Genomic DNA, 69399 nt, shown 5'->3' on the forward strand with positions numbered 1-69399 from the left:
AAGCAGGTCTAAAGCAGGACTAAAGAAGGTCTAAAGCAGGTCTAAAGCTGGACTAAAGCAGGTCTAAAGATGGACTAAAGCAGGTCTAAAGCAGGACTAAAGCTGGGCTAAAGCTGGGCTAAAGATGGACTAAAGCAGGACTAAAGCAGGTCTAAAGCAGGTCTAAAGCAGGACTAAAGCATGTCTAAAGCAGGTCTAAAGCAGGTCTAAAGCAGGACTAAAGCAGGACTAAAACAGGTCTTAAGCAGGTCTAAAGCAGGACTAAAGCAGGTCTAAAGCAGGTCTTAAGTAGGCCTAAAGATGGATTAAAGCAGGACTAAAGCAGGACTAAAGCAGGTCTAAAGCAGGACTAAAGCTGGACTAAAGCAGGTCTAAAGCTGGACTAAAGCAGGACTAAAGCAGGACTAAATCTGGACTAAAGCAGGACTAAAGCAGGGCTAAAGCAGGACTAAAGCAGGGCTGAAGCTGGACTAAAGCTGGACTAAAGCAGGACTAAAGCAGGACTAAAGCAGGTCTTAAGCAGGACTAAAGCAGGTCTAAAGCAGGGCTAAAGCAGGCCTAAAGATGGACTAAAGCAGGTCTAAAGCAGGACTAAAGCTGGACTAAAGCAGGACTAAAGCAGGACTAAAGCAGGTCTAAAGCAGGTCTAAAGCAGGTCTAAAGCAGGACTAAAGCAGGTCTTAAGCAGGCCTAAAGATGGACTAAAGCAGGACTAAAGCAGGACTAAAGCAGGTCTAAAGCAGGTCTAAAGCAGGACTAAAGCAGGACTAAAGCATGTCTAAAGCAGGTCTAAAGCAGGTCTAAAGCAGGACTAAAGCATGTCTAAAGCAGGTCTAAAGCAGGTCTAAAGCAGGACTAAAGCAGGTCAAAAGCAGGACTAAAGCAGGTCTGAAGCAGGTCTCAAGCAGGACTAAAGCAAGTCTTAAGCTGGACTAAAGCAGGACTAAAGCAGGACTAAAGCAGGTCTAAAGCAGAACTAAAGCAGGTCTAAAGCAGGTCTAAAGCAGCACTAAAGCAGGTCTTAAGCAGGCCTAAAGATGGACTAAAGCAGGTCTAAAGCAGGTCTAAAGCAGGTCTAAAGCAGGTCTAAAGCAGGTTTTAAGCAGGCCTAAAGATGGACTAAAGCAGGACTAAAGCAGGTCTAAAGCAGGACTAAAGCAGGACTAAAGCAGGCCTAAAGATGGACTAAAGCTGGACTAAAGCAGGACTAAAACAGGACTAAAGATGGACTAAAGCTGGATCGAAGCAGGTCTAAAGCAGGACTAAAGATGGACTAAAGCTGGATCAAAGTAGGAATAAAGCAGGACTAAAGCAGGTCTAAAGCAGCAGGTCTAAAGCAGGTCTAAAGCAGGACTAAAGCAGGTCTTAAGCAGGTCCAAAGCAGGTCTAAAGATGGACTAAAGCTGGACTAAAGCTGAACTAAAGCAGGTCTAAAGCAGGTCTAAAGAAGGACTAAAGCTGGACTAAAGCAGGACTAAAGCAGGACTAAAGCAGGTCTAAAGCAGAACTAAAGCAGGTCTTAAGCAGGCCTAAAGATGGACTAAAGCAGGACTAAAGCAGGACTAAAGCAGGTCTAAAGCAGGACTAAAGCTGGACTAAAGCAGGTCTAAAGCAGGTCTAAAGCAGGACTAAAGCTGGACTAAAGCAGGACTAAAGCAGGACTAAAGCAGGTCTAAAGCAGGACTAAAGCTGGACTAAAGCAGGACTAAAGCAGGACTAAAGCAGGTCTTAAGCAGGCCTAAAGCAGGACTAAAGCTGGACTAAAGCAGGACTAAAGCAGGACTAAAGCAGGACTAAAGCAGGTCTAAAGCCGGTCCAAAGCAGGACTAAAGCAGGTCTAAAGCAGGACTAAAGCAAGTATTAAGCTGGACTAAAGCAGGACTAAAGCAGGTCTAAAGCAGGTCTAAAGCAGCACTAAAGCAGGTCTTAAGCAGGCCTAAAGATGGACTAAAGCAGGACTAAAGCAGGACTAAAGCAGGTCTAAAGCAGGACTAAAGCAGGTCTAAAGCAGGTTTTAAGCAGGCCTAAAGATGGACTAAAGCAGGACTAAAGCAGGTCTAAAGCAGGTCTAAAGCAGGTCTAAAGCAGGTCTAAAGCAGGACTAAAGCTGGACTAAAGCAGGTCTTAAGCAGGACTAAAGCAGGACTAAAGCAGGTCTAAAGCAGGACTAAAGCTGGACTAAAGCAGGACTAAAGCAGGACTAAAGCAGGTCTAAAGCAGGTCTAAAGCAGGACTAAAGCAGGTCTAAAGCAGGTCTAACGTAGGACTAAAGCAGGTCTAAAGCAGGTCTAAAGCAGGACTAAAGCAGGACTAAAGCAGGACTAAAGCAAGTCTAAAGCAGGTCTAAAGCTGGACTAAAGCATGTCTAAATCAGCTCTAAAGCAGGTCTTAAGTAGGCCTAAAGATGGACTAAAGCTGGACTAAAGCAGGACTAAAGCAGGTCTAAAGCAGGTCTAAAGCAGGACTAAAGCTGGACTAAAGCTGGACTAAAGCTGGACTAAAGCAGGTCTAAAGCAGGACTAAAGCAGGACTAAAGCTGGACTAAAGCTGGATTAAAGCAGGACTAAAGCAGGACTAAAGCAGGTCTAAAGCAGGTCTAAACCAGGTCTAAAGCAGGACTAAAGCTGGACTAAAGCAGGTCTAAAGCTGGACTAAAGCAGGACTAAAGCAGGACTAAATCTGGACTAAAGCAGGACTAAAGCAGGACTAAAGCAGGTCTAGAGCAGGTCTAAAGCAGGTCTAAAGCAGGACTAAAGCAGGTCTTAAGCAGGCCTAAAGATGGACTAAAGCAGGACTAAAGCAGGACTAAAGCAGGTCTAAAGCAGGTCTAAAGCAGGACTAAAGCAGGTCTTAAGCAGGCCTAAAGCAGGTCTTAAGCAGGCCTAAAGATGGACTAAAGCAGGACTAAAGCAGGACTAAAGCAGGTCTAAAGCAGGTCTAAAGCAGGACTAAAGCATGTCTAAAGCAGGTCTAAAGCAGGTCTAAAGCAGGTCTAAAGCAGGTCTAAAGCAGGACTAAAGCTGGACTAAAGCAGGTCTAAAGCTGGACTAAAGCAGGACTAAAGCTGGACTAAAGCAGGACTAAAGCAGGTCTAAAGCAGGACTAAAGCTGGACTAAAGCAGGACTAAAGCAGGACTAAAGCAGGACTAAAGCTGGACTAAAGCAGGTCTAAAGCAAGACTAAAGCAGGTCTTAAGCAGGCCTAAAGATGGACTAAAGCAGGACTAAAGCAGGACTAAAGCAGGTCTAAAGCACGTCTAAAGCAGGTCTAAAGCAGGACTAAAGCTGGACTAAAGCAGGTCTAAAGCTGGACTAAAGGAGGACTAAAGCAGGACTAAAGCTGGACTAAAGCAGGTCTAAAGCAGGACTAAAGCAGGTCTTAAGCAGGCCTAAAGATGGACTAAAGCAGGACTAAAGCAGGTCTAAAGCAGGTCTAAAGCAGGACTAAAGCTGGACTAAAGCAGGACTAAAGCAGGACTAAAGCAGGTCTAAAGCAGGACTAAAGCAGGTCTTAAGCAGGCCTAAAGATGGACTAAAGCAGGACTAAAGCAGGACTAAAGCAGGTCTAAAGCAGGTCTTAAGCAGGACTAAAGCAGGTCTAAAGCAGGCCTAAAGATGGACTAAAGCAGGACTAAAGCAGGACTAAAGCAGGTCTTAAGCAGGCCTAAAGATGGACTAAAGCAGGTCTAAAGCAGGACTAAAGCTGGACTAAAGCAGGACTAAAGCAGGACTAAAGCAGGTCTAAAGCAGGTCTAAAGCAGGACTAAAGCAGGTCTTAAGCAGGCCTAAAGATGGACTAAAGCAGGACTAAAGCACGACTAAAGCAGGTCTAAAGCAGGTCTAAAGCAAGTCTTAAGCAGGACTAAAGATGGACTAAAGCAGGACTAAAGCTGGACTAAAGCAGGTCTAAAGCTGGACTAAAGGAGGACTAAAGCACGACTAAAGCAGGTCTAAAGCAGGTCTAAAGCAGGACTAAAGATGGACTAAAGCAGGACTAAAGCTGGACTAAAGCAGGTCTAAAGCTGGACTAAAGGAGGACTAAAGCACGACTAAAGCAGGTCTAAAGCAGGTCTAAAGCAGGACTAAAGATGGACTAAAGCAAGTCTTAAGCAGGACTAAAGATGGACTAAAGCAGGACTAAAGCTGGACAAAAGCAGGTCTAAAGCTGGACTAAAGGAGGACTAAAGGAGGACTAAAGCTGGACTAAAGCAGGTCTAAAGCAGGACTAAAGCAGGTCTTAAGCAGGCCTAAAGATGGACTAAAGCAGGACTAAAGCAGGTCTAAAGCAGGTCTAAAGCAGGACTAAAGCTGGACTAAAGCAGGACTAAAGCAGGACTAAAGCAGGTCTAAAGCAGGACTAAAGCAGGTCTAAAGCAGGACTAAAGCAGGTCTTAAGCAGGCCTAAAGATGGACTAAAGCAGGACTAAAGCAGGTCTAAAGCAGGTCTTAAGCAGGACTAAAGCAGGTCTAAAGCAGGTCTAAAGCAGGTCTAAAGCAGGACTAAAGCAGGACTAAAGCAGGACTAAAGCAGGTCTAAAGCAGGTCTAAAGCAGGACTAAAGCAGGTCTTAAGCAGGCCTAAAGATGGACTAAAGCAGGACTAAAGCACGACTAAAGCAGGTCTAAAGCAGGTCTAAAGCAAGTCTTAAGCAGGACTAAAGCAGGACTAAAGCAGGTCTAAAGCAGGTCTAAAGCAGGTCTAAAGCAGGCCTAAAGATGGATTAAAGCAGGACTAAAGCAGGACTAAAGCAGGTCTAAAGCAGGTCTAAAGCAGGTCTAAAGCAGGACTAAAGCTGGACTAAAGCAGGTCTAAAGCTGGACTGAAGCAGGACTAAAGCAGGACTAAAGCTGGACTAAAGCAGGACTAAAGCAGGTCTAAAGCAGGACTAAAGCAGGACTAAAGCAGGTCTTAAGCAGGTCTAAAGCAGGACTAAAGCAGGTCTTAAGCAGGCCTAAAGATGGATTAAAGCAGGACTAAAGCAGGACTAAAGCAGGTCTAAAGCAGGTCTAAAGCAGGTCTAAAGCTGTACTAAAGCTGGACTAAAGCTGGACTAAAGCAGGTCTAAAGCAAGACTAAAGCAGGTCTTAAGCAGGCCTAAAGATGGATTAAAGCAGGACTAAAGCTGGACTAAAGCAGGTCTAAAGCAGGTCTAAAGCAGGACTAAAGCAGGTCTAAATCAGGTCTAAAGCAGGTCTTAATTAGGCCTAAAGATGGACTAAAGCTGGACTAAAGCAGGACTAAAGCAGGTCTAAAGCAGGTCTAAAGCAGGTCTAAAGCAGGACTAAAGCAGGACTAAAGCAGGACTAAAGCAGGTCTAAAGCTGGACTAAAGCTGGACTAAAGATGGACTAAAGCAGGACTAAAGCAGGACTAAAGCAGGTCTAAAGCAGGTCTAAAGCAGGACTAAAGAAGGTCTAAAGCAGGTCTAAAGCTGGACTAAAGCAGGTCTAAAGATGGACTAAAGCAGGTCTAAAGCAGGACTAAAGCTGGGCTAAAGCTGGGCTAAAGATGGACTAAAGCAGGACTAAAGCAGGTCTAAAGCAGGTCTAAAGCAGGACTAAAGCATGTCTAAAGCAGGTCTAAAGCAGGTCTAAAGCAGGACTAAAGCAGGACTAAAACAGGTCTTAAGCAGGTCTAAAGCAGGACTAAAGCAGGTCTAAAGCAGGTCTTAAGTAGGCCTAAAGATGGATTAAAGCAGGACTAAAGCAGGACTAAAGCAGGTCTAAAGCAGGACTAAAGCTGGACTAAAGCAGGTCTAAAGCTGGACTAAAGCAGGACTAAAGCAGGACTAAATCTGGACTAAAGCAGGACTAAAGCAGGGCTAAAGCAGGACTAAAGCAGGGCTGAAGCTGGACTAAAGCTGGACTAAAGCAGGACTAAAGCAGGACTAAAGCAGGTCTTAAGCAGGACTAAAGCAGGTCTAAAGCAGGGCTAAAGCAGGCCTAAAGATGGACTAAAGCAGGTCTAAAGCAGGACTAAAGCTGGACTAAAGCAGGACTAAAGCAGGACTAAAGCAGGTCTAAAGCAGGTCTAAAGCAGGTCTAAAGCAGGACTAAAGCAGGTCTTAAGCAGGCCTAAAGATGGACTAAAGCAGGACTAAAGCAGGACTAAAGCAGGTCTAAAGCAGGTCTAAAGCAGGACTAAAGCAGGACTAAAGCATGTCTAAAGCAGGTCTAAAGCAGGTCTAAAGCAGGACTAAAGCATGTCTAAAGCAGGTCTAAAGCAGGTCTAAAGCAGGACTAAAGCAGGTCTTAAGCTGGACTAAAGCAGGTCTAAAGCAGGTCTAAAGCAGGTCTAAAGCAGGCCTAAATATGGATTAAAGCAGGACTAAAGCAGGACTAAAGCAGGTCTAAAGCAGGTCTAAAGCAGGACTAAAGAAGGTCTAAAGCAGGTCTAAAGCTGGACTAAAGCAGGTCTAAAGATGGACTAAAGCAGGTCTAAAGCAGGACTAAAGCTGGACTAAAGCTGGGCTAAAGCAGGACTAAAGCAGGACTAAAGCAGGTCTTAAGCAGGCCTAAAGATGGACTAAAGCAGGATTAAAGCAGGACTAAAGCAGGTCTAAAGCAGGACTAAAGCAGGACTAAAGCATGTCTAAAGCAGGTCTAAAGCAGGTCTAAAGCAGGACTAAAGCAGGACTAAAACAGGTCTTAAGCAGGTCTAAAGCAGGACTAAAGCAGGTCTAAAGCAGGTCTTAAGTAGGCCTAAAGATGGATTAAAGCAGGACTAAAGCAGGACTAAAGCAGGACTAAAGCAGGTCTAAAGCAGGACTAAAGCTGGACTAAAGCAGGTCTAAAGCTGGACTAAAGCAGGACTAAAGCAGGACTAAATCTGGACTAAAGCAGGACTAAAGCAGGGCTAAAGCAGGACTAAAGCAGGGCTGAAGCTGGACTAAAGCTGGACTAAAGCAGGACTAAAGCAGGACTAAAGCAGGTCTTAAGCAGGACTAAAGCAGGTCTTAAGCAGGCCTAAAGATGGACTAAAGCAGGTCTAAAGCAGGACTAAAGCTGGACTAAAGCAGGACTAAAGCAGGACTAAAGCAGGTCTAAAGCAGGTCTAAAGCAGGTCTAAAGCAGGTCTAAAGCAGGACTAAAGCTGGACTAAAGCAGGACTAAAGCAGGACTAAAGCAGGACTAAAGATGGACTAAAGCTGGATCTTAGCAGGTCTAAAGCAGGACTAAAGCAGGACTAAAGATGGACTAAAGCAGGACTAAAGCAGGTCTAAATCAGGTCTAAAGCAGGACTTAAGTAGGCCTAAAGATGGACTAAAGCAGGACTAAAGCAGGACTAAAGCAGGTCTAAAGCAGGTCTAACGCAGGCCTAAAGCAGGTCTAAAGCTGGACTAAAGCAGGTCTAAAGCAGGACTAAAGCTGGACTAAAGCAGGACTAAAGCAGGACTAAAGATGGACTAAAGCTGGATCTTAGCAGGTCTAAAGCAGGACTAAAGCAGGACTAAAGATGGACTAAAGCTGGACTAAAGCTGAACTAAAGCAGGACTAAAGCAGGTCTTAAGCAGGCCTAAAGATGGACTAAAGCTGGACTAAAGCAGGTCTAAAGCAGGACTAAAGCAGGACTAAAGCAGGACTAAATCTGGACTAAAGCAAGTCTAAAGCTGGACTAAAGCAGGACTAAAGCAGGACTAAAGCTGGACTAAAGCAGGACTAAAGCAGGTCTAAAGCAGGACTAAAGCTGGACTAAAGCAGGTCTAAAGCTGGACTAAAGCTGGACTAAAGCTGGACTAAAGCTGGACTAAAGCAGGTCTAAAGCAAGACTAAAGCAGGTCTTAAGCAGGCCTAAAGATGGATTAAAGCAGGACTAAAGCAGGACTAAAGCAGGTCTAAAGCAGGTCTAAAGCAGGTCTAAAGCAGGACTAAAGCTGGACTAAAGCAGGTCTAAAGCTGGACTAAAGGAGGACTAAAGCAGGACTAAAGCTGGACTAAAGCAGGTCTAAAGCAGGACTAAAGCAGGTCTTAAGCAGGCCTAAAGATGGACTAAAGCAGGACTAAAGCAGGACTAAAGCAGGTCTAAAGCAGGTCTAAAGCAGGACTAAAGCTGGACTAAAGCAGGACTAAAGCAGGACCAAAGCAGGTCTAAAGCAGGACTAAAGCAGGTCTAAAGCAGGCCTAAAGATGGACTAAAGCAGGACTAAAGCAGGACTAAAGCAAGTCTAAAGCAGGTCTTAAGCAGGACTAAAGCAGGTCTAAAGCAGGCCTAAAGATGGACTAAAGCAGGACTAAAGCAGGACTAAAGCAGGTCTTAAGCAGGCCTAAAGATGGATTAAAGCAGGACTAAAGCAGGACTAAAGCAGGTCTAAAGCAGGTCTAAAGCAGGTCTAAAGCAGGACTAAAGCTGGACTAAAGCAGGTCTAAAGCTGGACTAAAGCAGGACTAAAGCAGGTCTAAAGCTGGACTAAAGGAGGACTAAAGCAGGACTAAAGCAGGACTAAAGCAGGTCTGAAGCAGGTCTAAAGCAGGACTAAAGCTGGACTAAAGCAGGACTAAAGCAGGACTAAAGCAGGTCTAAAGCAGGTCTAAAGCAGGTCTAAAGCAGGACTAAAGCAGGACTAAAGCAGGCCTAAATATGGATTAAAGCAGGACTAAAGCAGGACTAAAGCAGGTCTAAAGCAGGTCTAAAGCAGGACTAAAGAAGGTCTAAAGCAGGTCTAAAGCTGGACTAAAGCAGGTCTAAAGATGGACTAAAGCAGGTCTAAAGCAGGACTAAAGCTGGACTAAAGCTGGGCTAAAGCAGGACTAAAGCAGGACTAAAGCAGGTCTTAAGCAGGCCTAAAGATGGACTAAAGCAGGATTAAAGCAGGACTAAAGCAGGTCTAAAGCAGGACTAAAGCAGGACTAAAGCATGTCTAAAGCAGGTCTAAAGCAGGTCTAAAGCAGGACTAAAGCAGGACTAAAACAGGTCTTAAGCAGGTCTAAAGCAGGACTAAAGCAGGTCTAAAGCAGGTCTTAAGTAGGCCTAAAGATGGATTAAAGCAGGACTAAAGCAGGACTAAAGCAGGACTAAAGCAGGTCTAAAGCAGGACTAAAGCTGGACTAAAGCAGGTCTAAAGCTGGACTAAAGCAGGACTAAAGCAGGACTAAATCTGGACTAAAGCAGGACTAAAGCAGGGCTAAAGCAGGACTAAAGCAGGGCTGAAGCTGGACTAAAGCTGGACTAAAGCAGGACTAAAGCAGGACTAAAGCAGGTCTTAAGCAGGACTAAAGCAGGTCTTAAGCAGGCCTAAAGATGGACTAAAGCAGGTCTAAAGCAGGACTAAAGCTGGACTAAAGCAGGACTAAAGCAGGACTAAAGCAGGTCTAAAGCAGGTCTAAAGCAGGTCTAAAGCAGGTCTAAAGCAGGACTAAAGCTGGACTAAAGCAGGACTAAAGCAGGACTAAAGCAGGACTAAAGATGGACTAAAGCTGGATCTTAGCAGGTCTAAAGCAGGACTAAAGCAGGACTAAAGATGGACTAAAGCAGGACTAAAGCAGGTCTAAATCAGGTCTAAAGCAGGACTTAAGTAGGCCTAAAGATGGACTAAAGCAGGACTAAAGCAGGACTAAAGCAGGTCTAAAGCAGGTCTAACGCAGGCCTAAAGCAGGTCTAAAGCTGGACTAAAGCAGGTCTAAAGCAGGACTAAAGCTGGACTAAAGCAGGACTAAAGCAGGACTAAAGATGGACTAAAGCTGGATCTTAGCAGGTCTAAAGCAGGACTAAAGCAGGACTAAAGATGGACTAAAGCTGGACTAAAGCTGAACTAAAGCAGGACTAAAGCAGGTCTTAAGCAGGCCTAAAGATGGACTAAAGCTGGACTAAAGCAGGTCTAAAGCAGGACTAAAGCAGGACTAAAGCAGGTCTAAAGCAGGACTAAAGCAGGACTAAAGCAGGTCTAAAGCAGGACTAAAGCAGGTCTAAAGCAGGACTAAAGCAGGACTAAAGCAGGACTAAAGCTGGACTAAAGCAGGTCTAAAGCAGGACTAAAGCAGGACTAAAGCAGGACTAAATCTGGACTAAAGCAAGTCTAAAGCTGGACTAAAGCAGGACTAAAGCAGGACTAAAGCTGGACTAAAGCAGGACTAAAGCAGGTCTAAAGCAGGACTAAAGCTGGACTAAAGCAGGTCTAAAGCTGGACTAAAGCTGGACTAAAGCTGGACTAAAGCTGGACTAAAGCAGGTCTAAAGCAAGACTAAAGCAGGTCTTAAGCAGGCCTAAAGATGGATTAAAGCAGGACTAAAGCAGGACTAAAGCAGGTCTAAAGCAGGTCTAAAGCAGGTCTAAAGCAGGACTAAAGCTGGACTAAAGCAGGTCTAAAGCTGGACTAAAGGAGGACTAAAGCAGGACTAAAGCTGGACTAAAGCAGGTCTAAAGCAGGACTAAAGCAGGTCTTAAGCAGGCCTAAAGATGGACTAAAGCAGGACTAAAGCAGGACTAAAGCAGGTCTAAAGCAGGTCTAAAGCAGGACTAAAGCTGGACTAAAGCAGGACTAAAGCAGGACCAAAGCAGGTCTAAAGCAGGACTAAAGCAGGTCTAAAGCAGGCCTAAAGATGGACTAAAGCAGGACTAAAGCAGGACTAAAGCAAGTCTAAAGCAGGTCTTAAGCAGGACTAAAGCAGGTCTAAAGCAGGCCTAAAGATGGACTAAAGCAGGACTAAAGCAGGACTAAAGCAGGTCTTAAGCAGGCCTAAAGATGGATTAAAGCAGGACTAAAGCAGGACTAAAGCAGGTCTAAAGCAGGTCTAAAGCAGGTCTAAAGCAGGACTAAAGCTGGACTAAAGCAGGTCTAAAGCTGGACTAAAGCAGGACTAAAGCAGGTCTAAAGCTGGACTAAAGGAGGACTAAAGCAGGACTAAAGCAGGACTAAAGCAGGTCTGAAGCAGGTCTAAAGCAGGACTAAAGCTGGACTAAAGCAGGACTAAAGCAGGACTAAAGCAGGTCTAAAGCAGGTCTAAAGCAGGTCTAAAGCAGGACTAAAGCAGGACTAAAGCAGGTCTTAAGCTGGACTAAAGCAGGACTAAAGCTGGACCAAAGCAGGTCTAAAGCAGGTCTAAAGCAGGACTAAAGCAGGTCTAAATCAGGTCTAAAGCAGGTCTTCAGTAGGCCTAAAGATGGATTAAAGCAGGACTAAAGCAGGACTAAAGCAGGTCTAAAGCAGGTCTAAAGCAGGTCTAAAGCAGGTCTAAAGCTGGACTAAAGCTGGACTAAAGCAGGTCTAAAGCTGGACTAAAGCAGGACTAAAGCTGGACTAAAGCTGGACTAAAGCAGGTCTAAAGCAGGACTAAAGCAGGTCTAAAGCAGGACTAAAGAAGGTCTAAAGCAGGTCTAAAGCTGGACTAAAGCCGGTCTAAAGATGGACTAAAGCAGGTCTAAAGCAGGACTAAAGCTGGACTAAAGCTGGACTAAAGCTGGACTAAAGCAGGTCTTAAGCAGGCCTAAAGCAGGACTAAATATGGACTAAAGCAGGAATAAAGCAGGACTAAAGATGGACTAAAGCTGGACTAAAGCTGAACTAAAGCAGGTCTAAAGCAGGCCTAAAGATGGACTAAAGCTGGACTAAAGCAGGTCTAAAGCAGGTCTAAAGCAGGTCTAAAGCAGGACTAAAGCTGGACTAAAGCAGGTCTAAAGCTGGACTAAAGCAGGACTAAAGCAGGTCTAAAGCAGGACTAAAGCAGGACTAAAGCAGGTCTAAAGCAGGTCTAAAGCAGGTCTAAAGCAGGACTAAAGCAGGTCTTAAGCTGGACTAAAGCAGGACTAAAGCAGAACTAAAGCAGGTCTAAAGCAGGTCTAAAGCAGGTCTAAAGCAGGACTAAAGCAGGTCTAAAGCAGGACTAAAGCAGGTCTTAAGCTGGACTAAAGCAGGACTAAAGCAGGACTAAAGCAGGCCTATAGATGGACTAAAGCAGGACTAAAGCAGGACTAAAGCAGGTCTAAAGCAGGTCTAAAGCAGGTCTAAAGCAGGACTAAAGCTGGACTAAAGCAGGACAAAAGCAGGACTAAAGCAGGTCTAAAGCAGGTCTAAAGCAGGTCTAAAGCAGGACTAAAGCAGGTCTTAAGCAGGCCTAAAGATGGACTAAAGCAGGACTAAAGCAGGACTAAAGCAGGACTAAAGCAGGACTAAAGCAGGACTAAAGCAGGTCTTAAGCAGGCCTAAAGATGGACTAAAGCAGGACTAAAGCAGGACTAAAGCAGGACTAAAGCAGGACTAAAGCAGGACTAAAGATGGACTAAAGCTGGATCTTAGCAGGTCTAAAGCAGGACTAAAGCAGGACTAAAGATGGACTAAAGCAGGACTAAAGCAGGTCTAAATCAGGTCTAAAGCAGGTCTTAAGTAGGCCTAAAGATGGACTAAAGCAGGACTAAAGCAGGTCTAAAGCAGGTCTAAAGCAGGACTAAAGCTGGACTAAAGCAGGTCTGAAGCTGGACTAAAGCAGGACTAAAGCTGGACTAAAGCTGGACTAAAGCTGGACTAAAGCTGGACTAAAGCTGGACTAAAGCTGGACTAAAGCAGGTCTTAAGCAGGCCTAAAGATGGACTAAATTAGGACTAAAGCAGGACTAAAGAAGGTCTAAAGCAGGTCTAAAGCTGGACTAAAGCAGGTCTAAAGATGGACTAAAGCAGGTCTAAAGCAGGACTAAAGCTGGACTAAAGCTGGACTAAAGCTGGACTAAAGCAGGTCTTAAGCAGGTCTAAAGCAGGACTAAAGCTGGACTAAAGCAGGACTAAAGCAGGAATAAAGCAGGCCTAAAGATGGACTAAAGCTGGACTAAAGCTGAACTAAAGCAGGTCTAAAGCAGGTCTAAAGCAGGACTAAAGCAGGTCTTAAGCAGGCCTAAAGATGGACTAAAGCTGGACTAAAGCAGGACTAAAGCAGGTCTAAAGCAGGTCTAAAGCAGGTCTAAAGCAGGTCTAAAGCAGGACTAAAGCAGGTCTTAAGCAGGTCTAAAGCAGGTCTAAAGCAGGACTAAAGCAGGACTAAAGCAGGTCTAAAGCAGGACTAAAGCAGGTCTAAAGCAGGTCTAAAGCAGGACTAAAGCAGGACTAAAGCAGGACTAAAGCAGGTCATATAAGACAGTAGAAACAACCCTGCCAGTAAAACATCTTCCAAAGTTTCAAATACACACTCCAGTCTTCCCTGTACGTTGACATTGCGAGACAGGGCCGGCAGGTGCCTTGGCAGGGCCTTATGTGAGTGCAAGTTAGTGCGGTTGTGCTTCAGCATGTGCCATCTGCAGACGCTCTGTCAGGATTAGCAGGCTCAGGACAGATTAGCTAATTATAGCCCCCTCGCTGTCTCTGTGCTCCGTGTGCTCAGGTGGAGTGGCATGAGGAGGCGTGGCTCGGAGCAGAGAGGGCGGGGCTCGTGCCATGTGCTCCTGAGGCTGATACTGTTACCGCACTAAACAGATTGTGGAAAAAGGTGCTCATTGGCGTCCGTCGTCAAACTGAAGTGAAGACTTTTGGATTGGACCCGAGACACTTAGTTCTGTACATTTCATCACCTACACAATGTAAACAACAACAAAGACGTCCCCATGTCTGTTTGTTTGTGTTTGTTTGTTGTTTTTGTCATGAACTTGATTGACGTTATTTCAAAGCCCACACAGGAAATTGAATGAACAAAAACAGCAAAAGGTTTTCCATCATAATTGTACATCATTTACATATATAAACAGAATATTATTTTTTTTTGAGTTTTTTATTTCTTTATGTTGGGAGCAATTCATAATAGTTCATACAAAGTTCTTCTCCAGGTCTTATTCTGTTGGGATCGAGAGGAAAAATACATACGTCATATATTTGTATTGTTATTTATAAATGTGAACCTCTTTGACTTAAAGAGAGAAACAAGCTCTTTAATCAAGGAAAGATGGACTTAATTATGTTTTCCATTTGTCAGAAACCCTGTCATTCTGGTGTAAATATGGAGTTCATTTCAGAGTGAGCCGTATGTCATGGCCACAACAGTTTTTATGTTGGAAAGATCCCACTGTTGTGCTCTTCTCCGCTCTGAATGGTAAAGGAAATAGTTGTGGATGAAAACAAACAAAGATCTCATTATTTTGAGGTAGAATTTAGAGATGGATAAAAATTTAAAAAAAGACAAATTGTGCAATTCTTTCCCGTAAACACAAAATCAAACTTTTGACTGAGGCTTTATTAGACAGGACAGTCGTCGTGTGAAATGGGGAGAAAAAGGGGCGGAGACATTTGGCATTGAGGCCCGGAATCAAACTCACACATGTGCAACGCCCCTGACCACTGCACCACTGGCCAACACTAACATTGCGATGTTGTGACAGTTGCAGTTCGTCCCTGCTTCGCTTTGCCGTCTGAAAAAGGCTTTGTGAGAGCTAAAGAAACACATCTGAGTCACAAGTAACAGTTCCAACTCCTTCAGGTCCACAAGATGTAAGTACAATGTAATTACCGGTTATTACACAGTGAGTTGCATTGTACCTAACGAGCTGATGCGAGTGTGAAATCATTTCTCCAAAGCCCCATCACTTCACAGCTGGAACGGGAACGCCGACGATTAATGACATTATGCTTATTCTGAGAAGTAAACACAGCAGAAGAGCGAAGCGTCAGGATTTGGACACCTGCTAATCTCGGCTGTGACTCCGCCCCTCTGTCTGCAGCCCTGTACTGAGCGCGCTCGCTTCACCTTTTCACACCTGCTCGGTTCCGGACCCCTGTGCACCTATGTGAGTGAGCGCGGCGGCAGGAGATCGCAGGGCTGAAGACGTCGCTGCGGAAATATACTTGAGGTTTTGGAGGTTCCTGATGGATTTACAAATAATCTCGCCATAGTTTTGTTTCAACTTCAGCCGCGACGATGGATTTCAACACAAATTACCTCAGACCAGAGATCCACCTGAACGGGTAAGCGTCCTCTGTCTCCGGTCACTTAGATCGAGTCGGTAAAACAACGTTTCCTGAACTTAATTGTTGTATAATCAGTTACACATTTCAGAACTTTGTAAATCACTAATATCTTATTATACATAAGTGTGGATGTACTTTTTGTTTGTCTGTTTAACTTTGAAACATCAGGTAAGTGTCCAAGAATGTTGAGAAGGAGTTTATACACATTCTCTATTGTGTTTGGGCAGCTCAGTGCTGGGTAATCCCTGTGGTCAGCTCTGGTCAGTGGTCAGGTAGCAGCGGATGACACCTTGACTTTCCCAGGAAGCCCCTTTTCTCTTACATAACTCAGTTGCGCTGGAGGCTAACTTTAGCCGCTCTAAAGGGCTTAGGGACATTAATGCGCTGCAGTGCATCTCATAGACATGAGCAACAGCATCAGAATGACTGTGTCATGTACGATCACATTTTAAGTTTCATGTTATTAACAGGTTTCATGAGTAATGTGCATAAGACGTGAAGAATCACAAAACAAAGAAGAAAAGTCTGGACAAAACACTTGATACTTTGCAGAACCACATTATTCTGTTTCCATCAGAAGAATCTTGGATCTTGATCATAGACAGTGATGATATATGATATTAGCTTGGTCAAGTCCAGGAGTTGGAGGATTTAGCAAAGACGTGTTACATAAGTGCTCTTGAGACTTAAGCTCTAAGTCAAGAGGCTTTGGAGCAGACCACAACAAGCTTTCACTGAAGAGACTCTTCATTGCCTAAACCTGAACATCCCACAGGAGAAAACCTTCTGGATGTGGCCCCTGCATGTGGCCCCTGCATCTTTGTGTCCACCACTGTCCAACAGGAGAGGGCCAATCATAGACATCGTGTGTCCCTGATCAGACTGTGACAAAACATTCTCACATCAGGGGCTTTGGCCCATCAAAGCGGTCAAGGTCAAGGACCGTTTTCCTCATTTGTGCAGGGTCTGTGCAGGGTCTGTGCAGGGTCTGTGCAGGGGTCTGTACAGGGTCTGTGCAGGGTCTGTGCAGGGTCTGTGCAGGGGTCTGTACAGGGTCTGTGCAGGGGTCTGTACAGGGGTCTGTGCAGGGTCTGTGCAGGGTCTGTGCAGGGGTCTGTACAGGGGTCTGTGCAGGGTCTGTGCAGGGTCTGTGCAGGGGTCTGTACAGGGGTCTGTGCATGGTCTGTGCAGGGTCTGTGCAGGGTCTGTGCAGGGGTCTGTGCAGGGTCTGTGCAGTGTCTGTGCAGGGGTCTGTGCAGGGTCTGTGCAGGGTCTGTGCAGGGGTCTGTGCATGGGGTGTGTGCAGTGTCTGTGCAGGGTCTGTGCAGTGTCTGTGCAGGGGTCTGTGCAGGGGTCTGTGCAGGGTCTGTGCAGGGGTCTGTGCAGGGGTGTGTGCAGTGTCTGTGCAGGGGTCTGTGCAGGGTCTGTGCAGGGGTCTGTGCAGGGGTCTGTGCAGGGGTCTGTGCAGGGGTGTGTGCAGGGGTCTGTGCAGGGTCTGTGCAGGGGTCTGTGCAGGGGTGTGTGCAGTGTCTGTGCAGAGTCTGTGCAGGGGTCTGTGCAGGGGTGTGTGCAGGGGTCTGTGCAGGGGTCTGTGCAGGGTCTGTGCAGGGGTCTGTGCAGGGGTGTGTGCAGTGTCTTTGCAGGGGTCTGTGCAGGGTCTGTGCAGGGGTCTGTGCAGGGTCTGTGCAGGGGTCTGTGCAGGGGTGTGTGCAGTGTCTGTGCAGAGTCTGTGCAGGGGTCTGTGCAGGGGTCTGTGCAGGGGTCTGTGCAGGGGTCTGTGCAGTGTCTGTGCAGGGGTCTGTGCAGGGTCTGTGCAGGGTCTGTGCAGGGGTCTGTGCATGGGGTGTGTGCAGTGTCTGTGCAGGGTCTGTGCAGTGTCTGTGCAGGGGTCTGTGCAGGGGTCTGTGCAGGGTCTGTGCAGGGGTCTGTGCAGGGGTGTGTGCAGTGTCTGTGCAGGGTCTGTGCAGGGTCTGTGCAGGGGTCTGTGCAGGGTCTGTGCAGGGGTCTGTGCAGGGTCTGTGCAGGGTCTGTGCAGGGGTCTGTGCAGGGGTGTGTGCAGTGTCTGTGCAGGGGTCTGTGCAGGGTCTGTGCAGGGTCTGTGCAGGGGTCTGTGCAGGGGTGTGTGCAGGGTCTGTGCAGGGGTGTGTGCAGGGTCTGTGCAGGGTCTGTGCAGGGGTCTGTGCAGGGGTCTGTGCAGGGGTCTGTGCAGGGGTCTGTGCAGGGTCTGTGCAGGGTCTGTGCAGGGGTCTGTGCAGGGGTCTGTGCAGGGTCTGTGCAGGGTCTGTGCAGGGGTGTGTGCAGGGTCTGTGCAGGGTCTGTGCAGGGGTCTGTGCAGGGGTCTGTGCAGGGGTGTGTGCAGGGTCTGTGCAGGGTCTGTGCAGGGTCTGTGCAGGGGTCTGTGCAGGGGTGTGTGCAGGGTCTGTGCAGGGTCTGTGCAGGGGTCTGTGCAGGGGTATGTGCAGGGGTGTGTGCAGGGTCTGTGCAGGGTCTGTGCAGGGTCTGTGCAGGGGTCTGTGCAGGGGTGTGTGCAGGGTCTGTGCAGGGTCTGTGCAGGGGTCTGTGCAGGGGTCTGTGCAGGGGTGTGTGCAGGGTCTGTGCAGGGGTCTGTGCAGGGGTCTGTGCAGGGGTCTGTGCAGGGGTGTGTGCAGGGTCTGTGCAGGGTCTGTGCAGGGGTCTGTGCAGGGGTGTGTGCAGGGTCTGTGCAGGGTCTGTGCAGGGGTCTGCACAGGGGTCTGTGCAGATTCAGTCAGTGGGTCCAGTTCGCCTCAGTCGGTCCCTCATCTGCCTGAAGAGTGGGTCCAGCTCCAGTCTCCTTGTGTCCGTCTGTGAGAGTCGGATCTCTCCTTCACTGGAACTCCTCCAGGTTTCTACGCTTTTTCCCAAGGAGTTTTTTTGTAGTTTTTCCTGGCCGAGAAGGAGAGTCTAAGGACAGAGGACCCTGGGACATCGTCCCTCGCCACCACAGACATTGTTGATTCGGCCTCAGAGGCAACTGTTGTTGTGATTTTGGGCCTTACAAAAATAAATTGAATTGAATTGAATTGAATTTAGCTTTAAATGCAGGTTTATTTGGTATGTTGCTTTGAGGACTCTCTCGCTGCAGCGCTGTCCATTTCACACCAGTACAATGGTCAGGAGCAATGGTCAGGAGCAGCACTGGTCAGGAGCAGGAGCAGCACTGGTCAGGAGCAGGAGCAGCACTGGTCAGGAGCAATGGTCAGGAGCAGCACTGGTCAGGAGCAATGGTCAGGAGCAACACTGGTCAGGAGCAATGGTCAGGAGCAGCACTGGTCAGGAGCAATGGTCAGGAGCAGCACTGGTCAGGAGCAATGGTCAGGAGCAGCACTGGTCAGGAGCACTGGTCAGGAGCAGCACTGCTCTCTTAAGCTTCATGTCTGATGCTCTGTGCAGGACGGTGCAGAAGCATGTGGAGGTCCGGATGAACGAGAGCAGCGTGGATCCTCCAGAAGAGATGCCCAAGAGCCTCTGCGCCAACATGTGCGACAAAGTCATGAAGAACATGGTGCTGACCCTCACCATCTTAGGTAAGTGTCCTCCACACTCACACTCACTCCTGCTGCTGACCACTGGGCTGGTCACATGATGCACATGCTCCTGACTGTTTCAATATAGTTTATAAGAATGTCTGACTTTACTGTAGTACTGAGCTTATAATATCATTTAAAAAATAAAAGCCAATGCATAATAAGTGCAATAATAAGTGCTTATCCTCCAATGGCTTTTGACAAAGAATGTTCAGAGACAAATCTGGGGAATCCCTCATTTGTCCAGGAGTGTTCCATTGTAGAAAGAGATTCCGTTGTAATCATGTGACACTTTGACTTGAGTCATTCTCAATCTGTGGAGCTTTTATCTTACTCTGGGCTGTGTAAGCCCTGCCCACAGGGAGGAGCTTCCTGATCAAAAGAAATGTAGGTTTAAGGTTCAATGTTCTGGTGCGATAGTATTTTGAAACCATGGGGCTAATCAGGTACTCATCAGTGATGAGAGAGCTGCAAAGCCAGCAAACAATAGGATTGATATGGCCCATTACAGGGCAGTTAAGGTAACAAAGAAGATTAGACAGCCAGCAAACAATAGGATTGATATGGTCCATTACAGGGCAGTTAAGGTAACAAAGAAGATTAGACAGCCAGCAAACAATAGGATTGATATGGCCCATTACAGAGCAGTTAAGGTAACAAAGAAGATTAGATTCAGCTGTGAAACATAGACAGTGTAAACAACTAGATTAACAAGTCAATTATCAGGTTCGGCCAGTGGCTCATGCAGAAGGATCAGAGTCTGTTTACTTATCATGTTTTATCTATAGGATCTATACTATAGATCCTATAGGATCTATAGTATAGATCTATAGGATCTATAGAACAGCTTCTGGGAAAATAAGTTGAAAACATGTGGGTTTCAAAGTTTTGAAGTGCAAGTGACAGCGCTTCAAGCACAGTAACACATGACTAGTACTCTATGTAACATACAGTACTCTATGTAACATACAGTACTCTATGTAACGTACAGTACTCTATGTAACATACAGTACTCTATGTAACGTACAGTACTCTATGTAACATACAGTACTCTATGTAACGTGCAGTACTCTATGTAACATACAGTACTCTATGTAACGTACAGTACTCTATGTAACGTACAGTACTCTATGTAACATACAGTACTCTATGTAACGTACAGTACTCTATGTAACGTACAGTACTCTATGTAACATACAGTACTCTATGTAACATACAGTACTCTATGTAACGTACAGTACTCTATGTAACGTACAGTACTCTATGTAACGTACAGTACTCTATGTAACATACAGTACTCTATGTAACGTGCAGTACTCTATGTAACGTACAGTACTCTATGTAACATACAGTACTCTATGTAACATACAGTACTCTATGTAACGTGCAGTACTCTATGTAACATACAGTACTCTATGTAACGTACAGTACTCTATGTAACATACAGTACTCTATGTAACGTGCAGTACTCTATGTAACGTACAGTACTCTATGTAACGTACAGTACTCTATGTAACGTACAGTACTCTATGTAACATACAGTACTCTATGTAACATACAGTACTCTATGTAACGTGCAGTACTCTATGTAACGTACAGTACTCTATGTAACGTACAGTACTCTATGTAACATACAGTACTCTATGTAACGTACAGTACTCTATGTAACGTACAGTACTCTATGTAACATACAGTACTCTATGTAACATACAGTACTCTATGTAACGTGCAGTACTCTATGTAACGTACAGTACTCTATGTAACGTACAGTACTCTATGTAACATACAGTACTCTATGTAACGTACAGTACTCTATGTAACGTACAGTACTCTATGTAACGTACAGTACTCTATGTAACATACAGTACTCTATTTAACGTACAGTACTCTATGTAACGTACAGTACTCTATGTAACATACAGTACTCTATGTAACGTACAGTACTCTATGTAACGTACAGTACTCTATGTAACATACAGTACTCTATGTAACATACAGTACTCTATGTAACGTGCAGTACTCTATGTAACGTGCAGTACTCTATGTAACATACAGTACTCTATGTAACGTACAGTACTCTATGTAACGTACAGTACTCTATGTAACGTGCAGTACTCTATGTAACATACAGTACTCTATGTAACGTGCAGTACTCTATGTAACATACAGTACTCTATGTAACGTACAGTACTCTATGTAACGTACAGTACTCTATGTGACCTGTGGCGTGACCTGTGGCGTGACCTGTGGCGTGACCTGTTCTCCGCAGGCGTGTTCTTGGGCTCCATCTCGGGCATGCTCTTGCGGCACATCTCTCCACTGCCCCCAGATGTCGTCATGGTGATTGGATTTCCCGGAGAGATCCTCATGAGGATGCTCAAGATGCTCATCCTCCCACTGGTCATCTCCAGCCTGGTCACAGGTCACTACTCCATTCTACTCTGTACTTTAACCATTTTTATGTGCTTTGATTAATGATTAACTGATGATTAAAGTGTATTATGTGCCTACAACCTGTGACGTTCAAAGGTTTGGTTCATTATTTCAGTATTTCTTTGGGGTTGCACTTAGGACGGCCGGAAGTTTAGGACTTCTATCTGTGAGTAGTAAGAACCCTCACCATGCCTCAGGTCAGATCTCAGGAGCTGAGAGGGTCCGGTCACTATGGGATGTCAGAGGCGGCAGTAGCTCTGGTTAGTGCAGCCTGATGTTGTGTCCTTAGGCAAGGCACTTCACCAACCTCGCCAAGTACGAATACAGAGAGCGAGTGAGTGAGCTCGGAGGCGCTGATGTCGTTCATGTCAGTCTGCCCCTGGGCGACTGTGGCCACAATACAATACAAACCACTTTGAGAGTTAATCCAATGCCTCATTGAGAGACTAGAGTCACTAAACGCTCTTGTACTTAATAATTGTTCTGATTAAAATTCAATACAAAAGCTCCATCCATGGGAATCCTCATTCTGCAGTATAAACCAGGAGTATTACTTACACTTGATAATTATTTCTGTTTTTAAACTCCTTTATAGCTTTAATTGTTAAGCTTGTGTAAGTCACATTGAAACATTTTAACGACAACTTTTAAGCATTGACTTCAGAGCATGTTGTGCACAGCAGCTGAAGACCTAAGCTCTGCTGGTTTAATGGGTACGACATCTTCAGTCGTTCAGCTGCATCTAAAGTCGTAACTTAGTGCTGTTATGGGGATTACTGGCTCCTATGATGCTGCTGCTGTGTAACTCTATAAACAGCAGTCTACAGTAATTGTGAGTGTGGACGGTCCCTTTATTACTCCTGCTCTCCTAAAATGCCTCTCGCTCTTCAGGCCTGGCTGGGTTAGATGCCAAGTCCAGTGGCCGTCTGGGCACCAGGGCCATGGTGTACTACATGACCACCACAGTGATCGCAGCAGTCCTGGGAGTTGTCCTGGTGCTGCTCATCCACCCAGGAAACCCAAAGCTGAAGGCCAACCTGGGCCAGGGCAAGAAGAACGATGACGTGTCCAGTCTGGATGCCCTCTTTGACCTCATGCGTAACCTGTTCCCTGAGAACCTGGTCCAGGCCTGTTTCCAGCAGGTACGTCTCTGTCCACTGCTGCTCCATTGTCCTGCTGCACATTCATCTCAATCATTATTTACAATGACTGACATCATGAGAAAACAGCAGTGAAGTCCTTGATTCATGTTCATTTACATTGTCTTAATAGATCAGCACTATTCTAGGCAGTGACCGTCCTTATGACCTCGTTTGTCTAATGTGACATAAATGGAGACACATTTCAATGGTTTAATGCCATAGTGTGTCCTGTGATGGACTCTGCACCTGAACAGTTGCATAGAGCACCTTTTATAGCGCTCTATAATGAAAACAGAAGATTGGGCTGATGTTGTCCTTGGAGGAGGGTAAAGTGTGTGTGTTTGTCTGTGTGGACAGATCCAGACAGTAACCACTAAAATCCCGGTGCCCACGAACAGAACCAGAGCGCCCCCACAGTTCACCCTGAAGAGGTCACTGCAGTTCAAAGGTGGCATGAATGTGCTCGGTAAGTTCAACACAGTTTATGTTTGGGAAACTAGTCACAAATACATATAAACATAGAAATGCTGGATAAATCCAGACTTATGAGGTAAACTATAACTTAAAGCGCTTCTCTCTGTTCCACAGGCCTGATTGGGTTTTTTGTCTCATTTGGTGTCATCATGGGAAAGATGGGAGATCGGGCCCGGCTCATGTTGGATTTCTTCAATGTGCTCAATGAAATCATCATGAAGCTTGTGAGCGCCATCATGTGGTAAGTGCATTTATTTAAACTTGGTCCAAAAACATATTATATACATTATCAATATTGTTACATCCATTGAACAGTAGGCTTAAAGTATCACATGACTATCCTGTTGAACAGTGTGTGTGCCCCGCCCACAGCAATGTGCAGATGTGATTGGCTGTTGCCCACAGTGGTTTGTGTCCACAGTGACATGTGTTTGCTGTGCTCAGGTACTCTCCTGTGGGTATCGCCTGTCTGATCTGTGGGAAGATCATCTCCATCGCAGACCTGGAGGTGGTGGCACGGCAGCTGGGCATGTACATGGTCACTGTCATCGTGGGGCTCATCATCCATGGAGGCATCTTCCTCCCTCTCATATACTTCTTCATTGTCAAGAAGAACCCCTTCAAGTTCTTTATGGGCATGTTTCAAGCCTGGGTCACTGCCCTGGGCACCGCCTCCAGGTACACCACCCTCCATCTCTGTCACACTCTCTGCTCATACACATCCATCAGACCAGCTCAGGGAAACTAGGGAAACGTCTGTGCAGCACCAGGCTCAGCCTTAAAGGAGACATATGCTTTTATCAGGTACTTAGCATTGAACTATAACATGAGAAGATCATCATTTTGTTCATTGTAAACCACAATAAACATTTAAAATTAGTACAAGAAACATTGTCCATTGACAAGCGCCGCTTGTAACGATGTTACAATGTCATGTTTTTAAGTATAAGTGTGATATTTTAGAACTCTACATATTTCTCTCAGTCTTAATTTTTCAAATAATTCGAACTACTGCAAAGTGGGTGGGGATAGTGGGAAGGTGCAAACGGGAATTTCAGTCTCAGTCACAGGACAATACCGGGTTACTGTAAGGTTGAAGTTGATTTACTATAATATGTTTCCTTTAGGACAGAGACAATGGAGTTTGTCACTTTGTCTGAGCAATAAATACTAGATAATTACCTGGATTTAATAGAAGTCAGTTTAAGACGGATGACATGACCTTTTTTCCCTTTTTACACTTTCTTCACTGTCTTCTGGCTTGTTGTCTGCCTTGTAAGTTGAATCAATGGAGTCTGTGCTGACGAGCTTGTGTTGTGCTCAGTGCTGGCACGTTGCCGGTCACATTCCGCTGCCTGGAGGAAAACCTGGGGATCGACAAGAGAGTGACGCGCTTCGTGCTCCCTGTGGGTGCCACCATCAACATGGACGGCACGGCGCTGTACGAGGCAGTGGCAGCCATCTTCATTGCTCAAATGAATGGCATCAATCTGGACTGGGGCCAGATCTGCACCGTCAGGTGAGAGCGTCACACAAATACACACATCCACGCTTCATTTCCTGGGCTCAGTGTGGCAGGATGTTTCCTCTGATACTCTGGTTCACCCCATTAACCTAATACATGTCCAATAGTCGTATCCTCCATCTGGTTACCCCTGAGTGATGACCATGAACCCATCTGAACACCTGCAGGGGCAGTGCAGGCTTCAGTGCACAGAACCCATACATTCAATACAAAACAACCTGACAATTCACACAGAAAACTAGTTGTAAAGTTATTTATTATTAAGTACATTACTGGGATAATGAAACAGTAACGGGGGAGGTTTGACATGTACACAATGTCATAACATACGTACATCTTGACTGTTTGTGCAGTGCGACTGCCACCCTGGCCAGTGTGGGAGCTGCCAGTATCCCCAGTGCAGGCCTGGTCACCATGCTGCTCATTCTGACCGCGGTGGGGCTGCCCACTGAGGACATCAGCCTGCTGGTGGCAGTGGACTGGCTCCTGTGAGTACATCACACTCAGTGTTTAGCCTTTTGACTTCTTTTATTTATTTTGAGAGATAATTTCATCCAGTTATACGTCTCACAACATCATAAATGTCACGCTAAAGTGCAACAAAGTGCAGCATGAACGTATCCAGCCCACTCCTTATGCCCACGGGAAGTAAGTATAGAAAGCAGTGGCGGGTCGTGGGTCTGGGGCTTGGGCCTTCAGTGAGGTCATACACAGTTCCACACAAATGAATCCACCTCTTATTACCATCATATTACCATAATTATGATGCCATGGCTCTAGACACAATACATTTAGACAGAAACGCAGTTTAAACAGGCGTCGCTTTATCTTGTCCGTGCTGTTCTCCGTGCCCTGCCGTTGTCAACTCGTTCTCAGCGCGTTGTCCGTTGTCAATGCGTTTTCAACGCGCCGATGTCCAAACTTTGAAAGTGGAGAACAAACCAAAATAATTATATCCTCGACCAAATCGATATATTTTCCTCCTTCCACGTTGTGGGTTGAAAAACCAGCTCAGTAGAACAGGATTAATGTGTCTGTCAAATGCAGTTTCCTCGTTCTGAGTTTCTGAGGCTCCGCATTGCCCCGCCCATAGGACCTGCCTCTCAATATTGGTGATCCAATCAAAAGACGTGCACGTGATGCACCTGCTGCACCTGAGCAACAGCAGCAGACGTACAAGAGCCAACTCTGAAGCTGATTGGTTGACACATCATTTTCATTTCCATTCACTTTAAGCTACAAGCACCAGCTCTGTTGAGTCTGAAGGCCTCGGCAGATTTTAGATCCCTGACAACACATGACGGCTGAATATAAGATAAGATAAGATATTCCTTTATTGTCCCACATGGGGAAATTCCATTGGTGCAACGCAGGTAGATACAGAGGTAGATACTAACATAAAGATCCAAATCTCAACCTGGGGCAGAAGCAGTGCAACCAAGAGGAAAGAGTATAACTCTTACTCTGGGGAATAATGTAATAAATACTTGTGGGAAAATATATATATTTTTAAATCATATTCTGATCATGTTTAGGCTAGCAGAGAAGGCCTTGCTGGTCCTGACGACCCACCACTGATAGAAAGTAAAGAGGAATGCTCAGTCTCAGAAAACCAGAATCAATCCCCTGGGTTTAGTTTGGTTTACTTTGGTTATGATTTGGAAACCACCAATAAGAATGCAGAAAATAATAGCCCAGTAGCAATATTCTCTTGCACCAAGAAGTACTCAGTAGTATAACCTCTGATTAGATTATAAATTCAATTCAGGTTATAAAGAGTTACCGGTAAATTAAACTGAAAGTGAAATGCTTTCTCAGATTCAGTCACCTCTGTCTGCTCCTGTCCGTCTTCATCCGGACAGTGATTCATTCTGTACTGGGCGGTTTCCTTTTCCACAGCGATCGCTTCCGCACATCTGTGAATGTGATCGGCGACTCTTACGGCGCGGGGATCGTGTACCACCTGTCCAAAGACGAGCTGGACTCGTTTGACGCTCAGCAGAAAGTAGAGGATTTCGAGATGGCCAAGACACAGTCGTTCTTTGAAAACAACAGCAACCAGAGCGAATACGCGAACCACAACTCGATCCTAATAGACGACTGCAAGGTACACTTCACCTTCACTGACATAGAGACGTGTATGTAGCGCCGTGGTCCCGTGAGTCCCGCCCAAAACACACACCTTTTCTAGACTCGAAAAAGCAGTTTTTGTGAAGCCATGCCAATCAGATGTGATTTTGGTGTTGATTGATTTGATTGCATCCTCCTGCTGTACATGAAACAAGATTAAGATGCTCTTTGTTGTAAGTGGACATGTATTTTTTGGCAGCCCTGACCAAATTACAAGGGTGGACATAAAGACTGCTATTTCACTGTGTGGCACATTTGCTGTTATAGCTTTGTACCTATAGTCAAAGAAAATGTTCAGAATTAGAACCATTTTCTTTTCCTCCATTGCCTGTGATGCAACCTTTCGACACGTTGCATGTGTTGATTTGTCTTGTAATTCGGTTGGGCAGAGAGTCCATAAAATACATGGCCAGCTGTAGACTGTGGTTCTGGTGAAACTCTTGTCTGTTCGACCGCCTAATGCTCCATGCTCAGACGCACACACGGCTCTGGACTCTCTGCCCAACCATGTTCTGACCGTGCCTTGGTCCATAGTCAGATGTGACACTGCTTGCAGGTGGGCTACGGCTCAAACGGTAAGACGGACTTCTCCTTCATCGAAGAGGGGCCGTGGAAATGTGAATAGAGGAGACCCGGAGCTGCTGCGCCTTACCCTGAGTTCACCAACCCACTGCTTACATCTTCCGACAGCTTAAAGACTGACCAAAGACCAACACACAGACTGTCTCCTGGGCTGCATGGACAGCGGCTGGACAATCCAGGGCCTTATTGGTGTTGCTCAAACTCCCCGTTCTCCGTCCTTCTGAATGTGTTGGTGAGACTGATTGTGTTTGGAGGAGTCTGAGGTTTGTACAGGAGGTGACACGGGGCTGGTTCTGTGTCATCTCAGAGAAACAGTCAATAGTTCCATAGCTCCATTGTCCCCTCCACACCACTGGACCGTGCCTCCGGTGAATGAACCAGAAGAAGAAGACGACGCGTTTGTTCCCAGCGCAGTCATCTTCACACAGTCTATTTCTGTTTGTTTACCTGACAAAGGATTGAACCTGATGAACTGAGCAGAGGACTTACCATTCACCTGTTCCACACACGTAAAAGCTTTAGTTGAGGTGTTGTTGAACAGCTACATGTGTGTGGGGGGGGGCTGGGGGTTACAGGGCTGTTGTGTGCTTATGTAATGCCTGTGTACTTCATGACGGCTTCATGTAAGCGTCAGGTGTCCGTGTACATAGGAGGCTGTCAGACTTATGGGATTACAGCCAGAAGTCACACACATGGACAAACCAAAGGAGGCAGAGCTTAGCGGACTCTAAATACAGCACTACTCTGTACATTCTGTCTTTGTGCAGCAGTGGAAGGCGTGCGGGGGTCTGCATCATGTACCTCTGTGTAAGCTCCTCAGGTGTGCATGTGTGCGTGATGTGATACTGTTGTTTTTATATGTTACAGACTTGCCTTGATCTTTAATGTCCTAATGAGAATGTTCTCACTTTTCCATTAACACAGACTTCTAAACCTTAGCCATGACAAGTCTCATCTTCAGCATTGATTTGAAGTCATAATTCCAGGTTTAGCATGACAAATGTACATAAACCTCTAAAGAAACTTTTGTATTCCACACAATAAGTGTGTATATCTGTGTTGAAAGTGCCTCCTTGCACTTTGTGTACATACTCTGTAGTCTGCAGTGGTAGAAGTAGAAGGCTGTGAGCAGCGCTCATATGTGTATTACTCTCAGACATACTTGTATTTTGAGGTGACTTGTGAAAGTATCTTGTGAGCTTTTCTATGTAAATCATTCTCTGTATTCTGGTCTCAACGCAGTCCATTCTTTCTTGTGTCATTATTCATATATCGGCGCAGAGTTATGTCTCAAACTGTGCTCACACGGATCTCAAACCATCCAAAGGAACCACAGCTTTGTTCACACTCAGGTCAGGTCCTGTGCAGGATGAACGGTGCTGTTAGGGGATTGTTAAGCTTGTTAATGCGTGTCCAGTCTGACCTCCACACTGACCAATCAGAACGGTTCAGAGCTGTTTTTAAACCAGGGGCACGTGCGGCACTTTTGACTCATTTACATGACACATACTCATATGTCATGTGAGTGACTTTTCATATTTGAATACCACAGAATAAAGGTTATTGTTATTAGCCTCATTTGTACCAGGACCAGTTGACCTCAGTGTCAACGAGTGTATTTCAGAGACAGATCTAACATCTCTGAGCCCAAATCATAACTTTACATTGGGCATAATCCATACATGATTTTGTGAACTATAGATAAAACATTTTGTAATATTTTTTTTCAACGTTCTTTAAATGAAATGTACACATTTATGGAATGCTCACCTGGCAAATGCACTGGATATACTTCATTTCAACATTTGTATTGTATTATTCATGTCAAATAAATGTTGATTGATTATTTGTTTTCTACTTATTTGTGTCCAAAGTAAAGGAACATTTATGTTGAACAGTTTCTCACAAATATGAATGATGCGTGACACATTATTGTTTTTATGTTTAATTCTTGACTACGTAATAAGTTTTATTTTTTAAGCAAACTTAAATTAAGTTTTATTAAGTCACTTAATACATCTGTGGCAGTAGATCCGTGTAATAATACTGTCACAACTATTTGTTAAATCAAACAAACTTAAACAAACATAACTCATAAAGTCACAGGAGCGTGTGGTTTATGCAGTTCAAAGACGTTTCAGGGGTTTTATTCCAAATATTCAGGCAAACAACAAGAAACAAGGCCTACGTGCATCGTACTGGTGAATGCAACCATAGGCCTACACTCCCAGTTAGAATTAGGCCTACACTCCCAGTTAGAATTAGGCCTACACTCCCAGTTAGGCCTACACTCCCAGTTAGAATTAGGCCTACACTCCCAGTTAGGCCTACACTCCCAGTTAGAATTAGGCCTACACTCCCAGTTAGGCCTACACTCCCAGTTAGAATTAGGCCTACACTCCCTACACTCCCAGTTAGAATTAGGCCTACACTCCCAGTTAGGCCTACACTCCCAGTTAGAATTAGGCCTACACTCCCAGTTAGAATTAGGCCTACACTCCCAGTTAGGCCTACACTCCCAGTTAGAATTAGGCCTACACTCCCAGTTAGAATTAGGCCTACACTCCCAGTTAGCCCACAAGCTAAACCACAACAACAAATACAGCAAATACAGAAGCAACACATACAAATTAGCAAACATATTAGAATTAATTTAACATATTAAGACATTAAAAATGCCATACTTATAAACTAAATCTTAGAATAAACAAAATAAACAAATAGTTCCTACAAATAGAGTAATAGTCAGTCTGTATGTCATTATAGACGGCTTTGAGACGCCCCCTGGTGGTGGCACAGGTAAACGACTTGTTTTCCATTGGCCACTTTTTGATCTGGGCCCAGAGCTTTGCAAATATAGTCCTTTAAATCAAGATAATCTATATGTTGAATCGCTATGGCAACGATCCTATGTTTGTTCCACCTTCATAAACCCAGGATGATACAGAGCCTTGTCAATGCCAGCATCACATATAATGTTCATATTTAGCATCATATGAGCATTTAATGACCCTTGTCCCTGCAGTGACCCGTCCAGGAGCGACAGTCTGGTCCTTGTCTTTGTCTTTGTCTTTGGCTGTGTAGAAAGTGCAGACACATGGTTGTTGTTTATATGTTAATCATATTACCCAACGAGTAATAAGTGTAATTGCAGACGAGTGCAAACTAAAAAGAAATCAAACTCGTTGCATTCATTCTGTGGGAATTATCCGAGTCTTATTAGAAAACATGTCACAGCAAAGAGCGAGTTACAGATGGATAATATAATGTTAAGAAGATCACACTAAAAGCAACTGATCCTTTCCTTTTATTCATCCTTGAACTGCTTCAGCACTTTGAACCTGCTCTCTCCATGGTCCTGACTGCAACGTGTCCAGAGCTGTTTAACTTATACATTCCTATAGGACTTACGTCACGGGTTAGTGATGGGTTACCGATCTTGTGGTTGCGTGGTCCTTGCTAATGGACCTTTTTTCATGTTATGTTATTGAGTATTGTTTGTAGAATTTTGAGGTAGATATTGAATTTAATACATTTTGGAATAAGGCTATAACATAACAAAATGTGGAATAAGGTGATGCACTTTTCTCCTCCAGTTTGGGGGTCACTTCCCCGATTGCTCCGATGACCACGCCTTCACCTTCTCGTGCTCTTCTCTGAGCCCTTGGTATTTCTCCAGTTTCTCATGTTCCTTTTCCTCTGACCCTATGTCCGGTCCATTCGGTCCGTCTGTATCTGGAAGTCCCAGAGGACCTTGGCGCGGTCGTTCTCCACCACCTTTGGAGGTGTTTCCCACTTTGTCCTTGGGGTCTCCAGCCCAGATGTTTCTGTATATTATGCCAGCCTCCTGGTGATGGAGCTCCATGTGCGCTGTCCCTGTCAGCACCTTGCACCCTGCAGTTATGTGCGGGGTTGTCTCAGGGCCCCCTTTGCACAGCCTATAGTTTGGGTCTTCTGAGTTCCTCTGTGCTGTCCTTCAGTCCAGCTATCTCTAGCATTGGTAGGATTTCTTGATATCGGCCACTTCAATTATGTTTCAGTGGTACATCCCATGTAGGGGCGTGTCCTCCCTTGTAGGGTCCTTGATGTACTTATGGATCTTGGTCCTGGATAGTGGCTCTCACGCTCACTAGTCCTTGGCCTCCTTCCTTACGGCTCATGTCCAGTCTCAGGGTGCTGGATTTGGGATGGAACCCTCCATCAGGAACTTTTGTGTCTTAACATCTGTGGTCTGTATCTCCTCCTTTGGCCAACTGATTATTCCTGCAGGGTCTGATCACTGGCAGGGCGTGGCTGTTTATTGTCCAGGACGTGTTCTTGCCATTGAGCTGCTTCAGTCGCCTCAGTCGTTGTAGGTATTTGGCTGTTGCTGCTTTCCTTGTTACCTCTTCGTTGCCGTCTGGGAGTGAGACCCCCTCTACCTTCCCTCTCATCTACACTTGTGTGGATCAGGGAGTCGATGTCTCGCTCGCTCTTAGCGTACAGCTTGATGTCATCAGGAGGTGACTGATCATGGCCCCATTCTGATCGTGGAGTCGATATCTTGTAGGGGAATGGGGATGGACATTCCACGGCCAGATAACAGAAAATCTCTCTTTGAACATTGGGGGGTTTCGTTCTCCCTCTCTCCCTCACCGCAGGAGCCGCTGTGACTTTGGCGATAACAGATCTTCTCCCCACAGTCTTACAGGAGGACGCCCCGATGAAAACCATGTTTTATGTGATTATGCCATGAATGTTCGTCTGAATCAACTCCATACACCGCATGTTTCACCTTGTGTTACATATTCTTCCACTGTTTAAGGTTTATATTCCCAATGCTTTAACTCGAGTGCCCATCACAGGTGAAAGAAGATGTAAAATGTATCTACCTCAAGAAATAATGTGTACAAACTGCCAAAAGTGTTTAACGTGTAAATGTTAAAACAGGGTTTAAATGTTTTGCCATTATTTACGTTACTCTAGCTTTATTTTCTCGGCCAGGAAATGTTAAACGGGAAATCTGCGCAGTAGCGCCCGCCCCTTTCGCTCCCAGCATGCCCTGCGGGCTAGGTATCAAAAGGACGCTCCAAGCTAAAAACGCTCTCTTCTCTTCTCTTCTCATCCCCTTTGTCTTTTCTCTTGGATGCCGTCTCCACGGACGAGCCTTTCACTTTTTCCTTTGTCTCAACAAAAATCCGTCCGTCACGTGGTCGACAAGGCCATGCCAGCCCTGGACTCTGAAACCACCTGAAACCACCTGGAACCACCTGGAACTAAGCTCAAGCGCTAAACCGGACAGAGACTTTCTTTGCTACTTCGTTTCTTTTCTTTTTGAAGTAATCTACGCCGTTTACGTGGATCAGCGCTACGCTCTCATCTGAGTAAAGGCCGCGTAAGGAGCTAACACGCCGCTAAAGCGTTCTACCGCTAAGGAACTCTCGGATATCGCCTCCGTTGCCACCGGCGCCAAGGACCTCACAGCCGCCGCTGCCTTCCTCGCTCCACGGCCGCCACACCGCTCCACGGCCGCCACACCGCTCCACGGCCGCCGCCCGCTTCACGAACCTTTGCCGCCACACCGCTACACGCGACGCCTCGCCACGGATCTCGTCTGCGGACAAGGACCAGCCGGACCGAGTCTCTACAAACCGTAAGCCGAGTTCAGTGTGCGGTTCTTTTGTGGCGTGATTTGGGTAGAGCTCAGCTGTTCCTCCTCCCTTTAGCTTCTCACTTTCCCACTTTTTGATATAGATTAGCATAGACACGTTTGATTATCAAAGGCAAAACCCTGGTTTAACATTATCTGCATGAAATTTGCTGTCAAATCTGATATAACATCACCTGTGATTTACCTGTGCACATTTCTGCTCCGGTGTTTTTGATTGCCCTTTGGATAAATAAACTACACGAAAGAGTTATTGACTATTGTTTGTTTGAATAGACTATGTGTAAGTCCCTGAATCGTGAAACACCCTTCAGACCTTTTTAACGAGCGCGATTAAGGACCGTATCTTAGCTCTTTGGGTTTTACCCTGGTGCCCCGTCTTGTCTCGTTTCTGCTAAGAAATCTCCCTTAATCATGAACTGAATACATGTAGTTTGAGACCCTACAATCTATTCCTCTTGTTGATTATTTGGCTGAGGGGTTCCGGGTCCAGATGCACTGTATATTATGTTCAACATTAACATGCCACATACATTATTATTCAGTGTTGTAGTATGGTGGCCTTTCTGTGCAGAGTCTGTATGATTCACCTGGACCTGCGTGAGCTTCCTCCACTTTCCCCCATCAACCCAGAACAATCCTCCAGCTTCGGCCCTGACCGTCCCTGAGGTTTATCCAGAGGCCTTGAAGGGGCGCTTAATAAAGATGACCTTACCCTAAAAGTCCAACCAAAGTTGAGTTTTTATCATTTTTTATTAGAAATTAAGCTCACCTTTAAATACAACTTCCACTTGAAACAGTTCAAACAAAGTGAACAAACATAATTATAGTCACACGCATATTAAAATATATTTACTATAACAAGCAGATAGATTCACGCTGTAGACTTCAAAAACACCGCACACATCTGAGCTCAAGGGAATTTAGAGGCATGAATAAATATCATAATACATACAATGAGTCTCCCTTATTTTTCTGATAATATGCAACAAGAATGACATGATACATAGATTATGTATGATAAAATATATGAATTTACTGTAGAACCTGTAGATTACATAAATAGATAAACTTTGGAAAAATTATAAAAGTATTATTCTTTGTCATGTAAAAACATTAAATAGCATAGCATGTATTTGACCAGAATTTACAAATATAATTCTTAGATGACAGTAAATAAATAACTAATATACCAATTTGTCCTGACAAGTCAACATTTAAATGAAGTTAACAAGTAGGCACAAAAATTAGCCACGAGTAGGATTCTGGTGCAGTTGATCTTAATTTGCAAAGGTGAAATTGAGGGTTTGTTGGGTATTCTTTGTGTGCTGTGCCTTATTTTTCCATTGCATTGATCAGAATAGAGCACTCGCTGTTCCATAGAGGACACGTCGAGAGAAGAGAGAACCAGAGAACACTGGCCTCAGAGTATCAGACCATCTTCAGTGAGATTAGAAGAAAATAGTACAAGCCATTAGTTTGAAACAACAAAAAACAGCACAGCAAACTGAAAGGATTTTGAAAAGTGCATTAACCACAAAAACACTGGATTCACACACACTAAAGATATACATTTGAACTGCAGTGCAGTCTTTGGCAGGGTCAGAAGAACTTGCAGTGAATAAGAACATGGTCCTATTGGTTTTGTCAATAATGTCAGTCATTATTTCAGCTTGTTGAGATAGGTAGAACTGGTAGATGTCCAGTAGAACTTGCAGATGTTCCATAGAACTTGCAGATGTTCAGTAGAACTTGCAGATGTTCCATAGAACTTGCACATGTTCAGTAGAACTTGCAGATGTTCCATAGAACTTGCAGATGGTCAGTAGAACTTGCAGATGGTCAGTAGAACTTGTCGGGTCAATGCCACAATTACCTGCAGGTAAGAGAACCTGCAGGTGTTCAGTGAGGGTCAGTAAAACCTTATCTGTAGAACTTGTAGGTGTCCAGTATCAGAAGAACTTGCAGGTAGTCAGTGTTGGTAGATCATGCAGGTGCTCAGAGAGGCTCAGTAGGGCTTGCTGTCGTTCTTGGACCGTTTCAGCTGCACTTTGAGTCTCTTCATGCCGATCTGAAAGCCATTCATGGACTGAATTGCTGCCTGTGATGACACTGGGTTGTCATAACTCACAAAACCTGAAGAAAACAGGGGTTAGAAAAGAAAATTAAACATTTGACTTCAATGTTTGTACTGATGGTGAACTAACCGAAACACTTGCTCAGGTTGGTCTGCTTGTCAATGAACACTTTAGCTGAAATTACATTTCCAAAGGGCATGAACATCTGCAGGAGGTCTTGGTCGCCAAACTCCTGAGGCAAGTGGTAGATGAACAAATTGGCACCTTCTGGACCTGACCAAAGATAAAAACAGAATAATTGATGATTGTAGTAAGTGTGGTGGACTGGTGGCAGGTGAAGGTACTGAACCGAACCCACTCGTGTGTGAATGCAAGCGAAACGTCACGTGTCCAGATGACCCCTCCTGGACGAATGAGGCATTACAACATCAGCAAAGCTAATGTTCCTATGAAGAGCTGGCTTTCCCTTGATGGTGCATACTTTATTCATAGGTGTGTATGAATCTGCTGTGTTTTTGGTATAATTTAGTTCTATTAATGAAATGGCAAAACTAATTCTAAATCACTGTAGTATTAAAAACTGTTAGATGTTGATTGGAAGTCTTAATGTTGGTGTAGCTGTACTTTTTTTGCAGTAAATTACAGTTCACACATTCTCTCATTTAGGACAAGGCATGTGCATGCATATGAAAACAGCTGCATGGTGGAAACACAAGCTCACCTTCCTTCTGGCTGCCTGCAGCAGAGATGCTCTGCTGGGACAGGAGGCTCTGGCTGTAGAGGCTGGGCAGGGCAGCAGCTGCGTACTGCTGGATGCCTGAGTATGCCTGGCTCAGGGCTTCCATGCTGCACCCTGGACCTCCGGACAACCCTCCAGACAACCCTCCGGACAACCCTCCAGACAACCCTCCGGACAACCCTCCAGACAACCCTCCAGACAACCCTCCGGACAGTCCACTGGAGGAGAGGGAGCTGCTCAGGCCCGACATACCTGACACACAGAAAGATATAAAGGAAAGAGAGACGGTATTTAGGCCAAAGACTGTTTTGTTTTGGCCGGGGAGATGACTGAAACACTTCCATCCGGTTTTAACTATTTTAAATACAAATTTAATGTTTCTGTTTTTCTGTTTTTTATTGATTTATTGTGACTTTTAGTTTTTTTACATTGTAAAGCACTTTGAATTGCATTTTTGTACAAATTGTACTTAAAGGTGTAATGGACGATTTTTTTGGCACAAATCTGAGTCTCATTTCCTCGTGGCGTGGACGGCCGATTAGTCCTGCCACGTGTCAATCATAAAACGCACCTACCGCTCACCTGCAGCCGCGTGTGGCTCATCCCCACGAGCAGCACAGTTCTGCGTGTCTAAGCGCATGGATCTATCATAATATAGTTCCCTCAGTGTACGGGACAAAATGAAGACGGAGAAAAACGGAAATCTACGGGAGACGAGAGATGCGATGCGATCCGTCGCGCTAATAAACAAACGCACGTGTGTGTTGTATCAGTCCACATGGGGGAGTGGCATGTGCACGGGGGAGTGGCATGAGCACGGGGGAGTGGCATGTGCACGGGGGAGTGGCATGCGCACGGGGGAGAGGCATGCGCACGGGGGAGTGGCATGAGCACGGGGAGTGGCATGCGCACGGGGGAGTGGCATGCGCACGGGGGAGTGGCATGCGCACGGGGGAGTGGCATGCGCACGGGGGGAGTGGCATGAGCACGGGGGAGTGGCATGTGCACGGGGGAGTGGCATGTGCACGGGGGAGTGGCATGAGCACGGGGGAGTGGCATGAGCACGGGGGAGTGGCATGAGCACAGGGGAGTGGCATGTGCACGGGGGAGTGGCATGAGCACTTCCGCCTGTGTTCTCAAATCGCAGAAAAATCGTCCATTACGCATTTAATTTTATAGCACAGTAGTTGTGTACAACAGGGGGAAAAAAATTCTAAACGTAAAAATGTTTTAATTTGTGGTCATTAAATGTTAATTACCAGAGAAAACAGGACCTATTCGTCGTTGGACTTTACTTTAAGGTGATATGATTTACCCAAGTATGAAAACTATGCAATGGGTAATAATAAAAACAGAGCTGCATTTACCCGACTCACCATTCAATCCTGATACATAGCACTGTGTTGTACATTTTATTCATGATTCAGTATTCTACCTGTCAGTGAACCCATGTTTAGGCCCACCCCAGAGCCTACGGACAGAGACTGCAGGGCCCCCAAGGACGTCATGGGATTCACGGAAGAACTGCTGCTGGAGCTGGGAGAAGAACCTGCATAAACAACAACAATGAGAGAGTCTTTCCACTGAAAATACTCTGTTTTGTTGCAAGATGGTGTTACTTGTCTGTATGCTTTGGAAGACATGTGGTGTTAGCAGTGTGTTAGCAGTGTGTTAGCAGTGTGTTAGCAGTGTGTTAGCAGTAGGGATGGTGGTGGTGTTGATGGGGTTTGCGTATAGCGTGGATAGTGGTGAGGTGTTACCTGTGGTGGCGCCAGTGAGAGAGCGTAACTTGTGGAGATGGTGAGAGGGTGTCATGTGATGGTGGTGGGAGGTGTTACCAGTGGTGGGAGGTGTTACTGTGGTGGGAGGTGTTACCTGTAGTGGACATGGAGAGGGGGCTGCTGGAGCTTGTCATAGAGCCAGAGCTCGACTGTGATGTCTGTGTGGCACTCGCTGCTGCTGCCAACGCTGCCAAGTTTTGGATGGCATTAAAACCTGACACAAAAGACATGATTACCGGAGTAAAAATAAATGAAATAAAATGTAATCCAAAGTGAGTGTCAGAGATGTGTGTTTGTACCGGAGAAAGAGTGCATGTTGCTGAGTCCATTGGTTGTGGAGGCCGACTGCTGCAGCAGCTGTAAATACAGCTACAAAGACACAAAGTCCTGAGTAAAATACTAAACACTGTGCACATACACTGTCCAGAACCTTTGTTTCATAGGTTGCACTATAAACATACTCACAGCTAAATATTGTGGGCCCATGCTGCTGAGGCCGGTGAGGTTTGACCACAGAGAGGCAGCACTGAGCTGCTGCATGTGCTGCTGCAGCTGCTGGGCCAGTCGCTTCTGCTCCTTGTCCTTCTGTGTGTCTGCAAACTTGACCACGATGGGCGAGGAGCAGCCCTGTACGGACAACAGACTGGACATCAGGGATCGTAAGATACAGAGCGACATGGAGCTGGACAAGCTACAACACGTGAAGAAAACCAGTCCACAGCCTCTGGACTCATGGACAGTGGAAACGTCCCTCCATGGTCTGTGACTGGACTCATGGACAGTGGAAACGTCCCTCCATGAGTCCACAGACTCTGGACTCATGGACAGTGGAAACGTCCCTCTATGAGTCCTCAGACTGGACTCATGGACAGTGGAAACGTCCCTCCATGAGTCCACAGCCTCTGGACTCATGGACCGTGGAAACGTACCTCCATGAGTCCACAGCCTCTGGACTCATGGACAGTGGAAACGTCCCTCCATGAGTCCACAGACTTTGGACTCATGGACAGTGGAAATGTCCCTCTATGAGTCCACAGCCTCTGGACTCATGGACAGTGGAAACGTCCCTCCATGGTCTGTGACTGGACTCATGGACAGTGGAAATGTCCCTCTATGAGTCCACAGCCTCTGGACTCATGGACAGTGGAAAAGTACCTTCATGAGTCCACAGACTGGACTCGTGGACAGTGGAAACGTACCTCCATGAGACCACAGACTGGACTCATGGACAGTGGAAACGTCCCTCCATGAGTCCACAGACTGGACTCATGGACAGTGGAAACGTCCCTCCATGAGTCCACAGACTGGACTCCTGGACAGTGGAAACGTACCTCCATGGTCTGTGACTGGTGCATGGACTTGATTGCAGACTGGGCCATTTGTCGAGCTGTGAATGTGACAAAAGCACAACCTGGAAGACAAAATATAACGTCTATGGAATCGTCTTTTGAAATGAACCACAGTAATGTAGATTATCTGAGAAGAAAATACTTGGAATATGGATGTCGTCATTAGGCATTAGTGTTGTAGTACTTTGGTGCGTGTTGTAGTACTTTGGTGCGTGATGTAGTAATTTGCTGCGCGTTGTAGTACTTTGCTGTGTGTTGTAGTACTTTGGTGTGTGTTGTAGTACTTTGGTGCGTGTTGTAGTACTTTGGTGTGTGTTGTAGTACTTTGGTGTGTGTTGTAGTACTTTGGTGCGTGTTGTAGTGCGTGCTGTAGTACGTGTTGTAGTACATTGGTGCGAGTTGTAGTACTTTGGGGCGTGTTGTAGTACGTATTGTAGTACTTTGGTGTGTGTTGTAGTACTTTGCTGCATGTTGTAGTACTTTGGTGTGTGTTGTAGTACTTTGCTGCGTGTTGTAGTACTTTGGTGCGTGTTGTAGTACTTTGGTGCGAGTTGTAGTACTTTGCTGCGTGTTGTAGTACTTTGCTGCGTGTTGTAGTACTTTGCTGCGTGTTGTAGTACGTGTTGTAGTACTTTGCTGCGTGTTGTAGTACTTTGCTGCGTGTTGTAGTACTTTGCTGCGTGTTGTAGTACGTGTTGTAGTACTTTGCTGCGTATTGTAGTACTTTGCTGCATGTTGTAGTACTTTGCTGCGTGCTGTAGTACGTGTTGTAGTACTTTGCTGAGTGTTGTAGTACTTTGCTGCGCGTTGTAGTACGTGTTGTAGTACATTGCTGCGTGTTGTAGTACTTTGCTGCGTGTTGTAGTACTTTGCTGAGTGTTGTAGTACTTTGCTGCGTGTTGTAGTACGTGTTGTAGTACGTGTTGTAGTACGTTGCTGCGTGTTGTAGTACTTTGCTGAGTGTTGTAGTACTTTGCTGCGTGTTGTAGTACTTTGCTGCGTGGTGTAGTACGTGTTGTAGTACTTTGCTGCGTGTTGTAGTACGTGTTGTAGTACTTTGCTGCGTGTTGTAGTACTTTGCTGCATGTTGTAGTACTTTGCTGCGCGTTGTAGTACGTGTTGTAGTACTTTGCTGAGTGTTGTAGTACTTTGCTGCGTGTTGTAGTACTTTGCTGCGTGTTGTAGTACGTGTTGTAGTACGTTGCTGCGTGTTGTAGTACTTTGCTGCGTGTTGTAGTACTTTGCTGAGTGTTGTAGTACTTTGCTGTGTGTTGTAGTACGTGTTGTAGTATGTGTTGTAGTACTTTGCTGCGTGTTGTAGTACTTTGCTGCGTGTTGTAGTACTTTGCTGCGTGTTGTAGTACTTTGCTGCGTGTTGTAGTACTTTGCTGCGTGTTGTAGTACTTTGCTGCGTGTTGTAGTACTGTTCTCACCTCGGCTGAGTCCGTCCGGCCCGCGCAGGATCCGACACTCCTCGATCTGACCGTACGGCGAGAACATCAGCCGAATGTCGTTCTCGTTGCACTTCTTGGAGATCATTCCGATGAAGAGCTTCCGGTCTTCCACGGCTGTTTGGAGCACACAGAGCGTCAAACATCATGCGAGGAAACCAAAGATGAATAAGAAGAAGAAGCCTCACCATTGTTCTTCTCACTGTCTGCAGGCTTCATCTGGATCGGATGATGCATCTGAATGAGGAAGAATTAAACACTATTTTAACATGTAACGGTCAGAAAAACTAGTTTGATCAGACGGATGGACTCTTTAAGACGACTGTAATGTTCAGAATAACAGTGTGAAGAAGACGTTTCACAGGTCTTTCCTTCTGCTGCTGTCAGACTCTACAACAAACACTGTTAGTCCTGAACACCCAACCCACGTGCAATACTGACATACCCACGTGCAATACTGACATACCCATGTGCAATACTGACATACCCATGTGCAATACTGACGTACCCATGTATAATACTGACATAATCATGCGCAATACTGACATAATCATGTACAATACTGACTTAATCATGTGCAATACTAACATAATCATGCGCAATACTGACATAATCATGTACAATACTGACTTAATCATGTGCAATACTGACATACCCATGTGCAATACTAACATAATCATGTACAATAGTGACATAATCATGTGCAATACTGACTTAATCATGTGCAATACTGACATACCCATGTGAAATACTGACATAATCATGTACAATACTGTCATAATCATGTGCAATACTGACTTAATCATGTGCAATACTGTCATAATTATTTGCAATACTGTCATAATCATGTGCAATACTGACTTAATCATGTGCAATACTGACATACCCATGTGCAATACTGACATAATCATGTGCAATGCTGACATAATCATGTGCAATACTGACTTAATCATGTGCAGTACTGACTTAATCATGTGCAATACTGACTTAATCATGTGCAATACTGACATAATCATGTGCAATACTGACTTAATCATGTGCAATACTGACATACCCATGTGCAATACTGACATAATCATGTGCAATACTGACATAATCATGTGCAATACTGACTTAATCATGTGCAATACTGACATACCCATGTGCAATACTGACTTAATCATGTGCAATACTGACATACAAATGTGCAATACTGACTTAATCATGTGCAATACTGACATAATCATGTGCATTACATGTGCAATACTGACTTAATCATGTGCAATACTGACTTAATCATGTGCAATACTGTCATATTAATGTGCATATAACTGCTGTAAATAAAAGTGTTTACTTTTGCCACCACTTTTATTTTTATTCTTTCTATTCCTTATTAAGAATATGAGAGTTTTTTTCTATAAGAGTTTTGTTTATAAGAACTTTTCTGTTAAGAGCTTCCTATAAGTTATCTGTTCTTTTCCTCTGTATCTACTTGCGTTGCAACATCAAAATTTCCCCATTGTGTGGACAAATAAAGGCTTTCTTATCTTATCTTAATTAACAGTAGAATGCTTTGGAACAGTTATGAAAAAAAAAATCTGACTACAAATAAATGAAGTAGTAGATATTAAGTTGAATCGTGAGCCCTTGAACCAAAGAGCGAGTGGACCGACCCCGGGGAGGATCTTCATGTTGTGCAGAGCGTTCTGGGCGTCCAGGGCAGATTTACGGGTGTAAAACGTGACAAAACAACAGCCTGCAGGAGACAAAAAGGCGGCGTCAGCTTCAAAGCGTTGGGGGCGGGGTCGCTCAGGCGCTCGGGACACACCTTTGCTCTGCGGCGGGTTCTGGCTGCGGTCTCGGAGCACGTTGATCTCGTAAACGGCGCCGTACGGTTCGAACAGCTCCCGCAGCTGCTCCTCGGACCACGACCTCGGGATCTGGCCCACGAACATCTTGATGGCGTCCAGGTCAGGGTGGTCCGGCTGCTCCAGGGAACCGTTCAGCTTCTTGGCTCTGGCACACACAGGGGTCACACAGGGGTCACACGGGGGTCACACAGGGGTCACACAGGGGTCACACAGGGGTCACTGCACGGCTCCATGTACACGTTCCAACATGGTGGATTAAACCTGCTTTCTCCTGTGTGTACGTGATATTTTGAGGACCATTCAGAAGATTTAAGATTCTGTTTTGAACTGTTACGTTTTTATGGTTGCGGTGCTACATTTTCGTCACATTAAATGAATGATAGGTTTGCAGGGCGATGATAATAGGACTTATAAAACGTATATAATCATGATATAGACGCTAGAACATACATGAAACACGACAAACCTCTGAAGTATTATTACCCGACCCATGTGTCTGTTCTTGTGTTTTGTTGGACGCCTAAAGCTGCCTCCTGGTTGGTCAGAATTAAGTCTATGCAGTTCTGACCAAACCCCGCCCTCACAGCCCCAACACGCCTTTGACCATAGTACGATAACATGTGATCATTATTCTCTGCTCAAAGCCCAAAGCCCTAAAGTAGTGCACGAGTTACAATAAAACTACAAGATACTGCATTGATACTGCAAAGGAATCGCTCAGAAAGTAGTATTTTTCCATTGTTTCGAAAATAAAAATATAACAAAGGAACTGTAGCTGCTGGACACGGGTGGGTTTTTTGTCCTGAGGGCTGTTACTTTCCTCAAACTGCCCTGACACACGATCCGCTGACCTGCCCTGACCTGCCCTGACCTCCTGCTGACCTGACCTTACCTGACCTGGCCTGGCCTGCCCTGACCTGCCCTGACCTGACCTGCCCTGACCTCCTGCTGACCGGCACTGAGACCATTGACTCATAAATGCAACAATGAGAACAAAAACATGTCATTTGTCCTCTCGTTTTGTCACAACTTCATTTTCCCCGTTTAGTTTGCGCCCGTTTAGTGTCGTTTTCTCCTTCCACAGTCTCAGAGGTGATGTACGAGGTCCTTTCTGAACTGACCAATCGTTTTGCCCAAATACAGCTGACCAACATGTGCAGAGTGTGTTTCACCAGTGTCATATTGTGTCATATTGTGGTCAGACAGAGCGAGCGTCGTTCTACAGACCACTGTCCAGTCTCCTCCGGTCAGACAGAGAGAGTGTCCTTCTACAGACCACTGTCCAGTCTCCTCCGGTCAGACAGAGCGAGCGTCGTTCTACAGACCACTGTCCAGTCTCCTCCGGTCAGACAGAGAGAGTGTCCTTCTACAGACCACTGTCCAGTCTCCTCCGGTCAGACAGAGAGAGCGTCCTTCTACAGACCACTGTCCAGTCTCCTCCGGTCAGACAGAGCGAGTGTCCTTCTACAGACCACTGTCCAGTCTCCTCTGGTCAGACAGAGCGAGCGTCCTTCTACAGACCACTGTCCAGTCTCCTCCGGTCAGACAGAGAGAGCGTCCTTCTACAGACCACTGTCCAGTCTCCTCTGGTCAGACAGAGAGAGTATCCTTCTACAGACCACTGTCCAGTCTCCTCTGGTCAGACAGAGCGAGTGTCCTTCTACAGACCACTGTCCAGTCTCCTCTGGTCAGACAGAGAGAGTGTCCTTCTACAGACCACTGTCCAGTCTCCTCTGGTCAGACAGAGCGAGCGTCCTTCTACAGACCACTGTCCAGTCTCCTCTGGTCAGACAGAGCGAGCGTCCTTCTACAGACCACTGTCCAGTCTCCTCTCGTCAGACAGAGCGAGCGTCCTTCTACAGACCACTGTCCAGTCTCCTCTGGTCAGACAGAGAGAGTGTCCTTCTACAGACCACTGTCCAGTCTCCTCTGGTCAGACAGAGCGAGCGTCCTTCTACAGACCACTGTCCAGTCTCCTCTGGTCAGACAGAGAGAGTGTCCTTCTACAGACCACTGTCCAGTCTCCTCTGGTCAGACAGAGAGAGTGTCCTTCTACAGACCACTGTCCAGTCTCCTCCGGTCAGACAGAGAGAGCGTCCTTCTACAGACCACTGTCCAGTCTCCTCTGGTCAGACAGAGAGAGTGTCCTTCTACAGACCACTGTCCAGTCTCCTCCGGTCAGACAGAGAGAGCGTCCTTCTACAGACCACTGTCCAGTCTCCTCTGGTCAGACAGAGAGAGTGTCCTTCTACAGACCACTGTCCAGTCTCCTCCGGTCAGACAGAGAGAGCGTCCTTCTACAGACCACTGTCCAGTCTCCTCCGGTCAGACAGAGAGAGCGTCCTTCTACAGACCACTGTCCAGTCTCCTCCGGTCAGACAGAGCGAGTGTCCTTCTACAGACCACTGTCCAGTCTCCTCTGGTCAGACAGAGCGAGCGTCCTTCTACAGACCACTGTCCAGTCTCCTCCGGTCAGACAGAGAGAGTGTCCTTCTACAGACCACTGTCCAGTCTCCTCTGGTCAGACAGAGAGAGTATCCTTCTACAGACCACTGTCCAGTCTCCTCTGGTCAGACAGAGCGAGCGTCCTTCTACAGACCACTGTCCAGTCTCCTCTGGTCAGACAGAGAGAGTATCCTTCTACAGACCACTGTCCAGTCTCCTCTGGTCAGACAGAGAGAGTGTCCTTCTACAGACCACTGTCCAGTCTCCTCTGGTCAGACAGAGAGAGTATCCTTCTACAGACCACTGTCCAGTCTCCTCCGGTCAGACAGAGAGAGCGTCCTTCTACAGACCACTGTCCAGTCTCCTCTGGTCAGACAGAGAGAGTATCCTTCTACAGACCACTGTCCAGTCTCCTCTGGTCAGACAGAGCGAGTGTCCTTCTACAGACCACTGTCCAGTCTCCTCTGGTCAGACAGAGCGAGTGTCCTTCTACAGACCACTGTCCAGTCTCCTCTGGTCAGACAGAGCGAGCGTCTATATTATTACTTCTCTTCTTGGGCAAATATGCTCAACTATAACGAAGAAATTTGCTGTTTTTGCAGATGAACTCTGGACTTGACCTATTCTTAATCTTGTCTTTAGTTCACGGCCATAACAACATGGAGGTCGCCATAGCAACGCTTCAGGGCTGAGAGTGTGTGGGTGACCTGCAGCTCACATTTGCACCGTTAAACACTGCTGAGGAAATGAGGTTATAGGATGACCAGAGGAGACACTTTTACTGCTATGGACTTCATAAATGCTTTTGTCAGAGAGTTCTACAACCTCACGAGTCTCCATGGAAACGAGTGCCTCAAAGACCTGAGAAGAAGCTGCTCTGTGACCTCAGACTTTACACCTTATTCAATTAATACGGCAATTATAATTAGGCCTATTTTTCAACGCATCGCTTCGGTGTTAGAATACGGTTGCCAAGGCGATATTCTTGATCCAAAACGCTATAATAATGTCTGTGTCATTTAAAGTACAAAATGAGTTGACGATCACAGATATTTGAGCAGTTTGTGATCTCGACTTCAGAGCTGAGAAAAAGCAGGTGGAAATAAGGATGATTTATAATAAAATAAACTGAAGAGCTGTGGAACGTCTGGGTCACTCCCGGTCACTACATTTACCAGATGACTTGGTGTCAGAATATTTGACTTTATAATAGCCACTCGTTAATGAATAAAGTAAAAGAGCAAAAAGATCATCAGTTTTGATCCAGGCTTAATTCAGGTTCAGAGCTTTTCTCTGTTCAGAACCAAGTCTTTGTTTGTGTTTTATCAAGACAGGTTCAGTTAAACACCGGTGACTTCAGTGACAATAAAATAAATGGTTTGGCCCTGACAGCCATGGACAGCACTGGACAGCCCCTGAAAATCCTGGACAGCCTTGGACAGCCTTGGACAGGCTTGAACAGCCCTGGAAAGCTCTGAAAAGCCCTGGACACCCCTAGACAGCCCTGGACATCCCTGGACAGCCCTGGACATCCCTGGACAGCCATAGACAGCCATAGACAGCCCTGGACAGCCCTGGACAGCCATAAACAGCCCTGGACAGCCCTGGACATCCCTGGACAGCCCTGGACATCCCTGGACAGCCATAGACAGCCATAGACAGCCCTGGACAGCCCTGGACAGCCATAAACAGCCCTGGACAGCCCTGAACAGCCATAAACAGCCATAGACAGCCATAGACAGCCATAGACAGCCATAGACAGCCATAGACAGCCCTGGACATCCCTGGACATCCCTGGACAGCCATAGACAGCCATAGACAGCCATAGACAGCCCTGGACAGCCTTGGACAGCCACTAAAAATCCTGGACAGCCTTGGACAGCCTTGGACAGGCTTGAACAGCCCTGGAAAGCTCTGAAAAGCCCTGGACACCCCTAGACAGCCCTGGACATCCCTGGACAGCCCTGGACATCCCTGGACAGCCATAGACAGCCATAGACAGCCCTGGACAGCCCTGGACAGCCATAAACAGCCCTGGACAGCCCTGGACAGCCCTGGACAGCCCTGAACAGCCCTGGACATCCCTGGACAGCCATAGACAGCCATAGACAGCCCTGGACAGCCCTGGACAGCCATAAACAGCCCTGGACAGCCCTGGACAGCCCTGGACAGCCCTGGACAGCCCTGAACAGCCATAAACAGCCATAGACAGCCATAGACAGCCATAGACAGCCATAGACAGCCATAGACAGCCATAGACAGCCCTGGAAGCGTCACGTGACTTACACCGGGTTCGAAGACAAGGAGCAGTGGTCGACCATCATTTCTGGGAGAAAGTCCAGCTTGAAAGAAGACATGATGGCTTCTGCTCGCTCCCCCTCGTGTCCAAACGTCCTCTCGATGTCCTCCAGACGTCCAGATGTCCAACAAACAAACAAACAAGTCCTTATCGCAAACAAATAAACAAACAGCGCAAAACAACGGACATGGACTTGTGAAAAGTTCTCTCAAACACACTGCACAGAGTGTCCGGTGCGGGCTTTCCGACTCATCACAGGACACAGGACCACGACAGACTGACTGGACGGTGGTGGACGGAGGGGGCCGAGGACAGCGGCGGACGAGGGGGACACAATCAAACTGCTGATGTCCCCGGGGCCGTTGTAAAGGTTTCTGCCGGAGCAGCAGATCTGTGTGCGGCTCCTGAACAAACACATGTCACAGCGATGAGGAGAGGGTCCGCTGAGCCCAGGGTATGTCCAGTGTGAGGGGGGCAGCGGTCAGATAATCCTGCCCCGGTCTGACCACACGCACACGCTGACGACACAGGCCTGGAGACTGTGGCGTGTGGCGTGTTTTTTTAAGGGCGAAGTTTTTGTGTTCTGTGATTTGAGCCGTGGTGGAAACTGTAATGTACTTAAGTATCTGTACTTTAAGTAGTTTGTACACTAGATATTTGTTTTTAGTTTTATTTCTCTACATTTGAGCGGGTGTTTGTACTTTCTGCTCCACTGCATGAAGTAAAAAGCAGTTTATCACACGTTTATGGAGAGCGTCTGCATAAAGAACACGTATAAAGATACAAAAATATACACATAAAATTCACTAGAAAATTAAGGAATTGATTGGAATTGACCTTTGTTGACCAGAAATCAACATAATTATTAATAAAAATCACTATTTTTAATACTCTAACAGTTTATTTTTTACTTTTGACTCTAAAAGTACATTAAAAACTTTTACTTAAGTGGATTTTTTTAAAGCGGTACCTTTACTCTTTTGCACACCTGTTTATTATTTTATCTTTTACACAACAAAATGGTCAAATCTACTCCTAAAATGTTTTATTATTTTATTGAATCCACTATTTTTATGAATATTGTTACTTCAAAGGCTGTTTTCTTACAATATATGTTTTATCTTGTAGCGACATAAAGAGCCAGACTTAAAGTGGTAAAATCATGTTAAGAACAAGACTTAATGGAACGTCTAGAATCATTTGTAGATATTTTATTCTCAGACTGATTTATTTAAGTTTGAAGTCATAAAAATGTGCCAATTTTTTTATTAATGGGCCAATTTTCAGACAGATCGATACATCAACAAAATAAACTTTTAGAGATTTAAATCTGGCTTAATTTTTAATTTTTATCTTAAAGGTTGAATGGACAATTTTTTTGGCCCAAATTTGAGTCTCATTTCCTCGTGGCGTGGACGGCCGATTAGTCCTGCCACGTATCAATCGTGAAACTCACCTACCGCTCACCTGCAGCCGCGTGTGGCTCATCCCCATGAGCAGCACGTTTCCCCGTGTCTAAGCGCATTGATCTATCATAATAATAATAATAATATCTTTTATTTATATAGCGCTTTTCAGTGACCCAAAGACGCTGAACATAATAAAAAAGGGGGGGGGGTATTTACAGACAGGGGGGACAACACGTACAATACACATTAATATACAGATAAAATGAACAAGACAGAAGAAGTAGAGAGAAAAAGATGGGGATGTAACAGGGGGAAGAAGTGTAGGCAATGGGGTAGAGGAGGCTAGGGGTAGGGGAGGTCATAGGCTTGGGTGAAGAGGTATGTTTTTAGGCGGGATTTGAATGTTGTGAGTGAGGGAGAGAGATAATATAGTTCCCTCAGTGTACGGGACAAAATGAAGACGGAGAAAGACAGTTCGAGCTGACTCAGAAGAGACTGAAATCTACGGGAGACGAGAGATGCGATGTGATCCGTCGAGCTAATAAACAAACGCACGTGTGTGTTGTATCAGTCCACACGAGGGAGTGGCATGAGCACGGGGGAGTGGCATGAGCACGGGGGAGTGGCATGAGCACGGGGGAGTGGCATGTGCACGGGGGAGTGGCATGTGCACAGGGGAGTGGCATGCGCACGGGGGAGTGGCATGAGCACGGGGGAGTGGCATGAGCACGGGGGAGTGGCATGTGCACGGGGGAGCGGCATGAGCACGGGGGAGCGGCATGAGCACGGGGGAGTGGCATGAGCACGGGGGAGTGGCATGTGCACGGGGGAGTGGCATGTGCACGGGGGAGTGGCATGAGCACGGGGGAGTGGCATGAGCACGGGGGAGTGGCATGTGCACAGGGGAGTGGCATGTGCACGGGGGAGTGGCATGAGCACGGGGGAGTGGCATGTGCACGGGGGAGTGGCATGAGCACAGGGGAGTGGCATGTGCACGGGGGAGTGGCATGTGCACGGGGGAGTGGCATGAGCACGGGGGAGTGGCATGAGCACGGGGGAGTGGCATGTGCACGGGGGAGTGGCATGTGCACGGGGGAGTGGCATGAGCACGGGGGAGTGGCATGAGCACGGGGGAGTGGCATGTGCACGGGGGAGTGGCATGAGCACGGGGGAGTGGCATGAGCACGGGGGAGTGGCATGTGCACGGGGGAGTGGCATGAGCTCGGGGGAGTGGCATGAGCACGGGGGAGTGGCATGTGCACAGGGGAGTGGCATGTGCACGGGGGAGTGGCATGAGCACGGGGGAGTGGCATGAGCTCGGGGGAGTGGCATGAGCACGGGGGAGTGGCATGTGCACAGGGGAGTGGCATGTGCACGGGGGAGTGGCATGAGCACGGGGGAGTGGCATGAGCACGGGGGAGTGGCATGAGCACGGGGGAGTGGCATGTGCACTTCCGCCTGCCTTCTCAAATCGCCGAAAAATCGTCCATTGCACCTTTAAATATAAGATACGCTTTAATTGTGTAATATCCATCATCAAATTTAACTTCAAACATGGTTCATTTTAAAACGTGTATTTCTCATCGAATAAAAGAAAATAACTTACAAACCGGTTGTTTTCAGTGGAATGTAGTGATGTCATCAGGTGAAGGCCTCTGTGGGAGGAGCTGTTATTCCACTAAACAAATATCTAAAATAGAAATTCACAAATGTTGAACTTTATCATTTCTTGTTTTAAATCTGCTCCACAATCTGTCGTATTAATCTCATGTGTTAAAGTCATTGAACGACTTTGTGAAACTGACAGAGAAGATGTTGGACTTTGTGTCAGTTTTTGTTCAGAGATATGAACCATAAATAATCTATAATCCGACACAGTGAGTTCTGTCTGTTTGAAGCTATAAAAGTTCTAGAATGTTGTGATGTCACGTGACGGGAACTTATTTAGGGACAAATCAGCTGTAAATGATTTAAAAACACGTTCTGTCTGAAGTTACGTCTCGACTTGTGTTTGTCTGAGCCGCGCGTCGTTGTGTTCATGGATCTATATTATATTGTGTTATATTCTTAAAAATGAGGTTTAACCAGCAGGAAAGAGGCGGAGTCAGGCCAGAGACGAGCTGCTGACCAATCAAACGAGACAAAACTGCAGATGTAAGAAGCTGGAGTCAATAATAATAATAATAATAGACTGGAGTATTGATGTGACACCAGTGTGCATGATCATTATGGTGTCACATGACACGGATCATACAGAGGATCTGCACAGTCACATGACACGGATCATACAGAGGATCTGCACAGTCACATGACACGGATCATACAGAGGATCTGCACAGTCACATGACACGGATCATACAGAGGATCTGCACAGTCACATGACACGGATCATACAGAGGATCTGCACAGTCACATGACACGGATCATACAGAGGATCTGCACAGTCACATGACACGGATCATACAGAGGATCTGCACAGTCACATGACACGGATCATACAGAGGATCTGCACAGTCACATGACACGGATCATACAGAGGATCTGCACAGCCACCTGACACGGATCATACAGAGGATCTGCACAGCCACCTGACACGGATCATACAGAGGATCTGCACAGTCACATGACACGGATCATACAGAGGATCTGCACAGCCACATGACACGGATCATACAGAGGATCTGCACAGCCACATGACACGGATCATACAGAGGATCTGCACAGCCACATGACACGGATCATACAGAGGATCTGCACAGCCACATGACACGGATCATACAGAGGATCTGCACAGCCACATGACACGGATCATACAGAGGATCTGCACAGCCACATGACACGGATCATACAGAGGATCTGCACAGCCACATGACACGGATCATACAGAGGATCTGCACAGCCACATGACACGGATCATACAGAGGATCTGCACAGCCACCTGACACGGATCATACAGAGGATCTGCACAGCCACATGACACGGATCATACAGAGGATCTGCACAGCCACATGACACGGATCATACAGAGGATCTGCACAGCCACATGACACGGATCATACAGAGGATCTGCACAGCCACATGACACGGATCATACAGAGGATCTGCACAGCCACATGACACGGATCATACAGAGGATCTGCACAGCCACATGACACGGATCATACAGAGGATCTGCACAGCCACATGACACGGATCATACAGAGGATCTGCACAGCCACATGACACGGATCATACAGAGGATCTGCACAGCCACATGACACGGATCATACAGAGGATCTGCACAGCCACATGACACGGATCATACAGAGGATCTGCACAGCCACATGACACGGATCATACAGAGGATCTGCACAGTCACATGACACGGATCATACAGAGGATCTGCACAGCCACATGACACGGATCATACAGAGGATCTGCACAGTCACATGACACGGATCATACAGAGGATCTGCACAGCCACATGACACGGATCATACAGAGGATCTGCACAGCCACATGACACGGATCATACAGAGGATCTGCACAGCCACATGACACGGATCATACAGAGGATCTGCACAGCCACATGACACGGATCATACAGAGGATCTGCACAGCCACATGACACGGATCATACAGAGGATCTGCACAGCCACATGACACGGATCATACAGAGGATCTGCACAGCCACATGACACGGATCATACAGAGGATCTGCACAGCCACATGACACGGATCATACAGAGGATCTGCACATGATGTTACAATGTTCAGAGCTAAATAAACCAGTCAACAATAATAACCAGACTTTCATATCTGAACTCTTTATCCTTCTCTGTTTCTGAGTCTGTGTTGAGTAAATCTGTAGTGTGACTCCTTCTAAAAGCTGAAGTCAGACGATAGTTTTACCATTTAAAACTAAGGAAACTTGTGCTGTAATATTTTCAATTTGACTTTATTGATCCAAAACTAAACACTATAACTATGTCATAGAACATAAAGAATATAACTGACTGAGTAAAGTGCCTGTAAATGGTGTTATTGGTCTTGTGTTGGTGGTCTTGTGTTGTTGGTCTTGGGTTGTTGGTCTTGTGTTGTTGGTCTTGGGTTGGTGGTCTTGTGTTGGTGGTTTTGTGTTGTTGGTCTTGGGTTGTTGGTCTTGTGTTGGTGGTCTTGTGTTGGTGGTCTTGGGTTGTTGGTCTTGTGTTGTTGGTCTTGGGTTGGTGGTCTTGTGTTGGTGGTTTTGTGTTGTTGGTCTTGTGTTGGTGGTCTTGGGTTGTTGGTCTTGTGTTGGTGGTCTTGTGTTGTTGGTCTTGGGTTGTTGGTCTTGTGTTGTTGGTCTTGGGTTGGTGGTCTTGTGTTGGTGGTTTTGGGTTATTGGTCTTGTGTTGGTGGTCTTGTGTTGGTGGTCTTGGGTTGTTGGTCTTGTGTTGTTGGTCTTGGGTTGGTGGTTTTGTGTTGTTGGTCTTGTGTTGTTGGTCTTGTGTTGTTGGTCTTGTGTTGGTGGTCTTGGGTTGGTGGTCTTGTGTTGGTGGTCTTGGGTTGTTGGTCTTGTGTTGTTGGTCTTGTGTTGGTGGTCTTGTGTTGGTGGTCTTGGGTTGTTGGTCTTGGGTTGTTGGTCTTGTGTTGTTGGTCTTGTGTTGTTGGTCTTGTGTTGTTGGTCTTGTGTTGTTGGTCTTGTGTTGGTGGTCTTGTGTTGGTGGTCTTGGGTTGTTGGTCTTGTGTTGTTGGTCTTGTGTTGGTGGTCTTGTGTTGGTGGTCTTGGGTTGTTGGTCTTGTGTTGTTGGTCTTGGGTTGGTGGTCTTGGGTTGGTGGTCTTGTGTTGGTGGTCTTGGGTTGTTGGTCTTGTGTTGTTGGTCTTGTGTTGGTGGTCTTGTGTTGGTGGTCTTGGGTTGTTGGTCTTGGGTTGTTGGTCTTGTGTTGTTGGTCTTGTGTTGGTGGTCTTGGGTTGGTGGTCTTGTGTTGGTGGTCTTGGGTTGTTGGTCTTGTGTTGTTGGTCTTGTGTTGGTGGTCTTGTGTTGGTGGTCTTGGGTTGTTGGTCTTGGGTTGTTGGTCTTGTGTTGTTGGTCTTGTGTTGTTGGTCTTGTGTTGTTGGTCTTGTGTTGTTGGTCTTGTGTTGGTGGTCTTGTGTTGGTGGTCTTGGGTTGTTGGTCTTGTGTTGTTGGTCTTGTGTTGGTGGTCTTGTGTTGGTGGTCTTGGGTTGTTGGTCTTGTGTTGTTGGTCTTGGGTTGGTGGTCTTGTGTTGTTGGTCTTGTGTTGGTGGTCTTGGGTTGGTGGTCTTGTGTTGGTGGTCTTGGGTTGTTGGTCTTGTGTTGTTGGTCTTGTGTTGGTGGTCTTGTGTTGGTGGTCTTGGGTTGTTGGTCTTGGGTTGTTGGTCTTGTGTTGTTGGTCTTGTGTTGTTGGTCTTGTGTTGTTGGTCTTGTGTTGTTGGTCTTGTGTTGGTGGTCTTGTGTTGGTGGTCTTGGGTTGTTGGTCTTGTGTTGTTGGTCTTGTGTTGGTGGTCTTGTGTTGGTGGTCTTGGGTTGTTGGTCTTGTGTTGTTGGTCTTGGGTTGGTGGTCTTGGGTTGGTGGTCTTGTGTTGGTGGTCTTGGGTTGTTGGTCTTGTGTTGTTGGTCTTGTGTTGGTGGTCTTGTGTTGGTGGTCTTGGGTTGTTGGTCTTGGGTTGTTGGTCTTGTGTTGTTGGTCTTGTGTTGTTGGTCTTGTGTTGTTGGTCTTGTGTTGTTGGTCTTGTGTTGGTGGTCTTGTGTTGGTGGTCTTGGGTTGTTGGTCTTGTGTTGTTGGTCTTGGGTTGGTGGTCTTGTGTTGGTGGTCTTGTGTTGGTGGTTTTGGGTTGTTGGTCTTGTGTTGTTGGTCTTGTGTTGGTGGTCTTGTGTTGGTGGTCTTGGGTTGTTGGTCTTGGGTTGTTGGTCTTGTGTTGGTGGTCTTGTGTTGGTGGTCTTGGGTTGTTGGTCTTGTGTTGTTGGTCTTGTGTTGGTGGTCTTGTGTTGGTGGTCTTGGGTTGTTGGTCTTGGGTTGTTGGTCTTGTGTTGTTGGTCTTGTGTTGTTGGTCTTGTGTTGTTGGTCTTGTGTTGGTGGTCTTGTGTTGTTGGTCTTGTGTTGTTGGTCTTGTGTTGTTGGTCTTGTGTTGGTGGTCTTGTGTTGTTGGTCTTGTGTTGGTGGTCTTGTGTTGGTGGTCTTGGGTTGGTGGTCTTGTGTTGGTGGTTTTGGGTTGTTGGTCTTGTGTTGGTGGTCTTGTGTTGGTGGTCTTGTGTTGGTGGTCTTGTGTTGTTGGTCTTGTGTTGGTGGTCTTGGGTTGTTGGTCTTGTGTTGGTGGTCTTGGGTTGGGGGTCTTGTGTTGGTGGTCTTGGGTTGTTGGTCTTGTGTTGGTGGTCTTGTGTTGGTGGTCTTGGGTTGTTGGTCTTGTGTTGTTGGTCTTGTGTTGGTGGTCTTGGGTTGGTGGTCTTGGGTTGGTGGTCTTGGGTTGGTGGTCTTGGGTTGGTGGTCTTGGGTTGGTGGTCTTGGGTTGGTGGTCTTGGGTTGGTGGTCTTGGGTTGGTGGTCCTGTGCCAGCCTCAGTCCCTTCAGTCTTGGCAGCCGGTTACACTGAGCCAAACGCGCCCTCCTGCGGTGGAATGAGTCACAGCGTCACTAAACCGTGACGTTTATTTTAAGACGCGCGCGTGGATCTTTAAAAACAAATCTTTGAACAAATAAAAGTGACTGTAACATGTTTTACATGTGAGTAAAACAAACATGGCCTATTTAGATACATTTGTGACGCAGTCGTGTTTTAAAAAAGCGGAGCCTTGTCTCGCAATGTATTGTGGGTATGTCACTAAAACGAGGTAAAACGGTATAAAATAGTGTTTAAACGCAAAGTACGCGCATAATGAGGAACACACGTGCTTTTTAATTCACCACAAATGTGACATATATAATATTTGGATTATTATTATTGTTATAGTAAAACTACAACCATGAGCGAGCGCGTGTGTCCGGATGTGCCCTTTATAAAGCAGCGCCCCGCCCTCTACAGACGTGTTGTATGAAAGGAGAGAAGGTTAGCACTCCCCTTGACAAGGATGGAAACGGCCCCCTGGGGCCCGCAACACACATACGGTTAAGGCACTGCCGCTTACTCTGCGGCATCTCTAACCACGTTTTTTACTCTAATCTCTAACCACGTTTTATACCTAACATCACTCTTCATCACTATGGAAACATATCCACCATATTGTTTCCATATTAACAATTTAAAACAACATATATCCTCTTTTTTACTGTTTCAAAAACCCATGCACAGTGATGCATCCTTCAGCCTGTTCTGACTTCAGAGGACTCGTAATTCTGACTTCAGAGAACTCGTACTTCTGACTTCAGAGGACTCGTACTTCTGACTTCAGAGGACTCGTACTAGAGTCCGTACGCCTCAGAATGATGGCTCCAGACGGTTGCCATATCAACTGACACTTTAAAAGAAAATATATATTTTGAATGGGCCAATGTCCTCAAAATGTCCTCGACTACTGCAACTCCCTCCTCACTGGCATCTCCTCCCATTCCCTCCACAGACTCCAAATGGTCCAAAACTCCGCTGCCCGCCTCCTCATCCACACCCGGTCCCGTGATCACATCACTCCCGTTCTCCGCTCTCTCCACTCTCTCCCCATCAAGCAGCGCATAAACTTTAAAATACTCCTCCTCACCTTCAAAGCTCTTCACCACCTTGCCCCCCCCTACCTGTCTGACCTCCTCATCCCCCACCGCCCCACCCGAGCTCTCCGATCCTCCTCCTCTCTCACCCTGACTGCACCAACATCCCGACTCAAAACTTTTGGCGACAGAGCATTCTCCCGAACAGCACCCCGACTCTGGAACTCCCTCCCCCAACCTGTCCGCCACTCTCCCTCACTCACAACATTCAAATCCCGCCTCAAAACATACCTCTTCACCCAAGCCTATGACCTCCCCTACCCCTAGCCTCCTCTACCCCATTGCCTACTCTTCTACCCCCTGTTACATCCCCATCTTTTTCTCTCTACTTCTTCTGTCTTGTTCATTTTATCTGTATATTAATGTGTATTGTACGTGTTGTCCCCCCTGTCTGTAAATACCCCCCCCCTTTTTTATTATGTTCAGCGTCTTTGGGTCACTGAAAAGCGCTATATAAATAAAAGATATTATTATTATTAAATTGTTGCATAAAACATACTTTTCTCCTGAATACTTTTTAGACAGGTCCATATTCTCTCATAATCATGGGGGAAAGTATATAGTTATATACAAGGGAGTGTCTAGAGCCGCGGCTCTGCAGCCACGGCCTATATACAAATACACCCTGTATTATCTGGACCACAAATTTATCAATAAATGTTCATTTAACTTTACCTTCTCTGTGCACTTTATTTCATTAATTGCATTTTAAAATTTGAATAATCGAGTTTCTTTTTCAATTCTGAAAAATCAAGTCCCATAAATTTTTATTCAGCACCTTTTCATTGTAAACATTCCACATTCCACAGTCAGAACGTGTCAATCATTGGCATATTTGATCCTAAATAGAAATGTAATACATCATCTAGAATAACAACCTCTGTTTAAAAAACACATATTGCAATAACCAATACATGAAGCACAAAAATATATATGTTTATTAGAGTTTAACGTCTCAAAAGTCTGAACTTATTTAGCAGGTATTTGTGTAAAAAGAAGAAGAATCCAGGACACGATCCGCCTCAGTCCTTTTGTGATGTCACAGATCAGCCCGTGATGTCACAGGTGATGTCACAGGTGATGTCACAGGTGATGTCACAGGTGATGTCACAGGTGATGTCACAGGTGATGTCACAGGTGATGTCACAGGTGATGTCACAGGTGATGTCACAGGTGATGTCACAGGTGATGTCACAGGTGATGTCACAGGTGATGTCACAGGTGATGTCACAGGTGATGTCACAGGTGATGTCACAGGTGATGTCACAGGTGATGTCACAGGTGATGTCACAGGTGATGTCACAGGATCAATCTCTGGCCCAGGATCTTCCGGTTGATTTCAGCCAAAGCCACAGAGAACACAAAGGCCTTCTCGTCAGACAGACTGGCGTACATGTCCACCTCCTTCTCCTGTTTCTCTGGCAACGCAAACATAAACAAACACAAACATAAACACAGTGAGCACTTTTCATTAAACATACTTAACATACTTAGAAAGCTAATGAGATCAAACACTTCCTGTAGGGATCAGGAATGATTCAGAGCACATTATAATCACAAGGACCAAAAAATAATAATTACGACTAATTTAGAAGCAAAATAATAATAAATATAGCTGCAAGCGGCAATGATCGGCCCTCACTGCCGCCCGGCAACACAGGAGGAGGGAGCGCTAAGACGCCTTCTGCTGTTTGCTTTAAGAATTAAGGGAAAAGTTTGAGGCTTTTACAAAGTCCTTTATTTTAAAAACATTTCAGAGATTCTGTGATTTCACCATTGCAATAACCGGAGTTTCTGTGACTGATTCAGACTTTGTGTCAACGGAAGAAAATTTAACATTTGGCAAATCTCTGAAATTGTTTTAAGCAAAATTCTAAATATATTTTACTTAAAAGGAATAAGAGGATTTTTCGCCGATTTGAGAACTCAAGCAACTGCTTTTTGAAAAGTGAGCACACTCCCCCGTCCCCGTGCGCGAGCGCACTCCCCCCGCGCGAGCGCACTCCCCCCGCGCGAGCGCGCACTCCCCCCGCGCGAGCGCACTCCCCGCGCGTGTGCACACTCCCCCCACGCGAGCGCGCACTCCCCCCGCGCGTGCGCACTCCCCCCGCGCGTGCGCACTCCCCCCGCGCGAGCGCACTCCCCCCGCGCGCGTGCACACTCCCCCCGCGCGAGCGCACTCCCCCCGCGCGTGCGCACTCCCCCCGCGCGAGCGCACTCCCCCCGCGCGAGCGCACTCCCCCCGCGCGAGCGCACTCCCCCCGCGCGTGCGCACTCCCCCCGCGCGAGCGCACTCCCCCCGCGCGAGCGCACTCCCCCCGCGTGTGCGCACTCCCCCCGCGCGAGCGCACTCCCCGTGCGTGTGCACACTCCCCGTGCGTGTGCACACTCCCCCCGCGTGTGCACACTCCCCCCGCGCGAGCGCACTCCCCCCGCGTGTGCACACTCCCCGTGCGTGTGCACACTCCCCGTGCGTGTGCACACTCCCCGTGCGAGCGCCTCCCCGTGCGTGAGCACCAACAGCCGCGCTGCTACACGTTAGTGTGTACATCAGCTGGACAGATCGCATCATCTCTCGTCTCTGTAGATTTCCGTCTCTTCTGAGCTCAGTCTTCTTCTGTCTTCAGCCTGTAACTGGAGGAACTCACTAAACACACACCAGCACATCAACCACACATGCACAGCCATGGAAAGGTGAACGAGGCTGCAGGTGTGCAGTAGGATGCAAGAGATGATTAACATGTGGGAGGACTTATCGACTGTCCACGCCACCAGGAAATGACCAAAATAAATCCTCCATAATTCCTTTAACTGCATTTTAATTCAACGAGTCATCCGACCTGCAGGGGGCGCTTTACATATGTCGTCATACTAACTGTAGGTGTTTCAGGTTTAATCAGATTAAATGAGGCTAAACACTGGCGCTGTTGTACCCCTGTCGTCGTCCACTTTCTTGAGGCCCACGGTCTTGGGCCGGCCCCGCCCCCGCCGGATGGGGTCTCCTTGACAACTGGGCCGTGCGCTCCTCCTGTTCTCCATGTCGCTAGGTAACGACTCCACGCGGTCTTTACGGATGCGCTCGGTCCGGCGCCGCTTTGACTCCAGCTGATCTGTGAAGAAATGTTTGACTTTTGATGCATGTGTTTGTTCTGTTGTTCTTTGAGTTGCAACATTCAAATGTCCCGATTGTTGGACAATTAAAGGTTCTAATCTTACAATAGACATCCATAAACTGTGTGTGCAGTGACCACCGCTGGCCCGAAGGGGGCGCGGCCTGTGAGCGCGTGTGCAGTGACCACCGCTGGCCCGAAGGGGGCGCGGCCTGTGAGCGCGTGTGCAGTGACCGCCGCTGGCCCGAAGGGGGCGCGGCCTGTGAGCGCGTGTGCAGTGACCGCCGCTGGCCCGAAGGGGGCGCGGCCTGTGAGCGCGTGTGCAGTGACCGCCGCTGGCCCGAAGGGGGCGCGGCCTGTGAGCGCGTGTGCAGTGACCGCCGCTGGCCCGAAGGGGGCGCGGCCTGTGAGCGCTTGTGCAGTGACCGCCGCTGGCCCGAAGGGGGCGCGGCCTGTGAGCGCGTGTGCAGTGACCGCCGCTGGCCCGAAGGGGGCGCGGCCTGTGAGCGCATGTGCAGTGACCGCCGCTGGCCCGAAGGGGGCGCGGCCTGTGAGCGCGTGTGCAGTGACCGCCGCTGGCCCGAAGGGGGCGCGGCCTGTGAGCGCTTGTGCAGTGACCGCCGCTGGCCCGAAGGGGGCGCGGCCTGTGAGCGCGTGTGCAGTGACCGCCGCTGGCCCGAAGGGGGCGCGGCCTGTGAGCGCGTGTGCAGTGACCGCCGCTGGCCTGAAGGGGGCGCGGCCTGTGAGCGCATGTGCAGTGACCGCCGCTGGCCCGAAGGGGGCGCGGCCTGTGAGCGCGTGTGCAGTGACCGCCGCTGGCCTGAAGGGGGCGCGGCCTGTGCGCGTGTGCAGTGACCACCGCTGGCCCGAAGGGGGCGCGGCCTGTGAGCGCTTGTGCAGTGACCGCCGCTGGCCTGAAGGGGGCGCGGCCTGTGAGCGCGTGTGCAGTGACCGCCGCTGGCCTGAAGGGGGCGCGGCCTGTGCGCGTGTGCAGTGACCGCCGCTGGCCTGAAGGGGGTGCGGCCTGTGCGCGTGTGCAGTGACCGCCGCTGGCCTGAAGGGGGCGCGGCCTGTGAGCGCGTGTGCAGTGACCGCCGCTGGCCTGAAGGGGGCGCGGCCTGTGCGCGTGTGCAGTGACCACCGCTGGCCCGAAGGGGGCGCGGCCTGTGAGCGCTTGTGCAGTGACCGCCGCTGGCCTGAAGGGGGCGCGGCCTGTGAGCGCGTGTGCAGTGACCGCCGCTGGCCTGAAGGGGGCGCGGCCTGTGAGCGCGTGTGCAGTGACCGCCGCTGGCCTGAAGGGGGCGCGGCCTGTGAGCGCGTGTGCAGTGACCGCCGCTGGCCTGAAGGGGGCGCGGCCAGTGAGCGAGTCCACTGACCTGCCAGTCCCGGGGACGAGGGCCGCTCGTTCAGCCGCGCCGTCAGCAGTTTACGGCTGATGAAGACGAACCCGCACGGACACGACTTACACGCCACCGGAATCTGGACGAGCACAAAGGAGAGCGGTCAAACGAGCACAAAGGAGAGCGGTCAAACGAGCACAAAGGAGAGCGGTCAAACGAGCACTAAAATATTAGCGTAAACATGATTAAAATAGATACATTTAAAGATCTAAAACGGCTTAATAGAAGTGGTAAAAAAAGAGTTTGGGTGACTTCCTGTTCTGATAAGCCCCGCCTCTTCATAGTGACGTTTCACCGTAACGAGCGGCACATTTTTATTATGTTATTTACGTTTTTATCTTTGAAACGTTGCTACGTGATGTATTTAAGGAGCGTCCCCACTGAGTACAGGCATGTGGGCGGGGCTAGGGGGTGGGTGAAAACAGGATTTTCACAGCACTGGAGCCTCAGCTGCACGACAAGACAAAATACAACTTGAAGTAAACTAACGCTGAGGAAACTCCCCGCTAACGAGGTAAAAGCTTATTACAGTAATACGTCCCCTTTAATGTGTTACAAAGTGATTAAAGTCCATAAACTTTATTTAGTTTATTTACTTCCTGTACTTCAGATCAAGCAGGAAACAGTGTAAGAATACTGCAATACTTAACTTGTCATATTTATATTCATCATGTTATGTTTAGTTGTTAGTGATGTAATCAAACTTGACAAAATGAAGAGAAAGTGTTGTTTTTATTTATTTATTCAGTTTAAATTCAAAAGAACAGGCCGTGCATTTAAGAATATAATATTTAATACTTGTATAATACTACAGATGAAAAAATGAATCATTGTTTTTTTTTCCTTTTTAAATCGCCCAGAGCTAAATTTGTACTGATGTAAAAGTACTTTTCTACTCTGTTAGAAATACAACTTGTTATTTCAGTAACTTTGAACACGTGACCAACACAAACAGTTTAATTCTGGGGGAGATTAATATTTAAGCTGCAACTAACAACTATTTAAAAAGTCAATTATTCCATCAGTCGACGAGCCAAGCGACGGCAAACTGAGACTTTTAAAGACATTTAAGACAAATAAAGACTTAAAGATGGAACAAAGTCTATTTTTTCCACGATTTGATTTAATAAATGTCTTTGTTATGAAAAGTTATGTTCAGTCAAACGATTACGATCATCGGAATATGACTAATTAGTCACAATTGGTCGATTAATCGTCGTCGAAATATGGTTTTGGTCGCCGATTTCCGCCGCACGTTCGGTTCCCGTGACATTTCGACGCTCGGTTAACCGGTTCCTCACCTGTTGGTCGCAGTCGGGGCAGGATTTGGTCGCCATTTTGACTTTCTTTGTTTTATTCGCGGACATTGCGCTGATGTGGCGGGGCCGCGGCGGCACCAGGCCCCGGCACCAGACAAACGACACTACGGGGCCCGGGAGCGTGTGACAGCGTGAAGGAACCGGCCCGTTAACGCCCGCGGCCCCGTGCGGAGGCGGCGCAGTCCCGGGTGCACATGTTTAGAGGGTCGTTTTAGCCGCGGCTCCAGAAGTGTTGCCCCCCCCGGCGCGGCTCCGGCAGCTCCGGCTCCTTCAGGTGCAGACGCGGAGCGACTATGCGACTGCAGCGGGATTATCGCCCCCTGGCGAGCGGGAGTTGAAACAGTACGAGCTGCGGAACAATCAATGATACAACTAGAGAGCTGCGGTGCTGTTGCCATGGCGATTGAGGCGGCCATCTTGTAAATGTAAGAGCACCAGAATTCTACTATAAAAGATGAAATAAACAGGGTTAAATTATATATTATAGAATATTATTTTTCGTTTAGTTATTAAAAAATAATATTCCTCGTACTGGTCTATTTTATGCTGAATTAATCATTTTTTTATATGGACTGAACATTAGATGATTATTTTTTACAAGTATAGTATAAGTAGAGTATAAAACGATTTTAATGAGCATGTTTCTCATTAGTTTGGCAGAACACGGGCTTTAGATAAAAGTACGAAATTTAAAAAAAAGTTAAATTATGAACATTTTTAAGAAAAAGTGAAGTTCCTCAGTAGATTACACTCACAACATGGCTGCGAACCGGCCATGGATGTTATTTACATTAGGTTACCATGGTGATTTCGCTCTAGCTTTCATGATACCTCAATTAATTATACTGCCATGATTCAATTAGGGAAAATGTTGTAACATCTCATTTCTCGTAAAAAGAAAAACAAATCTAAATAATCATGTTGGTAGTTTTTGTTGTCATTATGATTTAATAATAATAAATGGCTTCACCCAACGAGTGATACAAATGTTTTTTTCTGTTATAGTTCATATTTTATTAACAATTGCTTAAAAATCACAAATTCTGGCCAGATACGTAAACTCATAAATCTTTTCCCCCTGAAATCCAAGTTTGTTGCAAAAAACCTTCTGCTAAACTTCCCTCTGGAGTCTGGGCCGGGTCGCCGTGGCAACAGTCAGAGCCTCCCGGACACGATTACTCGACACACATTTTATTGGATAACTTTTATTTCAGTTACATGACAATAATTTCACTAGTCAATCACTATTTATTTTTAATCTGTTTTACAAGCATTTATGCAATTTATAACAAAACTGAAGTAATAACTCTTCCAGAGGAAAACAAGCTGCGCTCTAACTAACGAGAGATGTCAGGACGAAGAGACGTGTGAGAGCAGAAGAGAGACATGTGACATGGAAACACGTGTGAGAGGAAGAGGCAGTGACGTGACCGAGAGTGCGCGGCGGGCTCCAGACTGTGGGCGCGCGGCGGGCTCCAGACTGTGGGCGCGCGGCGGGCTCCAGACTGTGGGCGCGCGGCGGGCTCCAGACTGTGGGCGCGCGGCGGGCTCCAGACTGTGGGCGCGCGGCGGGCTCCAGACTGTGGGCGCGCGGCGGGCTCCAGACTGTGGGCGCGCGGCGGGCTCCAGACTGTGGGCGCGCGGCGGGCTCCAGACTGTGGGCGCGCGGCGGGCTCCAGACTGTGGGCGCGCGGCGGGCTCCAGACTGTGGGCGCGCGGCGGGCAGGCTCCAGACTGTGGCGCTCAGACTGTGGCGCGCGTCTCGGCGGATGGAATCATGTTCTAGTGTCGGGTGTTACGCGCGGGGCTTGACATTAACTTACAGCCGTGACATTACTGGAATTTCAATGGGTGCAAATGGTCGGGTGAGCATGGCCACTGCTCAGTCGGTCGGAGCGGTCGGTCGGAGCGGTCGGTCGGAGCGGTCAGTCGGAGCGGTTGGTGCGGTCAGTCGCGTCTCCTCTCGTGCCGTTTAGCAGCTCGTGTTTCAGTCTCTCAAATGTCGACGCGCAGAGACGTGTTTGAAATGTAAAAGTTAAACTGAACGGCGAGGAAAAGACATTTGAAGTCGGGAATTAGATTTATTTTTCATATAATTATTTGGCTGAATGACTTTGTGGTGCACATTGTCCTGATGTTTGGATAAATCCAGCCCAACACAAACCTGGGGCGGTGTGTGTAGCTTTAGCGCTGTGATCCTCGGAGCAGTCGATTCATTATTTTATTGAGATTAAACTGTGACGACAGTGAAAAGGAGCTGGAGTGACTTTAATCTGACCTGTACATCTGAGACACAAACACACGCTTTATTGGCGCGCGTCTGAACTCCTGAGCAGTCGTCGTCTTTTGAGAGTCAGACATGGAGAAACTTCATATTTGTAGAGCTTTTGGTCGAGTAAGCGGTCGATAGGACGATGTGTTTCGTCTCTTTTCATAAACGTGTGATTTGTTTCATTTCCCCATTTTATCGTCATTTGGCTCAAGTCAAAACTGCAGAAGTAAAACTGTCCAAGTCTGACACTCTACAGTGTTTTCCCTCCAGGTTAATGTCAAGCCCCGGATTCATGTGTGATGTGGCCTACAGGGGCCCCTATAGGAGCGCACGGGCCCTCTAGCCATAGGGGCGCGCGGGCCCTCTAGCCATAGCTATACGGGCGCGCGGGCCCTCGAGCCCTCTATAGGGGCCCTATAGGAGCGCAGGGGGCCCATAGGAGCGGGCCTACAGGAGCAGGCCTATAGGAGCAGGCCCTCGTACACCGGGCCCTCTGTCTCAGGGGACTCCCGCTGCAGGCGCAGGTGCTCCAGCGTGTTCTGGAAGTGCTTGTTGATCTGCTCCGTCTCCTCGCTGGCCTCCAGGTTGGGCAGGTCCTCTCGGATCTTCTGGATCAGCTGGTTCAGGACCTGGACAGTGACCTTCAAAAGAGAAAAGAAACTAAAACATGTGCCACGAGTGGCGCCTCTGAGAACCAGCACACCAGAAGGGAACTAAGAACTAATATGTTTGTGTCCTAAAGATGTGATTTATGTATTTAATGTGGCTCGCACGGTAAACAAACCGACTGGATTATCACACTTGGCCTGTGATCTTTTAATTAAGAGAACGACATAACAGTTTAAGCGTTATGTCCAGCTCGTTCATTCTGTCCAGTTAAAGACTCTGTGGTCTCTACTGACCGAGTGAACAGCACTGGACACTACGCTTAAAGGTGCATTGTGGGACATTTGGAGGGCAGTACTTTTTCACCTGCTGGACATTTGGACAGCACAAAAATAGCCCTGTAGAGCCCCCTCTGTAGGACCAGCATGGACATCCGGACGCAGCTAGTTATTGTAATGCTAACAACTAGCATGCTAACAACTAGAATGCTAACAGCGCACTGGATTTTGTAATCCTTTGTTCCAAGTGTCCATTTCCTATTATTTTGTCTTTATTTGTCACAGTTATAATAATACAGTTTTATTGAAGTTTATTTATGTTGCACACTGATGTGAACACGCCGCTGGCTCCATGTCGTCTCCTCTGTTCTTCATACTTGAGTGAACCTCGTTGCGTCACTTAAGTATATTAAAACACGGTTGCACGCGCCACATGACTGACATTGTAAACTGAGATCATAAAAAGCCCGGCGTTTTCACACGGGCGACTCACCGCGTCGTTCTCGCGCTCGTAGAAACACACGTATCTGTTGAGGATCTCGATGAACAGCTGGACCTGCAGCGACTGGTCCATGCACTGGTTGGCAATTTTCAGGGCTTTCTTCAGACACTCCATCACTCTCTTCCCGTCGCGGATCTGAGGGAGAAACAAAAGAACACGCTCAGACTCGGGCCCCGTGGAGGGGGCGGGGTCAGAAGCGTCCTACCTCCTCGCCGTTCTTCTCGGTGCTGCGGCCGGACCAGAAGAGGTGAGCGCAGATGCTGACCGCTCGGCACTGGTCAGGCTTCTTCAGCAGCTTGGACGCTGCCAGGGCGCACTGAGTCCTCAGGGGTTCGTGGTTCTCCTCGCTGAAACATCGCATGCGCTCGAACGTCCCGATGATCAGCGTGATAGCGGCGAGCTGCGCTTTGGAGTCGCTGATCTCGTCTTCGTACAGAGAAAAGGCCTGAGAAATATGGACATTTTTTAATTCATCGAGACGAGATCAATTCATGAAAAATAAAGAAGCAGACGGTTATTGAAACTAAGCCAAAGCTAAAGAGCGTGTGCCCCTTGTTTGTGGGGGCTTTTTGTTTTGGACAGGCAGTGTAGACGGTCACCAAGGGCCAGCTGGTTTGAGCCGGCTGACCAATCACAACGCAGTATTGTAGTCAAAAGGATGGACCAAAACATGGCGACAGGCAACATGGCCCACAGACGTACTTTGGCCAGTTTAGCAGATTTAAAACGGTTTTATTTTTGTAAAACGAGCACATTTAACAACAGTTTGGTTTCTCAGCTTGTTCCTGTTGTTTTGACTGAATGCTGGTCTCCATGGCGATGTCACAGCCTTACTGAACTCCTGAATTCCACAGCATTACACTTAACAAAATGACAAGTTAGATCTGCGGGAAGCAAGCCCTTTCTGAGGCTGAGAGGGAGATAAGTATGTTACTGATGAGAGAACAAAGTCTGCTTCATGTCTGTCCCTTCTCCATCATCATTAGTGTGCCAGTGCCAGTGCCTTGCTTCATGACACAACAGCAGGACACGTTGCCAGGCGCAGGGACCGGAGTGGAGCTCTGTGAACGGCACAAACGCCCGTCGCGGTCAGTACCTGGGACATGAACTCGTACGCCACCGTCTCGTGGTTTTCAAAGCCGATCTCGCCCGCGGCCAGCGCCCCCTGCAGGAAGAGCCGGAGGGGCAACTCGGCGAACTCAGCCTTGATGAGCGCGCTGATGGTCTGGTGAGCGAAGGAGAAGATCTTCTGGCACTTCTTCTCCCACTTGTCGTCCTACAAAAAGACAGGAGACACGCATGAACGTCAGCGACGGCCCGGGACAGGTGAAGGGCGAGGAACGGAGCGAGTATGACCGATGAGGCGCTCTCTTTGTATCTGAAGGCCAGCTGGTACGCGGCGAACACCAGCGGCGGCAGCGTGAAGCGGATCCTCTGGTTTCCACCGGCGCCAAAGTGTTTCCGCGCCGTGTTCAGGATCTGACACAGAGACACGAGTTCAGACGTGTTTTTGGTCAGCGGCTCGTCCCAGAGGAGGAGACGCGGCGCTCACCAGATACTGTTGGTCGGGGTCCTCGGAGTGGAGCAGGTGGATGAACCGTCCCACGAGGCTCTGCTCCTCGGCGAAGTCCTCCGGGTCCGGCTCGTCCGAGGGCTGGTCCGGCTGGTCCTGGATCAGCGTCGACACCAGGTTCAAGATGGAATCCACCTGAGAGGGAGGGACAGGAAGGACACGAGTGACCACAAGGCTCAACTCGGTGTACAGGAAGTGGAAGTGCAGTGGGTCGAATCCGTGACAATAATGAGAATAATTGTTGTATCATTATGTTTCTTCTCACAGTGGAGCTCAACAGCGCCCCCTGTGGGTGAGCCAAAACATCACTATTTGGCTCATCAAAATACATATTATTTTGATGTTTTGGCTTTGGTTTGGTGTTACAGTATCGATATCGCGGGCTGCTGTGTCGATGTATCGCCGAGAGTCATTTTTGGTATAATTTCCCGTGTTATTGTGTGACCGAACGACAATTTTGCTGCTCGTTTGAAGAAAGGAAACAAACCATGTGACATTTTGACGATTAAAATTGGCGTGTTTCATTGCGAGTTTGTGCCGGTCGAGGTTTAACAAAGAAAAATGTTTGAATATATTTGGGTCTTTAAAAAAATAGTGATATATATCGTAGAATATCATGAGCAATATATTGATTACATCTATCACAAAATCGTGATATTATCGTGAGCAGTGGGTCATTTTTGCCGTTGGGATTTGGAAACACTCAAATAATATGAGTTAAAGGCAAAATGAGCGACCAATGTCCATAAACTTAAGACTTTAAAAAGGTTATTAAAACGTTCACCAGAATTTAAACGTTTTACAAAGTTCTCAAACAGTTTTAATTAAATAAAATGATAGGTCTTGTGCTCATTGTGCAAACTGTGAGCGATCAACCCAGAGCGAGCAGTCAAACATTTAATACAGAATGAATATAAAATGTACTTCTGGCACCGAGCAGGCGGGGCCATAATCTTGACCTCTCGGACCCTCTAATACTCAAAAACATGGCAGATTCATAACTAACATAACCACAGTAATGCTAATGCCACACGGTAATAAAGGTCTCATTTGTTCCAGTTTATTCTCCATATGATGGAGACTCGTGGGCGTGGTCAGGTTGGACTCACCTGCTCCTGGGCCACGATGGTGGTGCTGTAGTCCAGCGTGTTGGTCAGCACGTAGCAGCTCATGTTCTTGCGCGACTCGTAGTCAAAGTACTCGAAGAGCGGCGGGAAGTGCTTCAGCTGCTGCACGGTCAGGATGTTGTTGTACGAGTCCACCGGGATCTTCAGGAGCCGCGTCAGCTCTTTGGACACGGCGCTGCTGGTCGCTATGCTGCGGGACACGGAGGAGAGAGGGCAGTGAGCGGGCAGTGAGCGGGCAGTGAGCACGGAGCCACCAGAGGACGCTAATCCTGCTTCACTAAAGACGAGACGCCGCTTCCTGTCGCACGCCACATTTCCAGCACGTTTCCCCATTCATCACAATTGGGATCATCTATTTTACGTGCAAAAGGTTTAAAATTCGATGTTAATTGTGTCGACAATTAGTAATGCTGCAAAACACGGTTATTTTTTTTAGCAGTCGAATTGTCAAATTGTTATTTCTGTTGCACGTCGAGGCTTTTTAAACGACATCATCATCAACCAAGTAAACGTGGGAATATGGTGATTGAAGGCTTAAAAGTATTATTGATAAAAGTCGTGACATTTTGATTTAATAATGCCACTGTCTTTGTCATAAACAGGTCTTTTGGAATGTGTTTTAGAGTCAGTACAATCCAAATAACGACTACAATTATCCAAATATGATTAAGCATTGCAACCATACATATCAGAAACAAACGTTTGAACAGATTTTGGATTTGACCTTTAACCAGGAAAGTCCCACTGAGTTTTAACTTTTTTAGCATGAGTAAACTAAATATTGTTGAATTTGTGAACATTTTTAATTTTGATTAAGCTGGAATTGGATAAACAAATACAAAAAGCTCAACAAAAGTTGCTAGTCTCAAAGTTGGTTAGCCGAGTAGTGATGGTTATTTGAGCATTTATATTAAATTTATAGTTTATTTGGCGTGTGTAGTATAAAACCACTTTGGAAAAGCGTGTGCAACAGGTAAATAGTGTCACAGTAAAACATGAAAAAGGACCTGACGATGGTACGAGAAGAAGGCGAGCGCACGTACTGTTCCAAGTTGAGTTTGTTGAAGATCTCCACCGTGCTCTCCAACACTTTGTCCACGTAGTCCACGCGGTCCGGGTAACACTTCATGGCCAGGTTTATGAGGGACACTTGGAGAGACACCACGTCCTCTGAGGGCATGTCCTGTCGAGACTGAACGCCACAAACACGTCAGCGTCACAGAAACCACACAAGGATCGTATTCTACCTCAGGAGTTACGTTTTACTCAAACGCCAAAGTAAATAGATCCATCTACAGACAATCGTGCAAACACTTTCGTTAAAAGGTGGTATGGACGATTTTTTTCAGCAATTTTTTTTATTATATTTCCTCGTGGCGTGGATAAATCATTTGTCCTGCCACGTATCAATCTTAAAACGCACCTACCGCTCACCTGCAGCCGCGTCAGGCTCGTCCCCACGTTTCCGCGTGCCTAAGCGCATGGATCTATCATAATATAGTTCCCTCAGTGTACGGGGCAAAATGAAGACGGAGAAAGACAGTTCGAGCTGACGCAGAAGTGGACAGAAATCTACGGGAGACGAGCGATGCGCTCCGTTGCGCTAATAAACAAACGCATGTGTGTGTTGTATCAGTCCGCACGGGGGAGTGCACATGCGCACTTCCGCCCGCGTTCTCAAATCGCCGAAAAATTGTCCATACCGCCTTTAACTCTGTATTGTTTTAAAGTTACATTGATCAGTTTTGTCACGATACCAGAGAAGGAGGACATGCTCAAGGACAAATT

General features: G+C 46.9%; 4 protein-coding genes and 1 non-coding gene across 7 annotated transcripts in view; 2 read left to right on the plus strand and 3 right to left on the minus strand.

Moving 5' to 3' along the window:
- Positions 1-14659: 14659 nt before the first annotated feature.
- Positions 14660-26961, plus strand: slc1a2a (solute carrier family 1 member 2a). The gene is made up of 11 exons (XM_072464608.1): positions 14660-14869; positions 18284-18417; positions 20687-20839; positions 21742-21992; positions 22350-22458; positions 22581-22707; positions 22911-23144; positions 23791-23985; positions 24345-24479; positions 25891-26098; positions 26678-26961. The coding sequence occupies exons 1-11, from the start codon at positions 14823-14825 to the stop codon at positions 26744-26746; spliced, it is 1662 nt and encodes a 553-aa protein (XP_072320709.1). The 5' UTR covers positions 14660-14822; the 3' UTR covers positions 26747-26961.
- Positions 26962-34274: 7313 nt separating this feature from the next.
- celf1 (cugbp, Elav-like family member 1) lies at positions 34275-46455 on the minus strand. Of its 3 annotated transcripts, none has more exons than XM_072464610.1 (13): positions 46330-46455; positions 41556-41743; positions 41401-41483; positions 39937-39985; positions 39731-39865; positions 38280-38335; positions 37414-37575; positions 37248-37317; positions 37043-37162; positions 36603-36716; positions 35150-35419; positions 34558-34701; positions 34275-34486 (listed from the first exon to the last, which is right to left on the minus strand). In XM_072464610.1, the coding sequence occupies exons 1-13, from the start codon at positions 46398-46400 to the stop codon at positions 34359-34361; spliced, it is 1590 nt and encodes a 529-aa protein (XP_072320711.1). In that variant the 5' UTR covers positions 46401-46455; the 3' UTR covers positions 34275-34358. The 3 variants fall into 3 exon arrangements, with proteins under 3 accessions (XP_072320711.1, XP_072320710.1, XP_072320712.1); XM_072464609.1 differs by having other exon boundaries at positions 38280-38359; XM_072464611.1 differs by lacking the exon at positions 34275-34486 and having other exon boundaries at positions 34553-34701; positions 35150-35335; positions 38280-38359.
- An 8294-nt stretch (positions 46456-54749) lies between these two features.
- Positions 54750-54878, plus strand: LOC140381791 (U6atac minor spliceosomal RNA). The gene has a single exon (XR_011931282.1). It is a non-coding gene; the product is annotated as a U6atac minor spliceosomal RNA (small nuclear RNA).
- Positions 54879-56344: 1466 nt separating this feature from the next.
- cunh16orf87 (chromosome unknown C16orf87 homolog) lies at positions 56345-61528 on the minus strand. The gene is made up of 4 exons (XM_072465105.1): positions 61236-61528; positions 59911-60013; positions 58358-58534; positions 56345-56842 (listed from the first exon to the last, which is right to left on the minus strand). The coding sequence occupies exons 1-4, from the start codon at positions 61299-61301 to the stop codon at positions 56724-56726; spliced, it is 465 nt and encodes a 154-aa protein (XP_072321206.1). The 5' UTR covers positions 61302-61528; the 3' UTR covers positions 56345-56723.
- Positions 61529-62440: 912 nt separating this feature from the next.
- vps35 (VPS35 retromer complex component) overlaps positions 62441-69399 on the minus strand; it is an 11786-nt gene continuing 4827 nt past the window's right edge. The window contains exons 10-17 of the mRNA XM_072464881.1: positions 68655-68803; positions 67594-67801; positions 66464-66619; positions 66268-66390; positions 66008-66187; positions 65117-65356; positions 64903-65046; positions 62441-64166 (exon numbers count right to left, since the gene is read on the minus strand). Of these exons, the coding sequence (XP_072320982.1) occupies positions 63987-64166; positions 64903-65046; positions 65117-65356; positions 66008-66187; positions 66268-66390; positions 66464-66619; positions 67594-67801; positions 68655-68803 (1380 nt within the window). The 3' untranslated portion in view covers positions 62441-63986. The remainder of the gene's footprint in view (positions 64167-64902; positions 65047-65116; positions 65357-66007; positions 66188-66267; positions 66391-66463; positions 66620-67593; positions 67802-68654; positions 68804-69399) is intronic.

Source organism: Eucyclogobius newberryi, unplaced genomic scaffold, assembly GCF_026437365.1.
Source record: "Eucyclogobius newberryi isolate DKJ021-1_F unplaced genomic scaffold, fEucNew1.0.hap1 SCAF_5, whole genome shotgun sequence".
Taxonomy (NCBI): domain Eukaryota; kingdom Metazoa; phylum Chordata; class Actinopteri; order Gobiiformes; family Gobiidae; genus Eucyclogobius; species Eucyclogobius newberryi.

Excerpts from the sequence above, each read along its gene's own strand:
- slc1a2a (XM_072464608.1), top strand. The coding sequence starts at position 14,823 with ATGGATTTCAACACAAATTACCTCAGACCAGAGATCCACCTGAACGG. Across the intron at positions 23,986-24,344 it reads GGCCAGATCTGCACCGTCAG|TGCGACTGCCACCCTGGCCA; the intron begins GTGAGAGCGTCA and ends CTGTTTGTGCAG. Across the intron at positions 26,099-26,677 it reads TCCTAATAGACGACTGCAAG|GTGGGCTACGGCTCAAACGG; the intron begins GTACACTTCACC and ends CACTGCTTGCAG.
- celf1 (XM_072464609.1), bottom strand. The coding sequence starts at position 46,400 with ATGTCTTCTTTCAAGCTGGACTTTCTCCCAGAAATGATGGTCGACCAC. Across the intron at positions 37,163-37,247 it reads CAACATGCACTCTTTCTCCG|GTTTTAATGCCATCCAAAAC; the intron begins GTACAAACACAC and ends CTTTTGTGTCAG. Across the intron at positions 34,487-34,557 it reads CAACCTGAGCAAGTGTTTCG|GTTTTGTGAGTTATGACAAC; the intron begins GTTAGTTCACCA and ends TGTTTTCTTCAG.
- cunh16orf87 (XM_072465105.1), bottom strand. The coding sequence starts at position 61,301 with ATGTCCGCGAATAAAACAAAGAAAGTCAAAATGGCGACCAAATCCTGC. Across the intron at positions 58,535-59,910 it reads CTCGTCCCCGGGACTGGCAG|ATCAGCTGGAGTCAAAGCGG; the intron begins GTCAGTGGACTC and ends ATTTCTTCACAG. Across the intron at positions 56,843-58,357 it reads GAAAGTGGACGACGACAGGG|AGAAACAGGAGAAGGAGGTG; the intron begins GTACAACAGCGC and ends TTGCGTTGCCAG.